Raw genomic sequence first — 71,914 nt, 5'->3', positions numbered from 1 at the left:
AGGAGCAACTCGAAGCTGCAAGCTGCAGGTACCATAAGGCGAATGGTTCCACTGAGAAATGGCATATTAACTCTATCCTGATGTTGCACACCTTTAACAAGAGCTATCAAGGGGTACAATCTTAATTGAGCATTGGAAATAGGTCCCTTGTTCTAGCTAATGTTGTTTCTGGATTAATAGCACTCTTGAACAGGTTATGTGGCCTTTTTAAATAAATGCATAGTAATGATTCTTTTTCTTTTTTGCAGGACTGCCATGGAGTATTTTTAATCCCAGTAATACATTCCTCAGTGATAATTCTAATTACACAGATAGCTAAAAAGCCACCTGGTCAGTTTTCATCAGAAATTCAAGCAGTCCCTTCACTTGTCTCGTCTTCTCCAAATTGCCTTTATTGGTCCTTATCGTCCTCATAGGTTCCAGCGCACGAAGGATTCACTGCTCACATAAGTCCTGCCTGCCTGTAGTGACCACTGTCATGGGAGCAGAAACGCTCAGCTCCTCACAGACATACTCAGCACCCAGTGAGACCTTGCTCTGCCTGACTCAGCTGCTATTACTCACTCCTCTCTGTTAAGGGATTAGTCCCACCTCTGGTTTACCACAGAGTTTTCCCACTGCTACTTACATAAACCATTTTTTATCCCACTGGTATTTGTATTTTCAACATTGTCTGTTAAATAATGAAAAATAAATTGGTCTTTAATAGGGACCCTGGCAAAGGTCCAAAATCTCCCACCCTTCTTCCCTCCATGCTGACTTAAAGAGAATAAGCTCAGGGATACAAAGTGAGATCATCTTTTAGCTGTAACAGTATTAGGTTTTTCAGTCCATTTTTGCTGATACTTGGATAAAGTGGAAGGAGCTAGTGCTTTAAGATGTATGTAGGAACTGGAGTCCGATGGTACAGGACTTTATTTTTAATAGCAAAGATGTTTCGGATAGAATTCATACAAGCCAAAGCCTGAGTTCACATCCATCAAATAATGTAATTGCAAGATGGCAAAAACTGTGGGAGAAAACTGTATGCTGAAATACAGCTATTCCTTGGTGGGTAAAACACAGAGAAGCCATTTTTGCCTTTCTAGGAAATTCAGTTAAGTGCATAAAGCAGGAGGATATATGAATGGAATGGCATAGATTTGTTATCCTGGATGTTGACTCTTGTGATTCACTGGAAATATTTATATCATTTAATAAGAGGGTGCCAGGGACCACATGGGGCTGATGAACCACCTGCCATCCACAGTGGGCAATTGTTGACCTCTTGCCGGCCTCTGTTCTGGACCAGATCTCTTCAGTACAAAACCTGGGAATGTTTCAGAGGACAGTGTCTTCCAGGGACCTGTCACCCACAAGCCGCATGGACCAGCCTGCATGGGACCAGCTTACTCTGCCAAAAATCAGTCTCCAGCAGGATTTGTACCCTCAGATGCCCCTCAGACACCACCTTTGGGAGCTATAAAACCATGTTATGATTGCAGGGCAAACTAACATGCCCAATAGTAAAACAGAAAACAAACATGTGGCTGAAAGACCTCATCCAGCTGAGGTCAGTGAGAAGTGCTACTTTCATCCTGTCCCATCTCTGCTGTCCCCTTTATAACAGCCTTGCTGAGGATGCTGCAGCAGCTGATGTCACATGCTGAGGCATGCATGTAAAATGTGATGGTGGGGTACCTGGTACGCTCTGGAGAAGTCACTGGGCCTCAAAGTCCAGAGAGCCCAGTGGCTGGCGCCAGCCTGGAGGCTCCCAGACCGGGGTGGCCTCTCAGTGACCAAACGAAGCCACCCAGAACTGGCCACTGCAGTCAGGAAGATGTTGCCTGCTCTTGTGGAGACAGCTGTTTCCTCAACACGGTGGGAGATCTGAGTCGCCCTCCTCCTCACAGATCTTTTTTCTTTATCGTGTTACTATTTTTTTTTCTTCTGACTATGCCCTAGTCTGTATCTTTTGCCAGTCAGTTGCGAGCCTGTGACCCAGAATCCCATAAGATGGGTGACCTTAAAAGCTCCATATGAGCTTTTGACACCACAGAAAGTCTAATAGGGTTAATTGTTTTATACCTGCATTTTGCTTGCAATGAACCTGAGAGTAAGAGACTCACCACCAGAAACAGAACTGGGGTTTCTGTCTTTGCTGTTCTTTCCTCTCTCAGTCTCTGCATGTTTGTCTTGTCTCAGGCTTCACAGTCAAAAGGATGCATCAGCTGCCTCCCTAATCTTTCCCCCAGAAATGCCCAGTATCACCCATACTTCCACTCCGAGGAGTGGCCAAGAAGAGACTGCTCCTTACTGAATCTCTCAACTGATGAATAAGTACAAACGCTGATTAAACAAAACCAGTCCTTGACATTTCAGATGCCTTTTACTGCATTGGCAGAATAGGCAATGGGAATGCAAAGTGTTTGGTGTCTTTCGTAAGAAAGCTGTTCGTTAGTAGCAATTGTTTTCAAATTACAAAGCTGGTAGAGGTCTCTACTCAAACCCCTAAATCTTATTTAACTTTCCAAGTAGGTGATCATGTCAGGCTAATTTATCTTTTTGAAAGACTTGATTGTGTCTTGTCCAGTACCTGGTGAAGACAAAGCCTGGGATACAAGAGCAGAGACAGCTGACTGCTGCACCAACATTTTGAGTTTCTGAATGCAATTACTACTACTCTGTTGTGATTAGAGCTATGACCAAAGTGGGTTTTTTGAACCAGCTGTGAATATGTTTTTATTTTAAGGAGCAAAAAAACCTCAGGTTATTATCTAAACACTCCATATTTGTTTGACTGCTTGTGAGTCATGGAAATAACTGTTGTTTCTTTTACTGAATTGGGGTGAACGAGCTCCAAGCCCGTACAATGAGCAGTGTAAACAATGAAGAACATTTACAACTTGTGTTTCTTTCTAACCACCCCTCAGTGAGTTTCTTAACAAATGTGGTTGAAAGGCACATTCATGACATTTTGATCATTAAAAGAAGCAAATACTTTTTGTGCTCGGAAGAACGAAGGGGGTTGGTATTCAGTGCATCTGAACTGTTACTTCAAATGGCTGAAAGATATTTCATGTTCAATTAGCTCTAATTTTTTTCAATTTAAAATACTTTACTTCTAAATTGGCTGTGCATAATATTTCAGTGCCCATTTATTGTATTAATTATTTTAGTCAGAGGTGGAGTTAAAAAGCCAACACAATTCAGGTCTGAATTAAAACATTTTCAATTAGATTATAGTATAGCATCACTGTGGTTAAAAGCCCCATTTTAAAGCCACTGAGTCATTAATTAAGTACCAGAAATCACCATTATAATAGCTCTAGAGCAGACGTAGAAAAGAAACAGGACGCAGATAAGCCATACCCCTGGAACAGGAAATGTTAGCCATCGCCTTGCCAATAGTGATGGGAAATAGGCCATTTTATCTTCTTTCTGACCAACGCCTCATCTTCCTGGCTTGCGAACCAACCTTTGCACTTAGCAAGAAGCACTTGGTGATGGAGAGGAGCCAACTTTTCTGTTTCAGAATCATGCCTCCCCAAGTAAGGCAACTTCAGGGACCCGCTACCTTCTGCACCTCAAGCAGATCTTAATATCAGGTACACTTTAAGATTGAATAAAATGAGTTTATCGAACAGACAGGCAAGGCTTAAGAAATTAGGGATGATATTGGAGGCAGCTCTTGAGAGCTGAGAATCATTACACTTTCCAGCTCCTTCCCAGCCTCGCCGGGTCCCTGGGAGGTTCCTGCTTGCCCTCAGCAAGCAAGGCAGGCTCCCAGCTCCCAGCTCTGGTCCCCCCATGACTGGCACAGCCCCCTGAGCTGAGAGCCCCTGCACCTGCCCTGCCTTCCCCCACATGGCTACAGATATAAATCCAAATCGTCTCCTGGGGAACATAAGCATATTCTGGGGCTTCCTGCAACTGTTGGCTCTGATAATTGGTTCAGGCACATATCTGAGCTCCTGCCCAGCTGCATCACAGCAGCAGCAGTTGTTAGGGCAAACCATTTTGAAATCCCTTTTTTCTGCTGAGGGAGGGCTTGACTGAGTTCATCACTCCTGACATAAACATATGCCAGTACTGGAGATCTCATCTGGTTACTTCCCACCACCTAGCTGCACTGACTCAGGTTTTCATGGGGCGGCACTGTAGAGCAGAACAGGAAAATGGGGCAGGATAAAAGCAACCTTTTTTTTTTCTAGCTATTGCCTGAAAAGATTGGACAGACTCAAACAAGGGGTGCATAATGTGGGATGGTATGTGTGGCTGCGTGTGGAAGGTGGAAATGCTTTACATTGGCATTGCAGCACAGGTGTCATTGGAAGCTATGACTGAACCAGAAAGTCCTTCCAAAATTCAAATTAAACATTTAGCTGTAGGTATGACAAAGCCCTCAAATCCCAGCTGATGTCTTTGCATTCTCTGAAGCATCAAGAACTCATGAGGACTGAAATGAAATAACATCCTGCAAATATAATACGAGCCCACTTCTCTGATGTCCTTTCTTGAATGCGCCCACATGTTCACAACAGACTGTTTATGAGTTCATAGTGTTTGGGGTTTTTTATATCTGCTTCTTTCCTTAGGTGTTAAGACAAAAAACTAAATCAGACCAGTATTTATTGATATTCAGGCATTATCAGTCATCAAGGTATCCTTGAAATTGGTCTATTCAGTTTTAGTTCCCTAAAAACACAAACAAATGTGTACTGGCAGCACATGCAGAAGTGAACCTTCCCCCAAGAGAAATCATGGGAAGTCTTCCGGTAAGATGTTTGTGAGTCTCCCTTGAAAAGATCATTCAAAAGGAAAATGCAAATTCCAAATAGTCATTATTCTCTTGGTGAACATTTTCTGAAGCCTTTTATTATTAGGCAACTGAAGAAAAATGAAACAAACACCCTTGGTTCCATGAAACAATCCTGAGGAAAAGCCTTAAAAATTTGTATTTTTGTCAACTAAGTAGTTAAGGCTATAACTTCACATAATTGAATATATCATGTAAGTTCTACAGCTGAAGGCATAATTTACTCATCTATTGCCTTGTGAAGCCTTTGGGTTTAGCAACTTGTACCTTAAGACAAAGGATCAGTTAGAAAATATCAAATTTGATCACTCAGACTCCAAAGAAAAAGGCCCAGAGCCCACATCAGGAATGCAGAGCTTTTCCCTTATTTCTCTTTTTTGGCCCTCACACCAGCTTCTTCCAAGAGCTACTGAATACATCTTTCATTTTTGTTCTTTTATGCCAGAATCTTACAATTCTACAGAACAAATTGGAAACTGCTACATATGCTCGTCAGCTAGTCTGGAAATCGAGCCTGTTTTCTTCAGGTTTAGATAGGATCTTGCACAGTAACTTTCAATCTCCACATTAGAAAAGCATTTAGAAAAATGTACTGTATTTCTTGGGATGTGACTGTCACTTTAATATGAACGTCTCCAAATAAATATATTTTTTATATAGCATAATTACATTTTATCATAGTACCTGCTTCTGAATTCCTTGCACATATTTGCTGCAGTGCTACCTCCTCTGCTGGCTGGGTGATAACTTTGTGATGGCATTGGTGAAGCAGATAAGGGGGAAAAAGGAGTCTCTACAATTTACAGGTTTTAAAAATGATTAGTTACATTTCTGTTATCGTACGTCTTATGTACAGGCTTCTTCTGGAAACAATTATCTTAGTCACCAGAATGAGATTTCAGCTAGAATCCTGTGTGATTTATATTTTTTTTTTACCCACTGTAAGGAATAATTGTGTTCACTTTGAATAGTTATTTAAATGCTAGTAGAAGCTGGATTTTATGTAGGTATTTCTATTATGACTAATAAGTCTCTCAGGTATCCGCAAAAGTGTATAATTCTTTATTTCTCACAACAAACAAAGACAAACAACCTCTTCCTAACTCTGATTAGAGAAAAACCTCATCCCTCAGACACCCTGTTGTTGAATGCAATTCCTGTAGATGAATTGTTTCAGCAACTGTTCTTTTTTCCTGGACGCTGTTTCTGTGTCCTGACATTAGGGAATGGTGGCAAAGGCAGTCTTCATTTGCTCAACAGCAGATCTACTACACCTCTCCATACCAGCCTGCAGCAGGACGCAGCAAAGTTACGTGAAAGCCACCAGCGTAGCTCAGCCTTGGTTGTCCAAAATGGCCTTATGGGGCCTGTAGATAGATATTCAAGGTAATTTCATCATTTAAAGACATTGCTTATAAGCACAGATGCAAAGGGATAGCTTATTAAAGTTACTGTACAAAAGGGTGGCAACGTCAGCTCTGAAAGTTTATGGTCTGCAGAGCAGTAAATGTTTCACAGAAGTTGTCTTGCTATCAATTTTTCTTCCTGTGCTAAGTCATTCTAGGTATATTTTGGTCTTGTCCAGACCATATTTTAATTAGCCCTGAGCGGATGGATAAGAACTGGAGTTTTGCCTCTGAAAAACTTTGAAAGCTCCCTGGCATCTGGTGGAGGATAATGATTAAGACTCATGAGGATCTTGAAATATTTCCTCACATAGGTCTGAGTCATACTTTCAGCCCAAGAGGAGAGTGTGCTTGGTATACAGAAGCTGAAGATCAGGCAAAAGAAGTTGTCTCACTGCTTTCTCCTAACTTCCAGCATTGGTAACTTCCAATTAGCACTGCCATTTGCAGGCAGCCGGGAGCCGAGTTCTTTGAGGCGGGAGGGGAGGGCGTCCAGGCTGCCTCAGTGTAGAGCTCCTTCCCCAGTTTGTTCAAAGATCAGTTCCTGCACAGACAGGAAGGACTGGTGTTGATTTGGAAATGTTTCTGCTTGTATTACATTAAAGGTGTAACATCCGTAGCTTAATAAATGGAGGTATCTCTCTGAAGTGCCTAAAAGTATAAAATCGTCTGTTTAAGATCTTTCCAAGGAAAATTAATGATGTGGCAGGCTCTGGTGGAAATAGGGTAGCAAATTCATACAAGCCTGTAATAAAGTGCCAAGCTGGACTGTGGTATCAACAACAGACACCTTTGATCACATAGAAAATAAACTGGAAGTCTGTATTTGAGGACATAAAAAAGACATATGTGAAAGAGCTGTCAAGCCAATTGCTCCAGACCTGCTGCTAGTGTGCAACTCAGAAATATAATTATGCTGTATTTAAAAAAAAATTTATTTTGAGACATTCCTATTAAAGTGACAGCTACATGCCAAGAAATACAGTACATTTTTCTAAACACTTTTCAATGCAGCAATTGAAAGCTACTGTGTGAGAGCCTGTCTAAGCCTGAAGAAAGGTGGTGAGGCAAGAATCAAAACTAAGGATGAACTGAACTTACTTAATTAGGTATGAATGAGCACAGAGGCATTTTGAGTTGTGTTTTCCAGTATTTTGCTAACACATCTATTAAACAATTTAGTGCAAACTTAGGAGACTGTCTTGCTGAGTGTAACATCTGTATGTGATCTCCAGACTGGGCAGGAGGAAAGGAGGTGTGGGCAAGGATCAAAACTAAGGATGAGCTGTGCAAATTTCTTGCAGAGACTGATACATATGGAAGTAACTTGATGAATCCTGCATAACGTGCTTTGACCTCACAGCTGACCCTGCTCTGAGCAAGGGGTTGCACTAGGGACCTCTGAAGGTCCCTTCCAACTTGAATTATCTTACAATCCTATAATCAGACACAGACTATATGGATATCATTGTTGAGAAGTGGAGACCACCACATTTTTCTGAAACCAGTCACCACAATTGGTAACCACTTCACTTTATTTATAATTGTGATCTCTGTATTTAATCTAGTGCGCAACTACACTTCTGAGTAACAGTGACGACTCCAGTGACGGCTACTGCAACAGACAGCATCTTGTTAATGTCGGAGCTGGAGTCAGATTTGCATTCAAATACTGCATAGCCCATCAGTACCTGTCATGACTTGACAGAAAAGTTTTACCACATCACAGGGTTTTAGGCATGTGACTGCTTTTTAAGGATTATTTTAAGAAAGGAAGACACCTACATTTGGAACCCTCTTTGTACAATATCTTAATTTAACTTGCAATTAAAGTATGCAGCTGGGGATTTAACTAGAGTCATTATAAGCTACAGTGGTGGCCTACCTGTCACCCACAGCCTCAAATTCACTTGTGATTGGAAGAAAGTCTCCCCTGCTGATCTTTGGTTCAAATAGACACAGCACCAATCAACATTTCCTTTGGTCTTCCTAAAAGAAGGCAGTTCCCAGCCTGAGCAGCTGGTGTTGGCTTTAAGCCAAAAAAAGGCTGAATGGATGGATTTAGGGACAGAGTCATAAAATGACTAATCGAAACAGCAGCGCCTAACTCTCTCAATAGTCGCATGCTGCGCTGACATTTTCGGGCAGGTCAACTCTATATGGCCCAGTTACTCTGCGGCATTCAAATCAAATCTTACAATGTGGCCCTATTAGGGCAAATCATTAATACCCATTTTTGCCAGTGCTAAAACACTTAGACGAGACGCCAGGTGACTCCACAAGCTCTCGAGACGAGAACCAGTAATGAATGTATGACCTGCTGAGTAATGAGGCCATTTCTAGGTAAAGATGAATGTTTACTTGGGAGCAATCTTATGGTTCACTTCACTTGAAAACCTTCTCAGAAAAATGCAGATGCTGCCTTACTGGATTCCAAGGGGAAACATAATCTAAAGAACCCTCCGAGTCTCCCAGTTTTAACAATGTTTATTTCAAAGGATTTCACAGAGAAATCACTGGGGGAAAGGGCTTTGTAGACATCTGTTCGATCAGGATTTCCTAGGATGTCTATGGAGCATTTTATCAGCAAAGTTACTGAAGTCATCTTCTCAGCCATAGGAAAGGATACATACCTTGTCGGACATTACCATGATGGCTGAAAAGATGAGTTATAGGCACTGATAACATCTGAATGGAGCACTGAAAATTAAAGATTTGCAGCTTCTTATAGCAAAGATGGATTTCAAGCTGCCCTGCATTTTTATTTTGAAAAAAAAAAAAAGAAATCTGGAGCTGGAATCTTGCATAATGGAGACAATTGTTTTCAGCGAAAATTAGAACATACAGAATTGTTTGCAGCGGCTCGCGTGGGCTTGTACAAGATGTGCAATGACTGGTCATGCCCTACGCGCATAGAGCATGCCTTCTTTCAGCTACTGACACCTTCGCTCAGCATTGATGTGTTCTTCCACATATTTTCATGTTGGGTTTTTGCCAATATCCTGCATCTGTGGGGCACTTCAGGGGAACTGTTCCTTCTGATTTCTTGTGACCTGGGAGATCTCTGCACATCAAAGGCCACTGATCTTATGAATAGCAACCTCCTTTTCCCTCCAACCCCTGCCCCAGCATTCTTTTTTCTTCTTTCAATCAGTGACTGCCAGATTTTCTGGCTATGACAGAAAATACGAACCTGACTAACAAATTACTGTCCCTGTTGTGACCCCATTAGAACTGTTGCAGTCCCACTTGGGCTCACAGGCCAGGGGCTGCAGTTCACCTGGAGGGATGAAGCAAGCTCACATCACCTTGTAAAATCATGTTGTCAGCAGCACGTGCTTGGGCTGCAGTCTACCAGCACCTAAGAGGATCAAAGGGTCTTTCTGAACAGCCTGGAGTGATCATATTTTCAACCACTGTAGTCAGGTATCTCAGAGGTATCTCAAGAAATACCATGTACTTACACACTAAAGAAGTTTCTATTTTACTTACAGAACAACTCTGAATCAGTCCTTTGTGAATATTACCACCTTTGCATATCAATTCTGTGTAGGGATAACTTAAAGAATTAAGGTCCATATATGTAGCTTTATACTTAATCTGCTGGTTTGAAGAGAAGTATGCAAATTTCACAATGTGCTTAAACTAGCAGGCAAAACCAGAAGACAGACACACAGTCTCACATGTCCAATACTTTAGCATAGGCTTTCTAATCTGATTACAGGAGCAACTGAAAGGGTATCGCAGCTGTTGCTTTTATGTGTTGGATGCTCTGTAAGATCTGCCTCTGAAGCTTTATCTGTGCTGTACAGTGTGTCTTGCATTAGCAATTTATATAGCGGTGGCTAGCAAGCAGGTTTATTTACAAAGTACAGTGCTAGCCCTGGTGGTGTCTGTTACCAGTCTTAGGAGTGGCTCAGCTGTGTTAGCATGATAGCTGCCCAGGTTAAATTACATTTCTGTGCATGGTCCAGGTCCAGGCACATTACAGGCAGCAGCAAGAGCTAGCTCTACCTTAAATCTGTCACTAAAGGATGTGGATTTCAGCTAAAGGTAATTTTTTTTTTCCCCTGGACGAAGATCTGGAGTATATATGTACAAGAATGTGCTAATTATTTAAAGTCAGTTAGTCTCTGGTTATGTCTGTGATGTTTTGAGGTTAAAAAGTTAGGGAGAACTACAGTTCTTCACTTGAAAGCTGGGGTTAGTCACAGAGGAAGCAGGGAGACCAGATACTTCCTGAGTCGAGACACACAACCTTCCTGTGCTCAGGTATTAGCTGCTGTCCTTCATAGCTACTAGATCCTGCACATCACCCTACTGGTAAGATCTTGCAGCTTTAAGGAGCAATGTACTTTCCTCTGAGAGACAGAGCATCTCATCAGCCCATGTGAGTCTTCAAATACTCCCCCCTGACAAATTGTATTTGTTAGAAATCTCTGAAAAATTCTCATTAATCTCAATTTTATCACAATGTCTCAAGACAGCAGGTCTCAAGGAGGGAGAGTCACAAGAGGGAACTGTTCAAGACGAAGAGTCCCCTCACATACCTTCAGTATTTGCATACGGCTATGCATGGGGAGGGAAAGAGGAGGCTTGCTTGTATAACTCCAGAAGCTGAGGAGAAGCTGTGGGAGGCTGTGAAGAGCGATACAGCACAGCTGCATTTACACTAATAAATTCAAGCACACCTAGGGACAGTCCTGAGCACAATTCCTCAGGACGGCACCCTTGCACATCACACCAACCGTGCCTGTGGCTCCGCTGCTCCCGCGCAGGGGAGCAGGACCCTGCTGACCACCCTGTCCTGGGGTGCTGAGCAGCTGGCAGAGGACTTGCTGCCTCGGCTCTAGCCATGGCAGGCGTGGGAGCGTGAGGGGCACGGAACCACTGAGGAGCTGCTCTTCACTTCCCCACTCCATTTCTGCATGTGCAAGAGGCAGTCACAGGATTTTGCTGAGGCTGAGGGCTGGGGCCACGCAGGGTGTGCCCACTGCTGCAGCTGTGGCCTCTGCCTGCTCTGTCAGCTGCCCCATTACTGCTGCAAGAGGGACTGCCTCTCCTTGCAGGCACCTTCCTGGGCACTACTGCTGAAGCAGTTGAGGAGGATCTCAGCCTTGGTGAGCAGACTTGGGCACTTTGTTTTGTTTGCTGTGACCAACCACAAAGTGATGGGAAAGGTGGCAACTTGCCCCATGCTCCAGTCAGTTGCTACGCTAATATGCATTCGTGCTACTTCTGCTTTACTTGCCACAGTAGCCCTGGGACACTGTCACTTGAGAGCATAACAGGTCCCCCTTCCCCTCCCCTAAAGAACATTTCTTGCCTCCATGTAGCACCAGTTTCACCAAGGACCTGATCTCAGAAGATGCCATGTCCCATCTGGCACCTTCTTCTTCCCATCAGGCAATCTCAGACCCAGTTTTCATTCACCAAATCCCTGCTTGAGGGCCTGGATTCCCCGTTGCTGATGATGACTTTTGAAAGAGCTACCCTGGCCCCAGGTATCAGCCCTGAGCAGTTCAGAGAAGGTCTTTTCCATTAGTTGTCACTGCCTGTAGTCAGGCCTGGCAGTCCATCTCCAACTCCTTCACACAACCCTGTAGGGTATCAGAAAGACTGAAGAGGGACAGAGGATGAAAGTGGTCAGAAGGAAACTTCACCACCCCGTGGCACAAAGTGGTCTGAGAGGCTTGATCATAAGGAAGAATTTTTGTGTTGTGAAATTTTCCAGATTTCTCTGAAGAGTCATTAAACAAGGGTGCATGTATCAAAGTCACAGACCTTTGCCACTGGCAGCCATCTGGCCCCTCTGAGAATTTTAATGGCTTGAGAATGTGTTTATTTCTCAGTATACTACAGCTGTTGAAATAAGTTCCTAATTCTTACCCAGTTTCATATTCACAGTTACCCAAAGAGTAAAGCAATATTTTTATATCTATGTCCCTGATGGCTACTCTAGTAAAAGATAAATTATTTGTTATTAAAATATCTTGAAAAATCAAGCTAGCACAGGGCAGATTTTTTTTTCCTCTCATCTGAAAAGTTATTAGTATGTTCCTCGGGAAGTGGTGATTAGTTTGTATTGCCAATGTACTAACAGAATTCTCCCCTAAGCCCTCTCATTAGGCAGAGGAAAATATAGACAGTTGCCCCAGAATTATGATGCTGGGACTAGTTAATGACCAAGAAGTCATTTGAACAGAGACATGACAGTGAGTAGCATTACACTTCCATACTACAGCATTCCTGACATGAGTAGCTGGGTTATGAGCATCATTACGGGCATGAATAGCGACTTTTAGAAGTGTTTGTGCTCCATCTGCAGTGAAAAAGAGGGCTGCTGAAAGACTTGGCATAGTCAACGCTAGCAGCAGGGAACAGGAGAGTAAAGAAAGAGGGAGAAAAAAGCTAGCAGCATCATATATAATTTAGGCCTTCATTCAGTTTTGGTACTATTTCAAAGTTGTTTTGTCATCACTAATTCAGTAGCTGGATCAGGTATCAAACATATCAGTCACAGTGAGAAGTTTGGTTTTCTGTTGGTCTCACCAGTAGCCAGTCTCATACTCCTTCAAAAACTGGGTGGGAAAATTGGCACTCTGGATTTTGAACAAGAAGTCCAAAAAGTGAGTTTCAGTGTGGTTGATAACAAGAGGCAGCTATAATGCTTTTCAGCTGATGGGGATCTTAACAGAAATTTTGTGGTGTCTTGTGTGTGTATATGCATACATAAATCACAATGGAGATTTAAGAGAACAATATAGCAGAAAACAAGCAGTATAGGCTCTTCATTATCACGATAATTCTAACAAAGGAATTTAGTGTATCTGTGTTGGAAAAGAGAGAAAAGTGGCCATTACCACCCGGGGAAGAACTTTCTCCTACACCTTCCTTTTCACACTCACCCTGAGTTGCCATGTCCCCTTCTCTGGGAGGTTGGAGGACAGTGAAATCTCCACTGAGAGCTACTGCACAGTTCACATCTGCACGAGAACTGTGACTTAAAGTCTTAACTTGTTAAGTCTTAATGAAAAAATCTATTTATGGTAAACTCATTATCTGTTGTAATAAATTGGTACAAAGTTTGCATTCACCTCCCTTTTCACATTGGAAGTAAACCTCCATTGTGCTATGCCTCCGCTGTATGTCACCAGAACGACAGAATGACAAAGGAAGATTTAAGAGGGATTAGAGTTCTGATGTGAGGGTATAACCCATTATACCCAAGGTAAGAGCCACCTATATTAGTAAGTATGGATTGAGAACAATCAATCACTGGAACAACCTCCCCAGGGACGTGGTAGAGGCCCTGTCACTGGAGGTTTTCAAGACGCGATTGGACAGGCTGATAGATAATCTCATCTAGGCTCCCCTTCCCATGAAAGGTTGGAGCAGGTGATCCTTTGATATCCCTTCCAGCCTGGGATGTTCTATGATTCTATGAAAAATCCAGGAAAAGTGCCTCAGAAAAAAGACAGCCAAGAAATACCACTCCAAGAGAAGGGCCTGGTTAAACCAAAGGTTTGGAAGTAACTGGTTTGCAAGAATCTCCATATGGAAAGAAACTATTGTAACTGTTGTAATCTGAGGAAGAGAAAAAATGTTTTGAGTTGAGAACTGCTTTGAAACCATGGTCTTGGGGGAATTTTTACTGTTAACCTTCCTGCTTTCAAAACACAGATGCATTCCTGCTTACTTGCTGCACTTTTCTAACAGACAGCAAGAAGATAACTTTTGCAGGGCTCTGCTCATATTAAAGAAAAGCTGATTTTCATGGTTTATTGATGTTTGGGAAGCCAACTAAGCAGGGTGGTGGAAAAAGAAAGACACCACAAGTTTCGCCACAATGCAGAGCAATCCCTCCAAAACACTTGCTACACCTCCCTTCTCTGGCTTTCCAGCAGCATTTTTAGAGGTGAGCTGAACCTCAGCTATTGACCCAAAGTACAGTGTGTCCCTTCGACAGCACAGCCTTCTTAGTGATGCTTTGTGTCCTCCTTGCTTAAATATTCTTCCTGATCTCTTTGAGAACTTGGTGGAATATTTTGGGAAGATGATATAAATATTTCTAATGAGGATTACAGGGGGGAAATAAGATATGTCCCTCTGAGCAGAATGACTCCAAAATTTGTATTTTGCATGATAAAACACTAAACCCTCTTAGATTCAAATACGTGTGACATGCAAATACAACTTTACAGTTAAATGCAGAGACAAGTTCCTACAGTACAGCCACAAATACCTTTTCCAAGTTTATACTGAAAGACCCTGTTTCAGAGGGAAAACTCTGAAAAAACTACAGCCTGAATGTTCTCTTCCAGGACAAACCAGCCCCCAGAGGAGAAACCAGAGGAGAATCATAGGGGCATAATTGGGAACAGGATATCATGTTGAACATTGCTTATTTGACACAACTTTTGTTCCATTCCGAAGAGATGGAGGCTGTTCTGGATGTGAGGAATGAATCAGACTCAAGAGGCTGCTGAGAATGAAAAAGAGCTAAAAACCCGCAATCCTAAATGTTACTTTACCTCAGAATAGAAAAGATAGTAATTTTTGCAGAAAAAAGTACATACTAGGTAAAAATCAGATGTATTGCCTACGTCTCAGCCCAAAGAAATGTAAAAATTAAACATTTGGCTTCATATCAAAACTGCTGATAGCCTGGACATTGAGTTTCATTTGGATCTCATTTAATTATCATTAATTAATAGTAAAAATTGAAAAATAATTGGTTTTTGTTTTAACTAGATTAAATCCAATTTGGCTCATATTCAGATAATAAAGCTACTGAGATCATTTTAATTCATCTGTCTTCCAGTGGAAGATCAGGTAATTCATATGGCATACTTATTAAAACAGGTCACACCTGATTTGCTCTTAATTACAGTCTCAGCATAATGCATTGCAATATGAACAGATACATGCATCTCTCCATGGCTATAAATGACTACAGCAGTTTTGTGATCACTACTCCAGTTATTTTTTAACTAACTGATAATACACCTATAGAATTTGTCATGAAATATGAGTCAGCTGAACAAAGGTGCCAGTTTAATTAACCTGGTGATGAGGTTGCTTCCTACCTTCCCTCATAAAACCATCTCTATTTTTTTTTGCCACAGTGACCCAGATAAAAAAGGACTGCATTTGCAAGAAAAATTCCTTTAAAGAGAGCCTTTTAATTGTCACCGATTTGTTTACAATGTGTTACAAATTCACACCTGCACACCATCCAATATTTCTGTGTTCCTTTTGATTCTTCACTAAAACCAGAACTTAAAAATTACGCAACCTGTAGCATGACCATGATGGGGGGAAGTGGGAAGACTGCAACTTGCACAGCTAATATTTAAGTATTGCAGATCAAATAGGTGTAACACTCACATGTTCTGACAGTGTGATCGGTCACAGAGCGGTGGGCACACTTTTCTGCCCCGCTATCACGTGATAACTGAGTCACAGGCAGTTTCCTTGCTTTTGAGCTATCTGCTTCTATATTGGCCTGTGTGACTGTTTCTCTTCCTGTAACAACCAGTCACCTTGATTTCTGGGGCATGCTACAGGCAGAGAAAGGTCCTGTACACAGCGTGCAGGCAAACCACATATGTCTATGTCGTTGCCTGGCCCTTGTCAGTTTAAGGTTTGCCAGAGGCCAGGGTGAGGAGCAGGAGGAGCATCAGCAGGGCTGGTGCAGAGTGCAGATGGAGCGGATGGAAGTGGGACTGCACATGGGCACCTGGAAAGAGCAGAGTGGGAAGGCATGTTCCTTGGGTGCAAGCATAGCACAGGTGTTGGACACTGTAACAGCGTACCCCAAGAAAGGAAACAACAAAATCTCCCGCTGCTGCACCGACAAGGGGGCATGCATGACACAAGCTAACAAATCCACCACGATGCTCATGCCAGTGGCGTCCTCATTAGAGGAGGCTGTAGCATCCCAGAAAGGGTTAGCTGCAATAATTTTGGCATCATTAGCGGCCGATGTTCTTCTTCCTGGGATCTCCAGCCTGAACCCCTGGTACTGAGCTCTGCTCTCTTCGAGAACAGCCTACATTCACTTCTCTGACTCTTGCCTGCATTAATCTATTTTTGCCTTTGCAACTGAGCGAAGTTGTCAGAGTTTATTTGTAATCACTAAGCAAAGATGCTAGACATTTGGCAGCTTTATGCCACTGGAAAAAAATTGAATAGCCTTTATAAAACTTGGAACCAGAGTTAGCATTTAAGCCGAGGAGTTTAGGTTGGTGCTGCCTCTGTGACCTGCCCCTGCTGGCAGGTGGACAGTGACTCACAGCAACTGTTCTGTATGTGCATGTGCTGTTTGAGAGAGCTGCTTAGGGGGTAATGAGAAAATGCAGGCAATGCTATCGCTTGTAGAGCAAGAAAGGAGCATCCATATTTATTCCTCTGCAGTTAACTTCAATAACAAGTTCAGAGAAGAGCATTCCAACTTGGAGCAACTTGGTGCCTGTGTTAAGGTGTCTGTTCACTCTACAGCACTAGAGATACAGATATCTCCCAGCACCAGCAATTCCTAAGGAAAAGGTTACAAAGCTGACTGTCACTTAGATGCAGGTGACTCACTCTCTCTAGGGTACCAATTACTATAGAGGCAAAAGGCAATTCTTGCTGTATTACTGTGCTGGCAGCCCTTAGATCGGATCATCTCAAGGGACAGCAACAAGCCATTTTTGGTGGCTGTCTCCAGCACCAGTTGATTCAACAAAGCTATGATTTGCTATTTTTTTTGCATGCACTACTTTTGCTCAGCTCTTTAAGAAAACTTTGGTGAGACTGAGGAGCGTAAGGCAGGCTTCCACAGCTCATTCAAGTCAATTTTATAGCCCTGTTTGTGTGCTTCTATATTGACAACTGGCTTGTGTGCCCAAGCCCAAATTGCATGGAGAGAGGAAGAAAATTACGTTAGAAATCCATCATTTTGCCTAGTTAGGCAGTTGCCAGGACTGTGTTTGAGGGCATTTAAAAAAACCAATCCTTAAATGCCACCTAGTGGTAAAAGCTACTTTCTTTTTACATTTCTGCTTTACAGAGAAATGCAACTGGAAATGGAGCACTGTGCAAAGTCACAGTTAGACCTGTTTGGATTTTTCGAGTTTCCTTCACATTCTTATCCTTGAATGTTGTAAGGTCAGAAGCACTAGGAATATTGGAAATATGTTCACAGGACTTAAGCTCTGCAGTGCCGTGTACTACGGTGTCTCACTTTTGAGTGCTTCAATACGGGAGCAGGATCCCTAGTTGCAAATGAGGAGTCTGACCTTGCAGTAGGACAACAGGTAGGTCTCCTGCATGCAGTAGGTCTCTGTGTGAACCCAGAAGCCTTAGGATGCTGGGCAGGGAGACTACACATTATGCAGGGGCAAAAGGAACCTCACATGCAGAAACTTTAAAGCCAAGATATGCTTTATGGCATCTTAAAACTGGTTCAAAGATGCTGCAGCAAGACTACAGCAAGCAGTACCAAGCAAAGCACCAAGATGTAGTTCACTGATTCTATTTAAAATCCCTGTGCTGGCTCAAAACAAGCTGTCAACATTGTTTGAAACAGTCTACATAGCATGAATTCCAACTAAAATTACTGACCTCTTGGTGGTATCTTGCAGCCTTTTGCAAACACTTCCTGGTCCTGCTTGACAAAAACCCTGTGCCCCAATGTCCTCAGTACCTATCAGAAGAGAGGTCACTGACCAGCTGCCTCCTGTTCCGATACACAGTGTTTTGGGGCTGCATTTCTGCAGAAATACCCCTTGTGTCTCTGAGAGGATGCTGCTGGGACCCCTGGCCAGCCCAAGACCAGATCAAGGCAGGGCCAGTGATCTGCCCGAACTCTGAGGAACTGGATGGAGTCCTCTGGCATGACACCGACATACTGCTCTCCTGTACTTTCAACTCCACATTACAGCAGAGGAGCCTTTAATCCATCCCCAGGCAATTTGCCTCCTCCAAAGCAGCGCCATGGCAAGAGGTAGACAATGTGATCCCACGGGAGGCACTAAGGTCAAGCACTTGTTCTCTGAGCAGTGCCACTCTAGACAATGCCCCCACCCTTAAGAAAGCTTAAGGACAACACCAGAGAGCCTACATCAGGTTTGGAGGCGTCTGTTTTTTTCAAGCAATGTACATCCATATGAAAAGGAGGGTGGTGGGAGGGGAGAACAAGCCAGTCTCTGGATTCCCTGCTGAAAAGAGCTGCAGCTTGATCTGCTGCAACTGGTTTTCTCTTTAATTTCTTCTCCCTGTAGCTGAGTTCTCTTTAAGACATGCACATAGGTGGTGGTGTCTGCAGTAGTGTTACTATTACTAAAATAGGTTGTCAGGGCACTAAACTTGGCATATGTCATTGCCTGATCAAATGTGGTACACTGATGAAAGAATCATTAAGTTTCAGGACGATTTCTGAGGATTTCCTTGTGAAAATGCACAGCTCAAGGCATGTTATCACCACCTGAACAACTTTTTAGAGAACCTCCACGTCATTGCAAGGCTAGAAACAAGTATCAGTCAGGCCCAACATCACCACTTCCTAAGAAACCCAACACCAGAATAGGGCAGCCAGAGATGTGCCCCAAATCTGCAATGCAGTGGGGCTGGCTCCAGCAACCCACATGGAGAAGGAGATGCACAAGGATACAGGATAATGAGCATCAAGCCTACAAATCACATGAAATGGGGAATTGCTATGTTTAAGCTCACTTTTACAACAGAACATTTGCACTGCCACACACATGAAATCACACTCACAGAAGCTTTTAACATCTCAGAGGTGGGACAAAGCAATTGCCTCAGTCAGAAGAGGGACTTTTGTTCAGGCATATGACCCTCTGCTGAAACACCAAATAAAATCATAAAGACCCATTTCTCTTCAGAGATTCCCTCATTTTCTTCATCCCAGAGCAGCATAGGACACAGTCAGGGCAGCTAATTTGATGTTACACATAAAGTGACAGCTACTGCAGGCAAGTAGGTTGTATCTGCATGAGTGAACAGAACGTGTGGAGGGACAGAAAGCTGAACAAAGTAGCTGAGCTGTGAGGGAGCAGGGGGAGGTCCGTAGTTCACTGGCAAAGGCAGATTGTATGAGACATGCACTGGCAGGCAGCAAGAGAGGGCCAAGCAGGTCCATTTTCACAAGTCACTGTAGAGGAAGGTGGAAAGGCCTTAGTGATTTGCTGCTGTAAAAGGACTGTGGTTTGACCAGGCCATGAAGACTGTGATGGCAAAGATGGCTTCAAGCACTCCTCCACCTCCTTCATCTCTTTGCACTGCCCCTCAGGAGAAGGAGGAACCTGGAAATGGCCACAGATGAGGACCACATCTTCCACTGGGGTAGGGGAATGAGGCAGCAGGGACAGCTACTCTGGGGGCATGCATGCTGGGCTGGCACATCTCCCTGCAGCTCTTGGTTGTTCCTGCATGGCATCCGCCTGGGAAAAGAACAGGCAGTGATAGAGCTCTTTGTCCTCACCCTTCCTAGCCCTCCAGGCCCTCCCTGCAGGCTTTGGGCTCCTGTATTTTGCTCATGCAGCATGCACAATGGCATTTTCTTTCATGAAGGTTTGGGCTCCTGATAGCTGTGTGGGGAGGAGGGCTCTCCTGGAGATCTTGCCCTTAGCCAGATAGTCTGTGTTTCAGCAGCCTTGCTGTCCACACCTCCTACAAGCCATTTAATCTTCCTTCCACTATCCCCTGCCCTTTGGTGGCAAAAACCCCTGCGACTGATGTCCTCCCCTCCCTTTAATAGAGAAGGTGCAGGAACCAGGTGTCTGTTTTCTGTTTACCTGGATTGGAATGACACCTACACTTGCAAGTGTAACTACCCTGTCCCTGAGGAGCAAGGAGTATGGACAGGGGCAGCTGCAACAGCAGCTTATCAGTCCATGTCAAGGGCCCACCAAGAACATGGGCACCAAAGGGGCACATTCAGAGGTCCCAACCCATTGGCTTTATCATGAGATCACAGAAGAGCAGAACTGAGACCTTAGACCTCTGGCCGAACCATTCACCAACCAGGAGGTCTGTCTAGAAGTTGGCTAGTTGTGGTGACAGCTGCCATCTCCTTCTTGAAACTTAACGCCACTGCAATGCATGCAAATCACACTCTGCATACCCCGTTCCTCCACCTGGTCTGCTGCTATTCCCATCTGCTGCTTCCTGACAGCAAGGCACGGTGGAACAACAGCCTGTGGTGACAGCCAAGGCATCCCAACACGTTTCCCCCAGCTGTCAGAGATGTACATCTCCACTCCCTCCATTTTCATCTGCTGCAAACCTTCAGGAACATGCACTGTTTGAAGTGGTGGCATCATTTTTCATCCTCTTTTCACTGCTTAAACTTTATAATCCATTATTTTTACAATGACATACATGACTTGCAGATCAAGGGCCTGAGATTAGGCCAATCTTTTAATAAGAAGATAGTGCAATTCCCTGAACTTAATACAATTTCGTACAAGACAGTGGATGAAATCTCTGCTCTTTCAGAAGGTATCTTCCTCCAGCTCAGGTCCTTGTTTACTTATACACATTAAGTGAAACCATCTTGATACAAACAAAAGCATTACCTGCAATGAACACTTTTTATCTACAGACAATACACTAATTCTCAGCTGATAAGACATACCTTTCCAATGAGAAACTATGGAGGAGCAAAATTGAGGTCTGAAACTGTGTTTTTTAACATCTCTTAGGACCTACAGTCCACACTAGAGCTTTACCCCCTTTTTACAAAACGCTTTAAAGACAACAAGCTACATATATTTTTTGCCCATTTCCTTTCAGTTAGGATATGAATAGATGTACATTTGCTGCCTGCCTGCTCATGTAGGCCACCCTCTGGAGTTCAAGCATTTGATTCTGGCAGTTTCTGGTCAGAATGGTACTTAATGAGCTGTGCATGAGTGCATGACCTGATTGCCTTTGCAGTAAAAAGTAGTGTTCATGCTAAAAAAACACTGCAACATACTGTGATTTTTGAGCTCACATGTCTTCGGGCTTATTGTTTGTTGGAAATGGGTCATTATTTCAGCAGCTGCAAGAAGTAAGTGAATAAAGATAGCACTACCTCAGCTTCTAACTCATAGACTGAAAGTGTTGTATTATCTGCTCTCCACAAGAGCTATGTAAGGTTCAAGCTTGCTTGTGTTGAGTGAGGTCTAACCCAAAACCTTTTGTAGTCCCATGTGGCTACCAAGCTTTAGTAAGTAATGGCAATGAGGCCAAACTAAAAACATTTCAGAAGTGCCTGGACAGATTGCAGTGGCAAAAATAATCACTAATTCGATGCTGAGACAAAAGTTTGACAGGCAATAAGCTACCCCCTTCTATTCAGCAGCCAAAAAGCAGCCCACAGAAGCGTGGCTACAACTTTGCGGCCTGCATCATGACACGCTGCAAACTTTAAAGCCCTCATCCCTTTGGAGACTCTTTCAGCATAGCCAGAACCAGCAGCCAAGGAAAGGCCAAAACAAACAAACAAAGGTATATGAAATATAAGTATATGAAAAGTTATATGAAAACAAATATATATATAAAAATATGAAATGTATACATTACTTCACTTCCTCTAAAGGTGAACGCTTCCTCTAAAGGTGGTGCATTGTTTGGGGCATATCTGCTAGCAGAAGTAGATGTCCATGTATGTATACATTCAGTATTGTCAGGCCTAAAAACTATTAGGCTATGACCTACTATGATGTACTTCTTGTTTCTGGAGCAAGGTGCAAAAGTGACAAAGGATACCACACTTACAGTTTTTTAACAACTGGGAAGCATTGTGCTCACCAGAGACAAAGCACAATTAAGAAACAGAAGCCTGTGAGGTGAAGGTTTGAAAATTATCATATTGAGATGGGGTTGTGGGGGAAAACCCAAGAACCGTCTGCAGCTACCTACCTCTATAGATCCCAGCAACAGATTTTTATACAGGACTGCAATACTGCGATTCTCAGCACTGATTTAACATAGTAGCCTTGAATGCTGCTCAGACAGCTACAATTGCAATACCTTCCAGACACTGCAATTTCTAGCCAGGATATGAAGTGGTTTGCCACAGTAGAGACTGAGAAATCTCAAGGGGGAAAAAAAAAAAAAGGCAAGCAAAACCGTGCTGTACTTTTGTAGACTAGTGGTGTACGTCCTAGAATTACTTTTCACTCTACTATGTGTTACAGGTTAAACCTTGGAGTACACCAACAGCAACGAGCTCTCCCTGGCGCGACCAAGTACAGATGCTGCTCGAAGCCATTAACAGCCCCGAGACCGCCCCGTGCCAGCCCCGAGCTTAACGCCCCGCTTCTCTTCGGAGGCTTCCGGTCACCCCCCAGCTCCCCTCCGGCGCCGCCACCGAGGCGCCAGCCCCAGCTACCGACCCGCGGCTCCGCTGCCGGAGCTGACCCCGCCGCCGCTTCCACCGGAGCTCGGCGCCGCCCGCCCCCGCGCGTCGCCCGGCAACCACACGCTGGAGCCAAGCGCATGCGCACTCCCCAGTGTCACTTCCGGCTTCTCCGGGTGGCTTCCGGGTGGCGCCGCGTTCCTGTGCCGCGCGCAGGTCCTCGCGCGCCGCGGGGAAACTTTTCCTGCCGCGGCGCCGCTGGGTGAGGCTCGCACGCGCGGGGAGGGCGCGCGCCCCCGCCATTGCTGCCCTCGCGCCCGGCCGGGCGCCATGGCCGGGGCCGGCGGGCGGGGCCGCGGCCGCCGCTTCGTCCCAGGCGCCGGGGGGCGGCCGGCGGGCGGGCGCTGAGGAGCGGGCGGGCATGGCCTCCCCGCCCGGCGGCGAGCAGCGGGCTCTGCGGGAGCGGGTGGCGGCGCTGGAGGCCGACCTGGGCGCCTGCCGCGGGCAGCTGGAGCGGGCGCAGCGCCGGCTGCGCCGCACTGAGCGCCTCTACCGCGAGGCGCGGGAGGGCAGCGAGGCGCTGAGGAGACAGGTGAGGCCCCCGCCCGGGAACCGGCTCCCCCGACCCTCTCTCCCGCTCCGGGCCGGGCGGCACCCGGCCCCAGCCCTGTCAGGCATCCCCGCTGCCGTCGCCCCCCGACCGGCCCACCGCCCCGCTTGGGGGCTGCCGCCGGCGTGCCCCCTCCGCCCGGGCTGAGCCCGTGGGGCAGGCCGGTCCCGTGCCTCCCGGAGCCCGCCAGGCTCTCCTGGCCTGCGGGACTGCAGCGACCAGAGAAAGTGCTGCTGCTGCTAGCTCGGGTTCGCTGTCCCGAGGCAACGTTCAGCGTTTGGCCCGACAGGTGTGAGGGAGGGAGAAGGATAACCTCAGCCACAAAGTTGGTTTCGCAGTCAGAAGGAAAAACTACATGTAGCAGAAGGAAAGCAGCTTAATAAACAAGGTGAAGTAAAGGAAGAGTAGAAGAACTGTCTGACGGATGCTTGTGGCAAAACAGGGAAGTTTCATAAATGCCACCGTTCATCACCACAGAACAGTGGTTGTTGCTTGAAATTCAACTTTTCAGGGTGGGCATCTTAAAATAACCTTGGTGAAGTTTTTTTTTTTTCCTCCCAAGTGCTTGCCTTTGTTATTATACCCTTTGTGAGCAGAAACTATGTTTTTCATTATACCAACCATTCGAGTAGAAAATTGTCTCCTGCAAAAGAAAGATCAATTGAAATAGCTATGATGCAGTTATGTTTTGTTTGAATTATAGAATGTAAAATAGGTTGATATTCTTTTCTGACGTAGACCCCTAAAATGCAGCGTTGTATTCTGTAACATGCTGTTTTTCTTTCAGGTTGAAGAGCTCGCTAAGGAAATCCATAATAGGAAGGAGAAAGATACGTCTAGTGTAGAAGTACAGACAGAAGACTATGCTACATGGTCACAAGCAGGTAGAGGGGCTGGTGATTGCTTAAACAGGCACCTAGAACAGTATCTTCTTTTGAAATTTTTTTCATGTACAATACATTTCAAGACTGTATCCTTCACTGCATTACAATCAGTAACCTGACATTGTCTTTCAGACCATTTCCTATTTATTCAAGCCATTCCTTTTAGAACAGGATAAAATGTAGCACGGACTGTAGCAGAATTCATGCCATAATAATCTGTTACATAGTAATCTAATATATTATACATATATATGTTTTACCGATTTTTAAAGTACATTAAAGTAATTTGTTCAGTAAGAGTAGAATAAATTCAAAGCGGAGGCGCTACCCAATAATTGATTTTCATTAGGCTACTTATATGCATAAATTTCCAGTTTAAGATTTAGGATCCTTAAACTGCATTGTGTAAAATATTGCTTTGCTAATTTCTGCAACTTCAACTTTTTTCCCCCCCCCTGCAGATTATTACTACTATGAAAATTACTATAATCACACTGATACTCAAGACTGTGTATCTGAACTGCCAGTGCAGCACAATCATGGGACTGAAGGCACTGAGCATAATTCCACAGAGGACTCGCAGACAGGTGCTAGTATTCCTTTAAGGATGGATAGCACCGAAGTTGCTGAAGACGGAGAAGATGAAAATTTTATCCAGAATTCACAGGTTATAGAACTGTTTTGAAGTCAGCACACTACTAATATTTCATTTCATTTCATTTAAAAGATGTGCTTTTGGTCTTGATGTCAGTGTATGAAATGCTATTTTGTGATGGTGTTGTGCTAATGATAGCAGACAAACATCCTTGTGCTTTGAAACTAGTTATTTTTGTAGTATGTTCCAAGTGTAACATAATCCTAGATTTGTTTAAAAAAAAAAATGCACATTCTAGAACATATGTCCCACATAGCCTGGAAGCACCACATTTTTTTATCAGCAGAATATGTTCAATATGGCCATGCTGACTGTCCTAAAGTGTACTTTTTTTTTTCCCTCCATTGATATAAGGAGTCAAGTTGAAGAAAGCAGAAGAAAGTTGATGGGGGGTTTTATTTGTTTATTTTGTTATGGGTTTTTTTTTGCCCTGCTATCCAGCCTTCCTTTAGATCACTCACTTCATCTCACTTGCTTAACTGATCTTGTGCCTTAGGATCTAGCAACTGAAATGGAATGGAGAGCAGAAATCTGTTTTAGGAATGTACTGAAAGATATTCACTGTGTATATTTTTGACATGAACCACTTTTGAATAGAGGCTGGGGGAAACAAAAGGCACAGGATGAAGTCTTGGTCCCATTGAAATCAGTAGGAGTTCATCAGTAAACTACAGCTAGATTTTTTGCTGCCTTGTTTAATAGTTCTTGAATCAATCCAAGTTCATAGAACACTGATTTGTTTTATTTAAAATAGGGCATTGTAAAATCCTAAAGGACCAAGGAGATTCTTTTTAGAAGAAAATTTAATTTCTTACTTTCTGGTATCAGGAAGCAGAAGATACTTCAGTACCAGAGGGTTCTTTGGCGGAGAGCTTGAGAGCTGCTGCAGAAGCTGCTGTTTCACAAACCGGATTTATTTACGATGAAAATACAGGATTGTATTATGACCATAGCACTGGATTCTACTATAATTCGGTAAGGATTGTTTTCAAAACCCTCGGCATTTTTTCTCTATTGCAAAGTTTTAGTAGTAAAAAGTTGATGTGAGCAAAGAACTAAGATGCAAGCTGACTTTATGATTTGAAAAACATGTTACTGAAGATGAATAGTAATGGAAGTTTGTTAATTAGTTGCTGAATTATTTCAGTCAAAGATAGCAGGCTAAGATATAAATTTAGGTTTTCATTCAGTTCTTTTTGATGTCTCCTAGATCTTTAACTTGCTTGGCACTGTAGAAATTTTATACTATGAAGCTGCTCTGTAACTCTTTCAAAATTAAAAGCTTGAGCTAAAAGATGACTTGTTTAGAAAAAGACAGATTCCTGAACTAAGCCAGTGGCTTCTCCACAGTGAAAAGCGTGTTGAGAGAAGACACACAAAATACTTGTACATCAACTTGAGTACAGTTACCAACTAGTTTTATGTTACAGGAAAGAAAATACTTCTTTAAAAAAAGATGTCAGATAGTGGATCAAAATTTCATAATGGTTAATTTCTGCTATACGTTTTTCATAAGAGAGCTTTTGAGGAGGTTTTCTTTTTGTCCTATGAGGTATATGTACATGCGCATATAGATAGATATGTCACAAATCCCAGTGGAACTACTGTGATGAAAACAGAGGGTTTGTTTGCAGCATTACATTCAAGTCAATTAAAAAAAAAAAGTGCATTTGGTACACAAAACTACTTGTTTTGTTTTCAGGGACGCTTCTGGACTTAATTTTTGAAGTCTTCAATTATACCATTGCTTTTGACATAGTTTGTGGATTTAGCTAGATACGTAAATGTTACAGGCTATAGATTACAGCTTATGGTACAATTACACAAAAGAATGTATTTTCTTGTTCAGTAACTGTTCTGAATGACAGGAAATGTTCTTGTATTTGGTTTACTGGCAAGGTTTTGGTAGTGGGGCTGGGGTCTGCAGAGGTGGCCTCTGTGAGAAGAGGTCAGGGCTGCCTGGACATGGCCAGTTCCACTGCAGGACACAGCTGAGGCCATCTGGGAAGCTGGTGGTGCCTCTGTGAAAGCATGTTTAAGAAAGGGCAAAACGCAGCACAGTGGAGTGTGTATGTGGCAGAGGGTGGGAGAAAAAGGGGGGAGAGTAAGAAACAACCCTGCGAACGCCAAGGTCAAAGAAGAAGGAGCCGGAGGAGGTTCTCCAAGCACCGGAGGAGCAGTTCCCTGCAGTCCGTGGAAGAGGACCATGCTGGAGCAGATATCCACACTGCAATCTGTGGAGGACCCCACAGCAGAGCGGCTACTTAAGGATCTGTGGCCCATGGAGAGCCCATGCCAGAGCACGTTCCCCTGGCCACAGCTGTGGCCCGTGGAGGACCCACACTGGAGTAGTTCTTGAAGGACTGCAACCCATGGGAAGGACCCATACTGGGCAGGGGAAAAGTGTGAGGAGGAAGGAGCAGCAGAGAGGAAATGACAGCAACCCCCACTCCTTATCTCCCTGCACCATTTGGGCAGGGGGAAGAGAGGTAGAGAAGTTGAGAACGAAGAAGTGAATGAGAGCTTGGGAAAAAAGGGGTGTGGAGAGGTGTTTTGTCCTTGTTTCTCACCTTCCAGCACTCTTTTAACTGGCAATAAATTAAATTCATTTTCACTAAGTTGAACTGGCTTGCCATGATGGTGATCTCCCTGTCTTTATCTTGACCCATGAGCTTTTCATCTTATTTTCTGCCCCAGTCCTGCTGAGGAGGGGGGATTGAGAGAGTGGCTGGGTGGGCACCCGCTAGCCAGCTAGGGTCAAGGCACCATAGTTCTTTAGTACGTTTGCGTATTTTATTTTTTTAAACTTAGTATCTGGTTCTTTATTAACTGGATGTTTCTTTGAACAATGTGTTTACTGAAGTAATGATAACATTGTTCTTTGTTTCTTATAAAGGAAAATCAACTGTATTATGATCCAGCAACTGGAATTTATTACTACTGTGATGTGGAAAGCGGACGGTACCAGTTTCATTCACGAGTGGATCTGCAGTCTTATCAGGCTTCCGGTACTCAGCACACCAAGGATAAAAAAGGGAAAAAGAAGAGAAAAGAACCAGAGCGGATTACTGCAAATGACTATAAGGTAACTTTAGAACTGACAGACAGAAAATGCAAAACCTCAGGTTTTTTTCATGATGCAATTTATGGGTTGTGGGGTTTGGTTTTACATAGAGGATGTATGCTTATTTTCTGAAGGATTCAAACATCTTTAAACTATATACAGCAGGTTACTAACGTAGTTAGTGTTGAAATAATTTTCGCAGTGAGTGATTAAGGATGAAACTTTCAACTTGGTTTCCCTCACTCTTTCAATGTTATTTTATTACAATACAACTTCATAGACGTCTAAAATTGAGCGTCAGTGTAGCTCTCTGATTAGCGAGCACACTAGAATGAATTCAGGGTACTGTGTGGACTGGATTTATGTTAGAAATTCAGTGTTACCTCAGTGTCTTGGTTTTAGGGTTTTGGCTTGTGGTGTTTTTGTTGTTGGCTGTTGTTTGGTTTTTGGTTTTTTTTAATTCACATGATGAATCAAAAAATGACTGAAGGTTTTGAAAATGCACACACACACTATCCGTTGTCTGTGACTCTGTATTCCAAAGTTCATTCCTCTGACATTTTACTGTATCTCTAGCATCATTTGGGATTGATGAAATGTCTGTGAAGTTCTAATTCTTTGCATATTATGCTCTCCTATTGATACTTTATTTGCTCATTATATTTTTGTTGTCCATAGTGTATGGATAAGCTGTACATCTTAATAAATGCCCATTGTAATTAACTTGTATTTTAAGTTATGAAAAACATAACTTCATTTCTGCTGTTTTTCTGATTGCTAAGAAAGCATACCATATAGTACATAGTGACTGCCTTAAAAAACATTACTCACTCCTAAACACCAGAAGTTTTATTGTAACATAGCTATTAAACCTCAGGAAGCATTTTCTTAATGAACACTATTATTGATGTTGAATCAAATTTGTATAGTCCTATTCTGCAAATTTATTATTTAAGATTTATTGAATGTATTGATTTATTTAGTTTGCAGTGCTTCTTAGTTTGCATTTTTTAAAGATACTGCTTTAACTGTTGCACAATTTCATTATGTAGGCCTCAGTCAAGCTTATTGGTTGAAATCTGAAATAATTATGTTAGTGTACCAGTACTCTTACATAATAGTTACGTAGCATCGATACAGAGTTTAAAAAATTTTTATCAAGAGTGCGGTCTTCTGAAAGATTTGAAAATGGAAACTGTTTACATTAAGAATCAGTGAAGGTAGGTTAAATGGATAGTGGTAGTTGATCAATTACAGATTTTATAAATAGAATGTGGCTAATGTGGCAATTTCTACTCCTTGAGAAAAATTCATGTCAACAATTCTATTTTGAAAGCTTGAAGTGGATACTTAGCAACACTAACTATAATGATCCTTTAGACTTAAGGGGAGCTAATGCAGTTGAAGCTAGGAGTTTTACCAGCATCTAAGTTCTGGGCATGCTGTGTGCAACTGCTGAATTAGCATTCTGCCACTCTCAAAAGGCATTGTTAATACAGAACTTTATTCATCATGTGTCAGGAAAGCATCATGGAAAGTTTGTAGGAATGAGCCTTTATCACATAGTGCAATTAATAAATCTCTTAAATTTAGTTCTGTGATGAACAGTTACCTATTGACCTAAATCAACAAGTGTACTTACAGAAGTTCTTTGGCATATATAGGTCTGACCTAACAAATAATTTTGACTACTTTTGGGGATCTCATCACAATCCACTTCTGTCATCTGATTATACTACACATAGCTACTTCTCTTTAGTTTATATTGATAGAATATTTTTATATAGATGGTCTTGTTAACAAGTTTTTTGTGTGAAGCTTGCATAGTCACAAGGTAGGAGGTAAACATCCACTTTTTCTGATGTGTTTTATTGCTAGTGAACTGAGTACTTTGCTTTATTTGTGAATTAATTTGTTTTACCAACAAGATAACAGGAAAAACATTTAAAACAGATTCTGTAGTGCATAGATCTTTGCATCTGTGAACAGTAAGTGAAAGTTAGTGTCATAGTAAGAATTAAGGCCTTTTCTATTTTTTTCAACAAAAAAGGGGAGAATACAAAGTGAAACTTAAAACAATTACTCCCCACTTTAAACTTCAAAAAGAAAAGAATGCCTTTTTGTCGGTGCACTTTTATGTAAATGCAGTGTTAGATTTAGAAAAAACAAAGCACCTTTCTGTCACATTTTACGTAGCTGAGTTAAAATACTTTATTCTTGTTGTGTGGTTCTTAATCATATAAAAAATTGGTTCATTAGTTTAAAAAAAACATGTTACATTAGAATAAAATATGAAGATTTATTAGAATAAAAGATTTAGATTTTTCTGTTATAAAACTGAAAAAATAGTTTATAAGCTGCATCATCCAGTTCATAGATGCCTGGTATTACTTGGCAATATTATTGTTGTCAGTTTAGTCTCATGTTGGTAAAGGCACTAATTAGTTCATGCTACTTATTGTGTTATTTACATCTCAAAACAAAACCCAAATTGTCTGGTTTTAAGTAGAACTTTGTAGTTGAAGTGTTGTCTATTGAAACGCTTTCCTACACACTTATGCCCAGCCTTCTCCCTTTTCCTTCCATTACTACTTCTACTCTTGACAAAAAGATAAAAAGCTAAAATAAAACCTATCCCTGAATACTGATTAAACTATTAAAGTTGTGACAATTATTTTGAAGATTATTACTTCATTGTTGCTTTTCCCAACTGGTTATTAAATTGTGCCGCTAGCCTGAAAAATGCCTCCAAACATTACCTAATTTCTTGACCAAAGTAGGTTTTACTCGACTTTCTTTTTCTACAGCCAGTACAAGTAGGAGAATGGTTTCATTTACTGCCTGGTTTGCGGACCACTAATAGTGGTAAATCGAGCAATACCAGGGTCTAATTCTGGAATGTGTCATACACCACCTGAACATTATTACTCCTGGATGAAGATGAGGTGGTTTATAAGAATAGGCAAGTGAAGCATGAGAAGACAGTGAGCAGTAGTTACAGAACCTCAAGTACGCAAAACAATTGTTAAACTTGTTTTCTCTCTTTTTTCAGTTAAAGGATTAAATGTAAACAAGTACTGATATTTAGTATTACTTAAAAGTTGTCAAATACAAGAAATAAGGGAATTTAGCAGCTGCACGTGTAGATTAGTACAGCAAATATTTCTACATAGATGGTACTAGTAGCTATATAGTTTTTACAAAAATTGAGTGGGATTTTTGAATGACTTACTCTGTTTAAACCAAAGTTAATCTCTTTTTAATCTAAAAAAGATTGTAACTGAGACAATCTGTTAACTTCCTGTTTCTGGTCACAGGAGGGTTTTTTAGTTGCGGTTTAGTTTGTAGCTATTGCAAAGAATTTTATGTGCTCAGCTATCTTACATATAGTATCTATTTATAAGTAGTAAGTTGGGATGCTTAACACTACAGAAATGGCAAGTGTATTTTCCACAAATATTGTAGCATTCTTGAAAAAGCAATATAAATCTGAGAATCTAAAGAATAAAATTAATCTGTTAAAAAATTATTGTATTTTTAACAAGCTGAATTACCAAACAAGAAAATACTAGTGAGTGTCTGCTAAAATGAATGTACTTCTAATTGCAAAAAAAACAGTGGAGGGTAACTCACCTGCTTAGTATCTCCTGAGGAATGTTCCTGATTTATACAAGACCTTTCTTTAAAGAGATTCTTTCTTTTCAGTCACCAAACTTCCATATTACAAATAGTTTTCTTTTGACTTGTGAAAGTAAGCATGCTGCCCACATGCTTACTTTTAATAGACAATCGGGAATTTTATTCAGGAATGAAGTATTATTTCACAATCGGGAATGAAGTATTAGATAGCCTCTGTGCAGCTCTTATAAAGAAGATGGGTGGAATACTTTGGAACTTTCAGGCATCTAGTTCAGTTCTGGTATCTTTTTGTAGAGGTGGGCCAAAAAACAATGGGGCAAGAAATACCATAATTATCTCCTGTACAAGAAAAACTTTTAAAAAAGTAAACTTGGAAAAGTTTAAAAAACAAACACCACCACCACCCAAACAAACAAAAAACAAATCACAAGGTGGCATCAATGATAATGGGATCCCTGGCCCAATATCTAGATTCAGTGCTTCCATACGGGTTGGAGAACAGACTGTGTGCAACAGTGATCATGTAGTTCTACTTGCTGGATTGGGGCTGTTAGAAATACGTAGCAAAATTTAGATGCAGGGTCTGACATGTGCCCTTTTTTTTCCAGAAATTATTTTTACAGTTTATTCTTAAACTACTGTCTAATAAATTTTATTTCAGCATGGTGCTCAACATTAACTTCTGCCGTATTCTTTTCCATTATAGACGCATCCTAGCTACTTCTGTAGGAGAGGCAAGGCTTTTGTGGTAGTATTTCCCATAGAACTCTTGAAGCAGTGATTTTTTTTTTTTTTTATTATTTTTTACCACGTGTAGTTTACTTTTTGCTGATATTCGTCCCATCTTTAGGTACGTCAGTTGACAGAAACCATGGCTAATCTGAAGATTTCTTCTTTTGGATTGGCAGCTTCTGGTGAAGGTAGAGTTGAGACACCAAACACATTAGTCCGTGGATGTTTACCTTTAACCTTGATATTTTTATTAAAGGAAAAATAATATCTAGTAGTTCATGTTTAGATACCTATTTTCCTAAAGGAATTAATAATTTTTTAAGGTATTTGATCAAAACTAGTTCATCTACAAAGTAACTTTGAAATATATTTGAAACACTGTATAAGTAAAACATCTGAAGAAAACTTTGATGGCATTCTAGAATATTTGAGAAGAGACATATTTAGCATCACTCTATTAATGTAGGGTGTCTTGACTAAACAACCTACGCATTCTTTAAGTAAGGCAAATTTATTTTTCCTCTATTTCAGAGAGGTCCACCAGTGTATAAAATGGCTTCTTTATGATATAGGAAGAGCTTTACTCTTCTTCTGGCTTTTAATTAGATTTTTTGCATTGGAAATTTGAGTATTGTGTACTGGAAAACAGTAACTGACGTACTTGTGAAACGGTGCTAGCAAGTGAAAGCTGAAATCTGAGTGAAAGAGCTATTTTAAACTGTTTGAAAACGTTTCTTTAATAAAGTACTGAATTTCACATTAATAATTCAAATTGAGAGAGTCAGTGCTAAAGATATAACATTCAGCCCTTTAGGATGAGGGCATTGAGTACCCATGATTCCATTAAGTCACCTAATGAACTTCTAGCAAACCAAGAAGCAACAGACTACGCATTTCTGAGAAGTCGTATTTGAACATATTTATATGTTTTGTATAAAACAAATTTATTTAGAAAACAATACAGTTTAAACAGTTTATGCTCACAATAACTTTTAAGTTCTAATTTGTAGGCATGCTGAAGAATTGCATGAACATGCTTGTTAGTCAGGCATAATAGAGAAAAATGTGAAGTTTTGAAAGACAGAATGTCTTGGTCTGTTACAGTGAAGCAAAAAGTATAGTTAAATGCTTAAAATATTTTGCATTTTTCATTAAAAACACTTCAGTTACTATGATCACTCATGTATATATTGTGAGTAGGCCAATCTGCACTTCACAGGGTCGTTGTATTCAGTAGTTTGTGGCCTATCTTTATAAAGCAAAACCATAAATTCCAGTCACACGAACATGATTTGTAATTCTTATAAGATCACTCCTCATGGGATACATAGAAATCCTGATTTCGCTTGCGCCTTTGGCTGTCTTTGTCAGGGATGCAGAAATATGAACCACAGTTAAGAAATAGTTAAAATGGATGAGATTCATCCCACCTCTCAACTTTAGTCATGCTTAGTGAGAGAAAAGCCAGAGATCATGTGGCAATACCCAGGACACACAAAGTTTTTCAAAGTTGAATCACATAGAGGCAATCTATGTCCAACATATGACTGTTGGGGTAGGTGTACTGACTGTTTAGATATATTAAGCAAAGCAACATACAAAGGAATGTATGTGCCTAGTATCACGGTGTAACAAATATGGTTATAATGAGCATGTACTTGCACACTTTGTGTGTTGTATCACGAGTTTTGCATGAAGAGTTAAATATCCTGCCATTTGAGAAATGAAGTGCATTGCTAGTATTAGGTCATTCAGGATGATATTTACTGAATAATCTGTTTACTGCTGGTTCCTGTTTTTAAGCAGTGGCTGTATGGAGGCAAGGTGCTGTTTGCATCGTTACACTTTCATGCATGCTGCATATGTTCTGTGTTAGTACTAGTAGTCATAAATAATGGAAAAGGATTTCTTCAGCACAAGTAAAGACCCCCTCAAATGCTTTAAGAATACATTCAGCATCCCCAGGCTTAATCTTTAGACATCGTCAAGATGTGCATTTTAATACAAATCTGTGAAATCATGAAGGGCTCAAAATACATATTCTTTAGGAATGCAACTCTTAAATCCTCAATTTTGTACAAGAATTTCTAAATGTGAAGATTACATTTCTATCAGTACTTCACAGAACTATTTAGTTTATTTGCTTTCTGTAGTAATTGTAGTAATAGTGGAAAAAATTCAGAAACTGCTGAGAATGGCTTAATGGTCATATTGGTAGAATGTATGTACAGAATCCTTGGTCTGTCTATAAAAGGGTTTTTTAAAATTCCTGGTTTCAACCCAGAACAGAGTGTCTACTCTTCAGTAGCTGGGCTTTGAAACAGCACCTTTTTATTTTCTAATTTAGAATATCTGAAGTGATGCCAAACCCAAGTATCCCTGGATTCGCTGTGGGTAAAGAGCTGAGTGGTTGGAGCATTATACGTGGGCATCAGTGCATCATAGTCATCTGTTGCTTTGCCTTAGCTGTGATTTGAGCAGACTATTTAGTTTCTCTGTTTTCAGATTAGATTAGTAAAACTTTGGTAGCTCACAGTATTATGGGAGGAAATAGATTTAGGATTGCAGAGCACCTTGGTATGTCACGTATCGATCTAATATCCATACCAAACATAACTATAGACAAAGATAAATACACTGGAAAAGATCATTCATAAGAGCAATAATCAGATTTGCCAAAAAGATTGCTAATGGAATTAATATGTCCAATATGTATGAGCTGTGTAGTCTTACTTTTGGCAGGATTACTACATCTCTTTCTTAAAATAAACAACATTAGGCAGTGACCTTGCAATCCTGTTCCTTCTTAGTTCCAATACATAGAGGATTCAGGGAGGAGGGCTAGTGTATTATAGAGAAACCCTAAACAAACCAATAGTCCTTCAGTTAAAGCATGAGGTCTTTTAAAACTTGCTGATTGTTCCTGAGAATCTGCTGTCTTATTGAAGGTGTTGCAAAAATACACTGTAAAGTCCTATCCAACAGCTTGACTGCTGGGCTGAGAGGAATTCTTGTGTTTGTCTTAGAGCTGTGCCACTGCTGAGTTTTTACAATTCTGAAAACTGAAAGTGCTTTAATTTCCAGGACGTTAACATTCACATTAATTCATGTATCTTGATATGTAAAATGCTTTGTATGAAAACTGACTGAAAAAAGTCAAGGATTTTTTTTATTTTAGCTGCTGTGTTGCAATATTTGGTACAATCCAGGGCAATTGAATGCATTCATTCTGAATCCAAGATGGCAAACAATTTATAATCTGAGATTTTTTTTTAAATTTATCTTTTAAAGTCATTTGTGTGCTTTTTTTTTTAAGATGGTCATCAGGGCTACTAGATGGAGAATTACATTTTCAAGGTACTCTGGCAAAATTAATCTGAAACTTTAGATTTCTCAATTGAAAAAATGTTGATGGTCTTTTTTCTGCTGATGAAATCAAGTGGCCATGGAAGAACCTGCGATGATCTTATCTGTCTGGTATTCAATGGAGAAATTTGTTGCAGTAGAAAATGGATTCTCAGTAGAACTGTTCCACGTAGCATAAATTAAACTTAAGTTCTCTACAGTGTCTTGATGAAAGGCTTTGTTAAAGTTGAGATTTTGAAAGGAGGAAGAGCAGGTCATGAGGTGAGCATGGGTGGGCATTCCAGATATTCTGGACCATTGTGGAAAAAAATGAGAAGACAAAAACAGGAGGAAGATATGATGAAGATCAATTAAAGAACTCTTAAACAAGTTTCAAGAATTGAGTAAGAGAGGGACAGAAGTAAGTGGCATAAAAGCAAAACTGGAAAATATTCAAGATGCTGTTGTACAAGTTTGAAAGTGAGGACAAGGATCTTAAGTTTTGTGTGAGAAAAGAGGAAGGAATAAGTGAAGTTTAGAAGAGGAGTGCAGTCACACTTTCCCAAATAGAAGATGGTCTCAGTCATGTCTAATAGGATGTGAAAATATTTCTACTGAAATGTTCTGTTGACTGCATGCACTAAACTTTCTGGAAATTTAACCATTTCTTAATAGTTGTAAAAGTAATTCTTCCTAGTGAAGAATTTACTTCCAGGCTGATAGCAGACTTTAGAATAATTCAATCTGTAAAGAATGTAACATTCTATAACTCCCCTCCAGGATTTGGACACAGAAGAGCAGAAATCATCTAACAGTCTGAATTGCTTTTCCACTACTGAGCAAGTAAGTTCTACTGAAGAAGAAGAGTCTCCAAATGTAAGAAAGAAGACTAAAGTGGACACAAAACCACGAAACAGTTTAACAGCCAAAGAATCAATTTCTACAGACAGTATAAATTCACATTCACGCAAAAGTACACCAGATACTGCAGCATATACAGATGACAGTAGAACAGCAGACACAGAGAGTGAGCCAGAAGAAGGTGAAATTACAGATTCTGAGTGTGAAGCCTACAGCAGTGAGGATGAAGTAACAAGTGAAGAAACTGCCGATTCAGAAGACTCAGAAGACGAAGGTGAATTATTGTGGCTTTTATGTATGATATTACTGTATTTTTCCAGGAGCCCATTAAGAACAAACTACAAGAAAACAGTTTGGATAATTTAAATAAATAAAAGCATGTGACTTTAGATACTTTGAATTAAAAAGTGCTACATGTTACCAGTATTTGTTCCTTCTCTTTACTTGCACAGTAGCAAGAAGTAAGTAGTGGTGTTTTTGTAAAAGCTGTTTAGGGGTATAACTTCCTGGGCTTGTGTAGAAACCTCAGTGGTAGGATAAAATTTGTTTACATTAGGATAGTGACAGGAGAAAAGAAAGTCTATTACTAAAATAGCGATTCTAGTACAGACCTCACAGTAATTCTGTGTATTAACTCTCTTCAATTAATGTATAATACTTCTGATACTGTTCATAAACAATCATGTGTAATTCAATGTAAGATGAATCCACTGTGATGAAAAGGATGAATGTGGAGTACTCGGTACTATTTGAAATCCTATTTTATGTGTATTCCAGTGGCAACATATAAGAAATGGGTATAGAGGGGAAACCTGTATGCTGTTTTGTACCAAAGAAAGTGTTCTCCTAGGTCCTTAAGACCTCCTCAAGAATTGAATGGTCTCTTGCAAAAAAAAAAAAGTAACCTGTGAAAACCTTAATGCAACCAATTGGAACTATGTATATGCAAAGGATATTCCAAATTACAGAATGAAATACAACCTATAGAAGTCTGTACTGCAGCCTGTGCCCTGCTCACAGGGCAGTTTGTTTCTTCTGTTTTCATTACTTTACTTACTCAGCTACTCGGATTCTAAGTGATTAATGGCATTCAACATGTGTTTGCTACCATCAGGCTTTCAGATTAAATTTCTTTCTCTTACTATTTTCTAATAATCAATTCTGTAGTAATGCTGGACTAATAAAAACTGGAGACAGTTTCTCTCCTCCTAGTACCTTTTGAACTAGTGTCTTCCCATCTTATCATGTTTATTCCTAGCTGAGATAATTCGAGACTGTTTCTGCAAATGTACATCCAAGAACAGAATTCATACAGCTGTTAGAATATAATTACTTAACAGATATTGAGGCAAAAAAGCATATGCATCTGTAGGCTCATCTATTTTTTTCTTATCTGTATTGGTGCATAGTGCTAATAAGAGTAAAAATTAGTAAAAACACATTTCACATAGAAATTATCAAATATAAAGTTCTATATGCATTAGGCTTGTGATGTGGTGAACAAAAACGTGCTGCCTTTTCTCAAAGTAAAATTGTATTCTAATCTGTTATGACTAATGGTCCATAAATTTATAATATGCTAGTAAATTCTGTGAATGTATTTATACTTTATTGCTGTAACTAAGCAGTTGTGCCCGTGTAAATGACCAGAATTAGGAAAACATTTTAATACTTTAGTTAGTAGTCAGAAAGCCTTTGAAACAGTAGTCTCCTCAAAGTTTTCTCTCAGATGTGCTTATACATTTCTTTTTCTGAAAGTTGCATAGGGTTCAGCCAGATAATGGCTGAATGTATATCAGTTGTCTGAAAGCTATGGACTATAGGGGTAAAACTAATTTGTTGGTAGTAACAGTATTTTTTTTTTTTAATAATTATAGATGAAGAAAAGATTTGGCCTCCTTGCATCAGAGTAATTGTAATAAGATCGCCAGTTCTACAGACTGGATCACTTTATATTATCACAGCTGTGAAACCTGCTACAATTGGAAGGTAAAACTGAATGAAATTTGTTATATGTATCTGAAACTGTACCTCGCTTTGAAAGCTGTGGAAGCCACTCAGGATTGCTTGTCCCTACTCTTCATGCACCCTCCTAGAGTGCAGCAGTTGTCAGGTACACTGAGTTAGGTTAACCCACAGTAAGAAATTTAAGTCATGTCATGTAACGTCATGCTTACTGTTATAACAGCATACACAGTTAATGTAGCTCAGCAGTCATGAAAATTTTTTAGTGATAACTTGATCTTGTGTCCAAGTCCTAATGGCAGCAAAGCTGCAAGTCATTCTTTGAAAACTGTTGTTTTCTAGAAAGGAAGTAAACTCTTTTTCTGGGCCACTAAGGTAACTTTCAGAAATGGAAGAACACACTTCAGAAATTCAGGATCACAAGGAAGCATATCCTGGACTTCCTCACATATTCACATTCCAGTAGGGTTGGTTCATTGTTTTTAAATAATAAGTTGGGTTTTGTGCTAGCCTGTCTGCATTCTTCCAGTTCTAATATTAAAAATAAATAAATTATTTTGTTCATTGTGGATGATAAGTTTAATTATGCATTAATACTTTCTTCCATGCTTACTGAAAACCTCATGCCTTTTCAGCTGCTTTTATCTAATGCTGATAGATTTGGTTTGATTTGCTCTTATAGCTGGAGTTTTCTAGGTACCTTTATGTGAAGATTAACAGATGACAATTCTGCTGTCAATTTGCATATAGGTCCTTTGCTAGCTGCATTGCTTCTTCATCCCCTAGTATAAGAAACTAATACACAAATCCCTTCCTCCTACTGCAGTGTTTTTGACAAAAAAAAAAAAAATCTATACAGATTACTCTTTCATTGCTTGTATTACCTGCCAGATGCTACCAGGAATTCAACTTCATCATTAAAGACTGATGCCAAGATGCACTGAAGAGCTTGAAGGATGCAGAGTTCACACTATTATTTACAGGCCTTGTATCAGTATAAAAGTTCAGATAGAAATGTCAGGTTTATAGACAAAAATTTAAAGGTCCAGCTTTGTCATATATTCATTGCCTACTGTGTGTAGTTTATAGATTGGAAAAAGGAACATGAAGCAAGTCTTTATATTGTGTATATTGCAACACAGTGTTTTACATCCGTAAAGCTCCCTAATAGCTCACAAGAGATACATGGTATTAAGGTTCAACAGAAATACACCTTTTGTAAGCCACTTATTAGGCCTGTTTCTACTTTGATGTGATTTATATATCGACTTGCCTTTCCAGAGAAAAAGATGCTGGACACACACTTCAGATTCCTGAAGTTGGAGTCAGTAAGGTAACTCTTGTTTCTGTCTGCTGAAAGGTAGATCGGCATATGAATGAAGCTTTAGATTTTATGGCTTTAAATTTTGCAAAGTCCTATTTTAAATTTTTTAAATTTTTTAATTTTTATTTTAAAAATATGTTAAAAATCTTCAGAATGACATGTGGATTTAGCCACATTTGAAGTTAAAAAAAGGAAAACAATGTATTTTACTGAATGGGAGTTTAACGCAAACAGCAATGTGATTTCAAAGTTGAGAAAAGCTAAATATTTTTTTAAATTGGAGTTTTTCTAAGCCACAGGGTAATGCATAGTAAAAAAATTATGCTTTGAATCTTGAATTTCTTAAGTTATTGAACTTGAAGAAAACATATTACTCTAAGTATTAATGGTATATAAAATATTGATGTCAGCTAGTTAGAACTTTGTCATAAATTAATTTAGTCCTTGAAGTTGAGCTCAGAGCAACAGGTTTTGTTTTATTTTTCTTCAAGGCAACTGTATAAATATGTAAGTGATGTGCAGGGAGTTTGAAAATTTAACAGAATTTCTCTCAGTGACAGATCGTAATGGAAAATTTTTCTTCTGGTTAAGGAAGATTAAAGATAAATTATGTGTTCAACCATAAATACAGCACTCTTAATAAACAAAAATGTAGATTGACAAAGACGTGTCATCCAAACAAAAAAAATTTATAAAAACATCTGCAAATACAAGTATCTGAAACACTCTTTACTATGTCTGTTCCAGATGATAGTTCTGATTAATCAGGCACGTACTGTATTTCATACCGTTTCCAGAGCGAATCTTTCCCTGCTATTAATGACTTTTTCAGGCATGTATTTGAAATTGGGTGCATAAAGAAGCCAAAAGGCTTTTATTTTTCTGTAATGTTACCATTTTAGTACTTCACAGGTACCCGACTGTTTATGTAAGAAGTTATTTCCCTTGGCAGATAAGGAGTCCAAGGCAGGAAGATAAATGACGTATCTGTAGAAACAAAAAGTTAACTACCAGTTTGTTTTCCTCTCTGTTCATAGTTGATAGCTGTGGACCACTTTGGCATTTGCTTTTCATGAGTGTAAAGTGAGATTTAAAAAAACAACACTACACCCTGCAGATTTAGAGTCTTTAGAAGAAGTTTGGGTTCATCCTATTCAGTAAAACAGAGGCAGAAATTAAATTATCTATTGAATGAGCTAGTCAGTCATTCTACCATTATGGGAGTATCACTACTGTAAATGCTAGCCAATCTACCAAATATTATTTTTAATTATTACTGAATGTAGCAACTGCTATTGCTCAAAGATAAGAAAAGCTTAGGTTTTAAATGAACACTTTCTTCCCAGATTGGCTCTTGGGGTTTTTTGTCCACTATAGCAAAAGGGATTTTTGCTTGTCAGATTTGAAACTGTCACTTTTTTAGACTTCTGGTTTTTACTGGGAGTCTTAGTAGGCCACGGAAGTTGCTATTTTGGTTTGCTCAGTGTCCGTTTTTGGAGGTAGTGTATATCTTTGTGAGTTTGGCCAGGAGTTGTGTTTTCTCTGTTCTATTGGGCTTGGGAGCAATACCTGTATAGAATTGCAACAACAAAACAAACAAAAAAATTAGATTGTTAGTCTCAATATCAGAAAGGATATAAAAGGAACAGCAAATGATGGCTAGTCATTGTGTCCTGAGCATCAAGATGCAGCTGAAGGTGAATTATGTGAAATTTACAAAAGCATGGCATTTAGGGAGCTATTTTGGATATGAAAGACCAAGTAACCTGAAGCTGTAGAATGAGATCAGGGTTTTTTTTAATTGAGAGAGAAAAATTGAGAGTGTTGTAACATACCTTACAAGAAAAAAGCCTTTTATTTATAAGAACAGTCAGAAATGCTATATTACTGAATTTTGCAGTCCTTTAAGTAAAGCATACTTGCCACATTGGAAGTATATACTTTTTCAGTACTGAATGAGTTTATGGTCAAAATAGTTACATTATTAATAGTATACTTTAGCTCATGCTGTTGTGGCCCATTCATTTACATTTCACATGGATTAAATCATAAGGTATGGAATACTCTATTAACTTAAAGTACCAGAGCCACTCAGTTAAAAGGCCTCAAAATATGTTCTGAAATCTTACTTTAAAATAGTGTATAAATTGTGAAGTATTTGCTTAATAAGAACATTTCACTTAAGCTTCTCTTTGTCAGTTCCATGCAGAAGTATATTTTGACCACGATTTGCAAAATTATGTTCTTGTGGATCAAGGCAGTCAGAACGGAACAGTTGTTAATGGAAATCAGATTCTGCAGGTGAGTAGCTGTTGTTATAATGCTGTGTGCATTGCAGAAAACTAGTCATGTGGTCATGTTAAATATGTTATGGCAAATCACTAACAACGTCATTATGTGGCTTCTTTCATAAATTAGTCTCTTCCTTGTTCCCTTCTGTTTTTAGGGCCACTTACAGTACTTCATGTTTGGTTTATATTATGAAAAATCCACTACGGTTGCAGTTGCTAGAGTGAAATACCCACTGTAGTTAAATACTTGCCTGCATTTGCGAGACCAAACTGAATTACTAAATTATGAGCAGTATTCATGAAACAGAGTTGGTGCCCTTCATTAGTAACTAATTAACATGGCTGCCAAAACTTTCTTTTGCTGTAGCCTAAAATAAAATGTGATCCCTACATCTTGGAGCATGGAGATGAAGTGAAGATTGGTGAAACTGTGCTTTCTTTTCATATACATCCTGGCAGTGATACTTGTGATGGATGTGAACCAGGACAAGTCAGAGCACATCTTCGCCTGGACAGGAAAAAGGAATCTTCCGGTTAGTCATGTTATCACAGGTACTCTGTGATATGTTTTTTATTATAGCTCTTTACTTTATAAACATAATATTACTTCAGTTTTCTTACAATTTTCTTGTCAACTGGGAATAGTTCTGTAATACCTGATGATGTATTTTCTTCTTGGTATGTGTGTCTATGTGTAACCATGTTAGAACAAAATTTTTCACAGTTGTCTTATGTTTCAAAACATCGATACATTATTAATTAGAAATTCAATCCTGTGTTCTTCCCTTTAGTTTGCCCAGCACTTAGCAAAGAAGAGAGAGAGTTAGTCAGAAGAAAAGCATTAAAACAAATACGGGTAAAATATGGTTTACAGGTGAGTTTACAGCAGCAGTTGATTAAATGTTTGAAGTCTACATCTACTTTGTGATTCCTATTTTAGCCATAGACTTCAGTGAATAAGGAAAGTTCTCAAATGCACTCAAACTTGAGCCTGGTAGTTTACCTCAAGCTTGTCTTTTGTACACTAAATAATAATTATTTACAAACCTCTACAGAGAGAGATGATGGTAACAGGGCATGAAGGTTCTGTTAAAAGTTTAGGAAAAGAAGACCCATTCCAACGTGTACAAGAATCGTCATCCTTTTGAGGTTAGGATGTCTTAAGATATTTCTGGTTTTATTTCTGCAAATTAAGTTTGCACTGAAGTGCAGTCCTATCTTTTATTTGGAAAGGAAAAATAATGAGCAACTGAAAAAATGATGGAAGGAAGAGGGAAATATTTTAAGTTTTTATTTAAAGTCTGCTTTGCTGTAGAAGACTGCCAACATGAATGTACAGGCAGTATAGTATATAAGTATTCAAGCTACTTCTGTTTTAGAGATGAACTATGGGGTTACATCTAGCACTTATAATAAGTATTGGTGTAGAAAACAGAATGGCATCATTTCTCTCAAATTCTTCGGCTACCAAAATAATATTGATACAGAATCTATACATGTGCATAGCTCTATATGGAATCTAAGCACATCTGTGTTTAGTTCTGCCATCTATGCTGAAGAAATAGTTGCTGAGGAACAGGCTAAATGTTTAAACAAAAAGCCAGTAGCATGTCCATATGGTTTTCTGCTAACATGGAGAGATTGATTCTCCACACCAAGAGAAGATTCAAGACAATCAGTTATTATTTACAGCCTCTGTGAAATTAATGAATTTGGCAATATTACATTATTAAATGATGATGGCAATAACATACCTTACCAGGTACAACTGTAAGGTAAGAAACTACTAAATGAGAACTATAGTTTTTTGTTACAAGATTTAGAATTAACGAAATAGCCTGAAGCTGCCTTACTTTTGGAGGGAAGCAGTGAAGTTACAAAAACAAAGAATTTAAAGCCTGCTTTCTTTGCCTTGATGGAATTTAATCTGCTTATAAAGAACACAGAGTATGAAGACAACAAAGCAGTGAAGAATCCGAAGTACAAAGATAGAGCAGGAAAACGCAGAGAGACCATTGGAAGTGAAGGAACCTTCCAGAGAGATGATAGTCCAGCTTCTGTTCATATGTAAGTTTGTTTGGGGGGGGTGGAGGTGTGAATCCTCTGTGTCCTTCTATGGTGAATCTTGAAAAATGATTATAAAGCAAGTATCAATTAGTTACTAGTATGCAGTTTGTGAGATTATGAATTAGCTGTATATATTGTGTTAGGAGAGCTAGAAAATAGTAAGCTATTCTTACTTCCCAGTTCACGTGCTCTTTTTATTAACTCCTCACCTTCCATACAGAATTCAATGCAAAAGGTAGCACCAGGGTCTTCTGGATAGCTCTTGGTGGAAGTAAGAACAGCATAGTAGTTCTGGTTTCTAGAGCAGCATATGCACACACATTTCTGTCCTTCAGTATTTGAGTAGAGAGCATACTCTTTGTATTAACTGTGGCTTATGAGTTATCTTAAACTTTCCTCAAAGTGAAATCAGCAACAGCAACAAAGGACATAAAATGTTGGAGAAGATGGGATGGAAGAAAGGGGAAGGCCTGGGCAAGGATGGTGGTGGTATGAAGGATCCGGTAGGTGTCTCTGGTTTTTACTTGAAGCAAAAAGGAATAGAAATGTATCCGCAGTGAAAAATGTCTAATTGTAAGCCACTATTCACTTGAAACATTTAAAAATCCTGGTTAGCGAGGAATAATCCCAGTAGGACTAATCTCAAATCATTTTTTACTTAATGAAGTACTTTGAAATTTTTCAATTATTTTGTCCCTTCAGTGGAAAATGCCAGTAATGTCTGTTTATGTTAGGAAACTAAGCATAAACTAAGCATTTATGGAAGGAGTTAGGAAACTAAGCATATGCAAGTTAGGAAACTAAGCATAAACATAAACTAAGAGAGGACAGACAGCTTTTAGCCATTGAATTAATCATCTCATATTTGAATACAAAATCTGGAGGAAGATTGAAGTCATTTTAAGTGATGTGAATTCAAGATGGGCTTACGGTGGAATCCTTGAGTTTCTCTAAGGCTGATGTAGCACAAAAATCAAGCTAGATGACAGACCACAAGAGAGGAAAAGCTGGCTGAAGTCACTGCAGCCACTAAGTTCTGGGCCTCTGTGGCAGCCATGTTAGCCCCATTTTTGTCACTAGAGGTGTGTTGTCTTTTGGCAGTAGTGCTGCTCAGAGCCACACCGTACCTTTTGTTGTCAAACTGCCGAGCACAGGGATCATACGCTATTCACTCAGTGAGGAGTACTTCACAGTAATGTTAGTGGCAGGTGACATCATTCAGCACTCTGGATCATAGTTCTAGAGGTGGTGATTTGACGCATCATTTTAACAGTACTTTAGATGTTCATGTATGATCTAGGTATAGTACAGCCTTTAGAGAAGCGTGTGGGGAGGAGGGGTGGAATTAGTGTTATAAAATATGATTTAAAGTATTTAGAATACCTAACTTGCAGTTACAACAATATTTAATGTATTTGACAGATCCACCTTCAGTTACATAAGACGCATGCAGGTTTGGGTACAAGTAGACCAGCCTCAATTGAAGATGTTCAGATCATCCAGAGCAAGAATAAAAAGAACTGGGATAAAGCAAGAGAAAGGTTTGCTGAAAACTTCCAAGAACCTAAATCACAAAGGGATACACCTAAGATTATGCCTTGGGTTAGAGGGACTGTAGAGTAAAGTATCTGATCCCACAGCAGGGTAATTCCTGTGTGTAAATAGTTGGGAGAGAATTTATTTTTATTCTTTTTTCTTTTGCTAAAGCAGAAGTTTGGTGATATGTAAAATACAGTTGTGGAAAAAATTATAGAAGATTAACTCTGTTATGTTAGTTGGTTTTCTGTAGTCTTCATGCTTTTATAAAAACACATTTTTAATAAGCAATGAATGGAATTTAGAGATATTCAAATTTAAGTACTTGAAATTGATTCTCATCATGAGCAGCAGGTTTCTTCCATTGTGTTTTTACCACAAATCTTCATGGAAAGTCAAACAAAACATCTGTTAAATTTAAGTACGATACCTTTAACATTTGAACAGTGGTTTAAAGGAAGCTGAAACAAACAAACAAAAAAAGAAAATACCCCCGACCCCTACTAACAGAGTATCATCTTGCGTTTTCCTCTCTTGTATGTTTATTCACGATTGCAGTGAAATGTTCAGCAAGAGGTACACTGCTCTTAAATTCGTACAGTTCAGTACTAGTCACGTGTCTCAGCTTATGTTAAGGGGGAAAAAATATTTTTAAATGATTCATTAGTACTGTTCAAAAATAAATACTGTACTCCATGAAATAAAATACCAACATTGGTGAAGAAAACAATGTTCAGATACGGCTTGTAGCACAATTTTCTTCTGTGAAGAACTTGAGATGTGTTTAGTAACTCTGTATCATGCCTTTAAAAGAGGAGGTATGTTTAGAAAACTGCTGTCTGTGTGTATTATTTATTTCTTGTTCTGATACATCCATTGCTGGCAATGGAGATTATGCCAGAAAAAAACCCCAACCAACAAATTTTTGGTGGGGAAGGATTGCCAAACTGAAGCTAAAAGCTTGGTATTGAATGTTCCTAAACAAAATAAATCTTTGTCAGTTTAAGCAGTGTGCTTCTTGATGCTATCTTGTGCATATGCTGGATAGGAGTGCTCTTCTAAAATGCAAAAAACTTAATCCTGTTTTAGTCAAGTTAAATTTCTGATACTTGTCCAAGTAAGGGAAACTTAGTAGTCTCACCATCCTACTGGATCATGCACGCAACTGTCAAGCACTGTTGAGTAAAACCAGGACAGGTTGCTAGCTATTTATTTTAATATATCTTTAGACACATACAATATAAAGCAAAATATTCAATCTATGTTAAATAATTAAAGCACACAAGTTTTTTTAACAACCTGAAGCATGCCTTACTTCAGCAGTATAGAGTTGAAGATAGTTATGAGCACTCTGAATGCCTGCAGCAATACTGCTTAATTAAAACGAGTTCACTGTTTGCCTTTCTAAGCAGTTATTTTTTTACTCTTTTAGTGATAGTTATGAGTTATTGCTTACTTTGCTGTTGCATTCCTTTATACTGACAACTTATATTCACGTTTTCAGAGGCTACCTATTTCTAGCTGTGAGAAAAAATTGTTCTGTATGAAACAGCTATGTTAAGTTTTAGTTCACCATGTATCTAAAAAGGCACTTCTGCTACTAGGAGGAAAAAAACCCCTGTATGCTAGAAGAAAGTTTTTGCCTTTATTTTTAAAGTTGACCTCTGTGGTCTTGATAGTAAACCAAACTACAAATCTTAATCTGAAGGGAGAGCAAGAAGTCTTGGGCATACCTTAGTAGGAACCTTAGCTTTCCCTCTCCCCAATTATTCAAGTAACAGCTCTAAGAAAAGTCAGTCACTGGTTTATTGTTGCCTTGCAAAGAAGAAACTTGAAAGGATTTAACTGAGTTTGCATTTCATAAAGCTTTTGAAGTAAGACATCATTCACCCTCTATGAGAGGCACAGTCTCATGCAATCAAGCACTGACTGCTTTCAGTACTGCAGCCTCTTCTTTCAACAGTTCCATATAAGGGGTTGAAGCTTAGTCTCAGTTTAGCGTTGGTGTGACAAATCCCATTATCTCTTGATGCTACCTAGGAAAGTGGAAAAAGCAGTGCCATTAATACACACAGCATTGTTAACAAAACAACTGAAAATAACGTCTGACTAATCCTCATCAAGCAGTTGTGTGCCTTCATTGAGTAGGAAGACTTGTATTGAGCTAAACAGGGCTTTTCATCCCCTACCTTAGTGACCTCTTAGAAAATTTTAAGTACAAATGGGTTAGGTGAAATGGTATGCAAGCCTTATGTGCAAATGCCGTACTGCTTTCCCTCATGTCAGGAGGGGAACATGAGTTGCCATTGCACTATTATAATTTTGGAGGCTATAACCAGTAAGATACAGCATGAAGTTTAACTGTCTTACCTTCTCAGTCCTCCAACCATCCTGTTGTCTTTTCCAACTTACGATATTTAATATTCATCACTTAGACAAAGTTGCTTTTCTATATATCCAGAGGCAAAAGTTTTAGCAGTTTACTGTGTGTATATATAAATAGTGCTAGTGAATATATATATCTTAAAGCTGTTAAGAATAGCATTACATTCATCAGTTTATATAAACAATTTTCTGTAGTCCTAATAGTGAATTTTGCAAAGCACCAACTTACCAAACATATTTCTGAAATTTAAAATAAACTAAGAAGAGTATGTATGTTCATATCATCAGTGCTGAACAACCCAGCTGGCAAGTAAAAACAGGAGCGCATTCATCGTTGTGTGAAAGCCACTGGACTAAACACCTATGCCAACAGGGGCTATTGTATACATATGAAATATTTTTACAAAACATACCATAGATGAAACTGGAGTTTCTGTTCTAGCAAGAACAGACCCTATGCTGCTGCAGCTGGTTGTATGAAGTGTACGTGACAGGGGCTTTCAGCCAGTAGATAACAAATCCGTAGCAGCAGGAAGAGATGTCAAAAATAGCATCCTGTTATGAACAAGATGTATTTAAATGTGCATACCAACAGATTTTGTTCTATATGGACTTTTTATAAGTGCTGCATATCTTTGTGACGACAGAATGTGGGATTTTTTTCTCATCCAGTTGCTGCCTTACAATGTTTTTCATCTGCATCTTATTTTAATCCGGCAATACTTCTCTGTTGATGAACGTACCTGCGTACTGCTTTCCGTGGCCCAGCTAGCATTCATCTTGGTACAGCCCTACCGCGTATCCTATAGCACTATCCGCTCTCATCCGTCTGGGCTGGAGTGTCTCGGCGTTATTTCAGCACTGCAGACCGGGCACACGCTGCCTCTGCTGGTGCTCCTCAACCTCCTTGATTAAGGCAGGGGGAAAAACGAGGGTTATGGCCTGGCCGTCCCGCCGGCGGGGCCCTTCCTGCGCGCACACGCGGCTCCGTGCCGGGGAGGCCGGGCACTGGCCCCTTCCCCGCCCCGCCCCGAGCCAGCCGCCCGCCTCAGCCCCTGCTTCGGACCCCAGGGAGCCGCGCGGCCCCGGCGCCGGCCCGGCCCGCCACGGGTGGCCTTTACCTCCTCACCGGGCCCGCCGCCATCTTGTCTCGTCTCGTCCCGTCCCGTCCGGCCAGCGGCGGCGGCGCACCGCCCCCCCGCGGCGACACCGCGCGGGGGCGGCCGAGGGAGGAGCGCGGCGGCCCGGCCCGGCGCCGCCGCGGAGGCGGTCCGCGCCTCCCGGCTGGGCTTCAAGCTGCTTCCCTTCCTGCTCTGCCTCCAGTTCCCCGCCTGCCTCCCGCCGGGGCCGCGCGTCGGCTGCCCAGCCTTGCCGTGCGCTGAGGAGCTCCGGGAGCGGCAGAGAACTGAGTTGGCAGTTGATGTGGTACCCTGCAGCTCGGGAGGAGCAGAAGGAGTAGGGAACCTGTCACAGGAGGACAACGTGACCAGAGACCGAATGGCCATAAAAGAAAACGAGATCCATAGATAGTAGTTTAAAAAGGCATCCTAAAAAGACATTTAGGGTCAGAAATTATCCTAAGAAAGAATGAGCGGAGTCTCAGGAGTGATCCTGAGAAAGAAATGCCAGGAGGAGCCAGCGCAACCCACCGAGGGAGCCAGCACAGCGGTAGCCTCAGTCAGGTCGTGGGCCGGCAGAGCGCCTCATCCCACAAAGAGCTTACTCTTAATCTGCCGTTCCCTGCCCTTCGGTGCCTTGTAAGTGCCTTACAGACCCTACTCCTCAGCCTCCCTCCGCTTTCCCTCCATGTTCCTTCTCTTTTCTAACCAAGGACGATGGTGGACTGGCCTTGTCTTAGTAGTCTTAGGTCAAGCCTGGTTGCTGCTGCAGACAGCATGCTTTGGCCAGACGTCAGCTGCTTGGCTTTGTGAGACTAAAAAGTCTGCACAGGCAGTCAGGCTAGATTTTGTAGCTCCTTGAGTCTTGCACTGACATCTGTTCATCTGCAACCTTTTTCCCCTGCAGTCCTTCACTTTCTTCTTCCTTTTTGTTTCTCCTGCCTAATTTTTTAAATTTAGATCATCAGTTTTTTTCATTTAGCTACTTTCTACCCACCGAAAAAAAAAATCAAACAAAATGCTGATTAAATGGAACTGTGATACTTACTTGAGTTAACCGCCATCACACTGCTCACTGGATTTGGTTTTTCAGCCTTCTATCTTCTGTATTCAGCCTGTACCACCACCGGGCAGGAATAGTCTCTAAAGTGCCCAGCGATGTTGAGTAAGGCTTAGCGTGAATCAAAATTATAGATGCAGTTCCTTAACTTCCTTGGCAAACCCCTAATCCTTCTGTTTGGTTCTTTATCTGCACATTGGAAATAATAATACTTGGTTTTGCTCCCTCTTTAGAGATACTCAGAAACTGTCTAGGCATGGTCCTGCGCAACCGGCTCTAGGTGGCCCTGCTTGAGCAGGGGGTTGGACAAGATGACCTCCAGAGGCCCCTTCCAACCTCAACCGTTCTGCAGCTCTTTGGTTACCACAGCAGATGTGGTGAGGAACTGATTGGTAGTTGGATACTACAGGGGTGGAGGCCGTAGATGTATCTAGGCAGGCAGAAAGAAGTCTTGAACCAACAATAGCAAGAAAACCAACAAAAAGCCCAAGGAGAGTGGGCAGTTTAAGACTTAACAGAAAGAAACAATCTTCTGTCCAGCCTATCCTTCACCAGCTCTCCTTGAGGTCAGGATTCATGACCAAGAAAAGGTTAAGCTGCAAGAAGAACAGCAAGCACGTGATGAGTCTGAATGGTAAATATTAAACAGGAGTGTTGGAAAGTACACATGTAGCTATTCTTTAGTGTAAATGCCAGCCTACGGAGTGGAAAGGCTAGAACGAAACTCCATCAAACCTTGCCTGAAGCAGATGGTGCCGCCACGGCGGCAGGCCAACACCCTCCTCCAGCCTGGCAAGTCCAACGTTCCTCTGTGCAGCATAACAACGAAACAATAGGTTAAAAAAAAAGTGATACAATGCACAAGTAAGTGGCACAGCACTGGACCACTTTTGCTTTCTGAAACATTGTCACATGCTTTATAAAGAGCAATTCTCTGTTGCATGATGTTGTGCAAAGTCCTAGTGTTCCCGCACTTTTGCTCAGAGGCAGGTCTGGATAGGACTATCTCTTCATATACGATTGCTCAGTGTGATGTAGGTGCCCTGATCCTCCACAAGGGCAGTGGCAGGGAAAACACCACTGAGGTGTTTCTGAGGTATATTTTCTGTTTGGAGATTTTTTTGAGAGATTTTCTGATCCATGTCAACCAAAAGGTTGGGGTTTTTTGGTTGTGATTGCTGAGGAAGAGCAGAGCTTCTGGCTGGGTGGGTTATTTGACCATGAGCAGTTGCTAAGCTTTCTACCAAGGTCAGTGTGATGTGGAAATGATAACCAGGAAGCACTAGAGATGGGCTTCTGGTGTTTGTTCTGGTTGAGCACAAGATAATTGGGTGGGCAAGGCCTCCATCCAGCTTTTTAGAGCTTGTTTAAAGCACTTCATGAGAAGGAGAGTATGGTTGGGATGTTCTTGAAAAGTATGATTTTTTTGAGACAGTAGTTCCATTTTTCATTTTACCATATAAATGCTTCATTTTAGACATCTGTCTTTATACCGCAAAGACTCAACTTGGAAATTGCTCACAGTAAACACCAGGAGGAAAATCACAAGTTCTTTAAAATAGCTTCATCCACTGCATGTCTTTAGTGTCAAATTTTGGAGGTATTTAAAGAATGATAGCTCTTCTGGTGAATTTGAAATATTTGGGTTTTATTATGGATTGAGATATTCTGTGTATGTTTTGACTTGATGGAGAAATACATGTGAAAGATGACTGTAAGTTTCAGCTGTATCTGCTTTCCCACATGTCTGTACATGTGGCACCCTGCAGAGACCCTGCCACTGGGCTCACGGTTGAAATCTGCACCTTGCTTGCTCAAATGCCCATTTATGTCGAATTCTGCCACAGCCAGAGTGAAAACTGAATGTGATTTTAAGCTTGTAATCGTTCCCACTTTGGGTAGCCGCTGCTTGTTCTTCCTCAGACCTTCTGCAAAAAACAAGGTTAGCTGGTTCTTCCAAGGCTGTATATTTGGACTTACTCAAGGGATGGTGGAACATTGCAAAAATGTTTAAACAACTGTCTACGAAATGTGATGTGAGCCTCACCTGTTTCCTCGCTGTCCTGTGACCTGCATTCAGGAAATTATTTCCTTTCCCCTAGACACTGCTGACACCTGGCTATGGTAATATTCCAATTCCCAGTATACACCATTAAAACTAATGAACTATTGAAGCCTAGATAAATCACTTTAGTCGTTACAAATAAAGATTAAGAAGGCTTAACTGAGTGTAAGGCTCATTTTTAAAATGCTGCAGTGGATGCATTGTCAGGAGACCTTTAAGCTGAGATCTCAGTACACTTGAAGAGGCCTCCTGTAACAGCTGGCAGGATTATTAATAGCTGCCACAACTGATTTAGGTAAAGAATGTGTTTTCTTGGGGAATTTTAACTAATGAATCATGTCATTTTGTTCACCTTAGTTTTTATTTGTTTTGTTTTGAAAGGAGGAAGTTTTTGTTATGCAGACATGGATACAGTCAGTGTGCCTGGGTTTGAAAGCTCGAAAGAGCAGCCTACAAATTCTGGAATATAAGGGCAGGAGTCTCAACTGGGATGTCACTGTGTCTTCAGTGAGCGCATGCTAACCTCCATCAGCTAATTATCTGGCCCCAGATGCGCATAGGCCAGTGTTAGATAATAGAGTGGGTGTTGGTACGGAAGTCTGCGCACATATACACGTGCCCTAACTCTGCAAGCTGGAGGAGAAATTAAAATGTTTGTGTCAGACATCGGAGGAACAACATGACCCCAAACTGAGAAATTGTTCCTTTTTCACAGCACCATCTTCCTGCCAAACTGTGTGTGTGGCACCACAGCAATTAGCTGAGGAAGATCTTTCTATTGTCATTCATTTAGAAGCCCTGGTATGTTTGCTCACCTAAATGAAGCATTTACCCCGTGCTTGTATTCAGCATTTCGGGTGACAGCTGCACTAATAGTTGGCGTAATCATAGTGCCAGCCAAATTTCAACAATGTTACAGGTGTCAGGATGCTTGCTTATTTTCAAAACACTGCATATTTCAGATTACGCATTTCTCATTTGAATAATTACATGTTTTATGTTCTTTTACATGCCGTTAAAAATAGCCTAGAGCCTTAAAATCCATAACTCTTGACAGCTGCAGTGGCACGATTTTTTCCTGGCTTCAGTTGGAGTGACTCAATCATTTGACAATTAGCAATGATTTTACAAAGCATATTTTGGAATCTACAAGGCTCATTTAGAGTAAAAAGTCATTTTCTTCAAAATGAAGATAGCAGTCTTCACTTTAGGCTTTCACAGTCGTATCTTTCACCAGCTACTCGCCACTTGAAGTTTATGTCGATTATGTAAGAATAGGATATTATTTCATTGATGCTTGCATCTGTTTTTTGTGTGACGGCACCTGTTTGAGTTCAATGCAGTTACTTGGAATTTACACTAGTGTTAATAAGAAGAGAAATAGGTCCCCAGCCCTAGATCCTCAGAATGGGAGGTAGTAACCAAACATTGCCCCAACCCAGGTGCAGGACCTTGGACTTGGCCTTCTTGAACTTCATGAGCTTCACACGGGCCCACCTCTCTAGCCTGTCAAGGTCCCTCTGGATGGCATCCATTCGCTCTAGAGTATCAACGACACCACTCAGCTTGGTGTCATCGACAAACTTGCTGGGGGTGCCCTCAATCCCACTGTCCATGTCCCTGACAAAGATGTTAAATAATACTGGTCCCAGTATGGACCCCTGAGAGACACCACTCATCACTGGTCTCCACCCAGACATCGAGCGGTTGACCACAACTCTTTGAGTGTGACTATTCAGCCAATTCCTTATCCACTGAGTGATCCACCCATCAAATCCATGTCTTTCTATTTTAGAGACAAGGATATTGTGCGGGACATCAAATGCTTTGCACAAGTCCAGGTAGATGACATCAGTCGCTCTTCCCTTATCCTCCAGTGCTGTAACCCCATTGTAGAAGGCCACCAAATTTTTCAGGCACAATTTGCCCTCAGTGAAGCCATGTTGGCTGTCCTGTTGGTTATTCATGTATTTAAAGTCAATCAACACACTTTAGTGATTTGAAGTCCAAAACCAATCTTTGAAGGCTCTGATCAGTACATGGCCAGTGTTTTACTGTGCTGCAGTCTTCCAGAAGAGGTGAAAATCCAAGATCTTAAATTCTTTGGACTGTTAAAGTTTCCATAGGGTTTTCAGCACACATGGAAGTATTTTGACCAAATAAACCTTAAGAATTGCAACTCCATATGGATAAATTCTCCCTGCACTGAATTTTCTCTTCACTTTTCATTGTTGCTTCTTGTCAGAAGTGGTCATGCAGTAGCTATGCACTGGCATACCATTGCCTTGTTCCTGTAGGGCAGCGACACTATTACCAGGAGTGCAAAAGGTGGAGACCACTTTATCTCCAGCATGGCCACATCAGTGGGGATTACGATCAGAGCAATGGCACAGAGGAGCACACCTGCACAACTTCTCCCAGGTGCAGAAGAGATTTCTGCACTGGCCTGACATGGGCTGTTATGGGGAGCTGAGCCAGAGGCAAACTGAAGGGGTGCAGAGAGTCTGTTCTCACCAGTCTGGTGGCTTCAACACCCTTTATAGTTGTAGTGGCAGCTGAAAATGCAGCTGCTTGTGTGGGTGATGATCGGGGGACAAGACACCTGGGTTTCCTCGTGTTGGAAGAGTGACTTACACACCTCTGCCCTCATGCTTCTGCAGAACCAAAGCCCTTGGTCTGCATGTAGGAAAAGTGCTAGAAATTCTGCAAAGGCTGATTTCACCAAGTAAATCGCAGTGGTTTTGCTGATTATTTACAGCCTGAGCTGTAATATCTAAACAGCCTGAGCATTCATTTGGCCTTCAGAAACCTCTTTTTCTGTGCATCCCCACCACCCACCTTGTACTATGCGAGAAGTTGGAAAGTCTGGAGAACCATAGCAAGAATGACTAGAGGACTGGAAAACATGGTTGGGAGGTCATGCTGAAGAATTTGGTTTGTTTGTCCTAAATAAAAAGAAGAGTGAGTAGACATGGACAAAGACTTTGGAGGCACGGTGTTGAAGAGGATGGTAACCAGTTATCTGCCATATCTATGAGGGAAAGAACAAGTATAAATGAGCTTAATGTGCAGCAAAAGGTGTCTCAGTTTGGAAAACTTTCCCCTTCCATGGACCAATGTCATGAAATTTCCAGGCAGAGTGCAAGTATGTAACAGCAAGTTGGACAGCTGTCCCCAGTGGGTCCTCATCTTGTACGAGGTCCTGCCTCCAAGAAGGCAGCCACGCTAGATCTCCTGGAGCTTTTTCCAGCCCTATTCTCCCTGTTATTTAGTGCTGCAGGGAACATATTCAGGAGCAACCTAGCAATGTTGTTGGATCACTCAGGTAGGGATCAGCTTGTGGGTCAGGTAGGCGTCGGATCAGTTCACCTCTTGAAGTGCTCTCTACCCTGAATTGTAAGTTTTAAAACACTTGTGTTTGGGGTTTTTTTAACTCTGCACTTCATCCTGTTGTTGGTACGTCTCTCAGGCTCAGCCATTACAGCCATTTGCAGAAGCAACAGAAGCTTTTACTTTTCTGAAAACTTTTTCAGAGTTAAATGAATTCATATGATTCACTGGCCTCCATGCTGTGCAACCTTTGCATCTTGATGGAGTCGGACTCCCTGTTTTACATTTCATTTCAGTGTGTTCTGTGAAACTAACTAGAACTTACTAGGAAATTGAGTTTTTCGAAATGATTTTTCTAATTTGTCTCCCTTGGTCATGTTTTCCATTTCTGCTCCGATTTCACATGTCTCCGTGTTCTTGGTCTCAGTTTTTCCTGCTGAGAAGTGCTGACTGCTGTGCAGCATATGTTTTTCCTGTAGAAACAAAGCTAGAATGGTAACCATTTCTCTTCAGTCTCCTCTTTTCATTAAAAAAAAAAGCTCTATCTTCATATTAATCAGGAGAGAACGTGTACCCAGCAGCCTCTCTTCAATCTGAGCCTGACATAGAGGTTGATATAACAACTTGCGGTACTGATTTAAGTGCCACATCTGTTACTGAGAAATAAAAACCTAGTAAGTGAGCATCCTTCCATGAAATGTTAACCCTTTTGTAAAGACCTATTTACACATCAAAAACCCCAAAGGCATTTTTAGCTCATATAAATCACCATAGGCCCAGCTATGCAGTTTTACACCACCTATTCTGTATTTCACCAAACACTCTCCTTCATATTGGCAATCTTACCTCTGGCTACATAGAACTGTAGTACGTAGATCTGTCGATTGGCACCTGTGGACGTGGCCAAGCAATCCTCAGCAGGTCAAAAGCTCTGGAGCAAGATTTTATTTTTAAGCAGGCCTCTTTCTCCAGACCTACCCTTTAACATTGCTCAGTTTTGATGATTAGCCTCTTAAGATTGCTCAGGGTGAACAAATTGAACAAATTTATCTTCTAATAAAGCTGCCAGGACTCATGTTGCTGAGGTCCTCCAAGAACCTCACGCCCCTTCAGACTGTTTACAGAAAATTGGGAGGAAGTGAATTGCAAGCAGGGGTTTTGCACCTATGGTAGCCTGAAGTCTATTGCCTCTGCAAGACCTGGGAGCAGGTCCTGTCTGCCCATAACTGAGGTAGGTTAGTTAGAGCACTCTAAGTCTATATGCAGACCTTACTTTGGGCTGAATGACATATTTCAGCATAAGCCTGTGCTTGTCTGACCTAAATCTAATGAAAATAAGCTGCGTTTAAACTAAGGGAAGACTTGATTTTTGCTGGCTTTTGCACTAAATCAGCTACCTCAGGTTTTAAACCACACTTTGGAAGAAGACCCTACAACTCTGCATGCAGGCAAGCCTTTAAGCTTCAGTTTGTTTGTATGATATACAGACCAGAGAGTACAAAGGGCATCGTTATTCTCCCCCCAGCTCTGATCCACATGTCTCTTTCTTCACTTGTTATTTTCTGCTGGACCCATGAGGTCATCTCTGTTTGACTGTTCATTTGTGACTGCAATAATAATTTTTTAGAAGGTGTCACATATGGTGAAAATACCTGTCCTAATACCGTTAACAGCATGGTGAAAGACAGGCTGATCTTCACCTGGCCAGGGCTGGAAGCAGACTCTGGAAGTGCTGTTTTCCTTATCTGGGACTGATTTTGGTCTCAAGCCTATTTGCCAGCATGACGTGCCATCAGATTTCCAAAATACTCAGAGGAAGGATTTGCACTTACAGCTGCACACTGATGAGTGTACCCTCTGATTCCCCTCCCCCAGCTCATTAACATGCATGTCTTCCCTTATTAGTGTTCGTCATTATGTGAACAGCTGGTAACTGTTCTGTTTTCCTTCTCATCAAAAAGGCGGCTTCACAGCCATGAGGAAAATTAGTATTAGGTACAAGCAATTTTTAATACTGACTCCAGGTCCATTAATTTTTTCATTATCATTATCATCATCATCATGGCAAGGGTGGGCAGGTAGGCTGTGGGCCTGATTCTCATCTTACTCAGAGGAGTACAAAGGGAGAGAAACTCTTCTGAAGGCAGCAGGGTTACACCAATGCAAACCAGGGTAAGTGCAGATCGGGGTCTGACTCTCATTACATTTTTTTCATGGCTGCCTTTAAAATATGAGCAGTTTCTCTTCCAAATCCATTTTAACTGTAATGAAGATTTTTTTCCCTGCTTGTATTTCTCAAATACATGCTCCACCAAAGATTTTAAATGACCTCTCTGGCTGCATATCTTATGATCAAGATAAAAAATTATTTCTCTCACGTATGTAAGGAGAAGATGAAAAAGTAAGAGATAATTGGAAACGAGACATATTTGCTGGGGTCCTCACTTTGATTTTTCCCTTAGTAGATGACTGGTTAAGATGGAATATGCATTTTTAGTGGATCATGACTGTATTCAGGACTCTGAGCAATAGTCAGGTCACAAGACTTTGTGAACTGTCTGAAATATTCCAGAATTTAGATCTCCACCTCCCAGGTTGAAGACAGTTTTGGTGTGATATTTTACTCGGGATTTTTTAATTGCTTAGGAGAGTAATCGTCCTCCATACTTTTCATCCAGGACATAAGATCTTCTCCATTTTCTCTTCTCAAGCCATAACCCTGAGAACACATTTATTTTCCATAGGAATCAACAGCAATATACTCATTGACAATTTTTTCCCTGGTGTGGGAAGCTCAGGTAGGTAAGGTGTGGTAGAGATGGAGTGTGTTTTCCATGCTCCCCATGGAGAAAGAAAAAGAGGGAGTGGAGGCAAGAGTCCCAGCACTGAGGACAAGGCCTGTTGAGGGTAAGGGATGTCTTCAGCTATGCGATTTAACAGAGATGTGCCTCCATTCACATGTCCTCATACAGGCCAGGAGCCCTTGGGGATGTGGTCTGACAGAGCTGCCCTTCTCCTTTTGAAGCCACCATTTTTTGTTATTGCTGGCCAAACCTGGTCACTTGGCAAGACGGGTACCGAAGACAGATAGGTCAGCTTCAGGGACCCTTATCTATGGTCCTGTCTTTCTTCAAGGAGCCTGGGCCCTGCTGTAGGAGTGATTTTATGTTCCAATGTGTTAAGCCTCCCCATAGTTATAGGTATTCATCTTCCTTGAAGCTGTTCTGTTTGTGTAGGCTAGTGCTGCCATGGAGGAGGTCACCCACAGTCCCTGAGGTAGGAGAACATAAGAGCTGGAGTTTTGCCTGGCACTACCAGTTCGACTCTTGCTGGTGACAAGGGCCTTCACTACGGCAAAGTCTCCAGGAGTAATGTCTAGAAATGTTGTAAGAGATTTCCATAGGAAATAAGACATCTCATGCTATCTGAGATGAATGATTTTTTTTTTTTACTGTAAAAATAATTCATAATGGTGGCACCATGGTCTTAGCAGAGTACAATTCTTGTACGTTGAACCCGACTGATAACAGACTGTAAGTCAAAAAAATTGTGGAAAAGAGCAAATGCAAAGCATATTCTGTGCATATATACATTTTTTTAAATTTTCCTGAAAAATATTGAACTATAAAGCTGTGGTGTGTGATCACTGCATGATTAGACCAGTCTCCACTCCTTTTCCAGGTTAAATACAAGTGCAAAATAGTGAATAGCCTTGTCTTCAAACCAAACAAGCTCCGTATGTATCTGCAGTGCAGTTAAAATATACCGTGGCGCCACAGGGATTGGAAATCAGTTGGATTGACTTCTGTTCCCTCCATATCTTCCCTCTGTATTGTTATACTGGCTTATTATTTTTCATTTGACTCTAATCTCCCATTCCAAAGAAAATGAGTTTAAAACAAATTGATAGAATACTTTTAAATGAACAGAAGCCTTTAACCAGTTGGATGACATGAAAATTAAGGAAATGCTGGGAACACAATGCCAGGACATAAATAATGAAATTGGTTTTGAATGTTGAGTTACTTCCCTGTATTCCAAATAGAAACATACATACAGTGATTAATTTTCCAAACAAAGTCAACGAGATAGCATGTCTTCTGCTTATTTTTTTCCCTGTGGGATCACATTTTCATCTCTGGAGCTGTTTATTCTCAACCGAGTACCACTAGAGGGTGCTCAGATAGCAGTATTACTGGGAATTTATAAATCATCGTTTCTGGGATCTTTGGCTTTTATGCATCTAGTTGTGGCTTTATTTCTCATCTTCCTACTTGCTCTGGCTGGTTTGTTTGTTTGCTTGTTTGTTTTCCCTCTGTCTTTTTATTTAGAGCTTCTGCAAGCTGAGACACTCTTGCTGAATGAGTTAGTAGTTCATCATGATGCTATTTTAATGGCATTCGTCAGCACAGCACAAATAGTCTCACTGCGTTGCTTCTCACGTCATGGCCAAACATGACTTACCACACCGCAAACGTGAAACCAGCATTAAACAACAGCTTCCAAGTGACTAAAATACATATGGTAGAACCGGGGAATCCAGGACCATTTCAGGGTAAGCAAACCTGTAGTACTTGGCTCACTCCCTCCTCTGTCCCCTCCCAAAACTAAGCATATTTGTATTTTTCAGACTTGCCAACTTCCATTTCCCGTGCAAGGAGACATTCCATGTCCTAAAATTACTCACTTTGTCACCCATACTAAAAAGCCTAAGCAAATACACAGCACTTGCATAAGCCTCATGCATGATGAGTGCTGCAACTCTTCCCGTAAGAACATTTCACTATGCTACATAATATCACCATCCCATGTTCAAAAACCTCCACCAGGTGGGAGCCTTTGTGGTGACTCTAAAAACCTTGCATGTAGGCTGTTTATACACTCTCCAGGGGCAAGGAGAGGAAATTTTCTGCAATCAGGAGAGCTGAATAGCTAGCAACCAGCCTCATAGCTGAACTAGGCTTTAGCAGTAATTAAGTAATCTGTGGAACACCACATACCTACACAGTGCCAACAAAACCCAAACAATATTACATTTTTCCATTTCTGCTCCAGTCTACAAGATAGGTCGAGACATGGTAAAGAACAATTATTTAATTAAAGGTAGGTTTGAGAGATTATAGCTGAAAAAAAACAAGCCCACCTTTTGGGGGATTCCTGGAATGAATGGATTGGAAGGAAAGAGAGCACCAGATGGATGAGACGAAATGCATGTGTGACTGTAGGCCATTTGCAACATTCACAATGGGCGGGAAAAAGGAGATAAAGTCTCTGTAAAGAAAGAGGCCAGGAAAAATGTGTGACCACCCTGTGGGTAGAGAACTGAGTGCCTTTGCTGTATACAGCTCTGCAGGCATGTTGTTGATGAAATTGCTCCAGAGTAAACCAGAGTTTTTACTTACTCAGGCTAAGAATGTAATCTTTCAGGGACAAAGACAAGGAGTTTTCTTAGAGTTTCAGTGAAGTCACTCCCTTTGATGCCGGACTGTACCTCTGATCCTTTTCTCTGTAGAACAGGTTATCACGTTTCTTCGGGGGAGGGGGGTTGTTGACCTTCTGCTGAAGCAAGTGTATCTGTATAATGGTGGTCTTATTAACTACTAGCTGATGCTAAACTACTCCTTGTAGAAAGGATGATGAGAAGGGAATCCATCTGCCTTCAGTATTTCCTGTCGGTCTAATTTCAGAGCCATGGGAGTAGAAGAGCAGCAGTAGCTGTAAATGACGACCTCGCAATGGACAGCAGTATCATATGAATGCTGTTAGATTAATTTCATATTGATCATCCTGCTACTCTTGGCCATGAGATAGGATGAGCATGGTATGATCATCCTATGACCGTGGTCATAGGATGGTGGTCACAGGTAGAAAAAGGCAGAACTGCTTTGGGATAGTTTTGCTCCCTTGGTTGTATTTGATCATTCCTGGTTTCCAACTGATGTTTCCCGTATGTAGAATCGTTCTCTGGTTGTGCTCAGGTGACCAAACAATCCCGATTGCCCTGTGACTGAATGGTCACTGTTGCTATTTACTCTTCCAGCAGTACGGGGGACTCAGATGGAGAAAGTGATCAGCCTTTAAAAGAACAATTTGATAAAGAGAGAAAGCATAGGCCAGAGACCTGATTTAAGGGATCACCATTTAATTACAGGAAAATTAAGTAGAGAAAGCGAATGGCATAGTCCACAGTCTTGGAGGTGAGGGAAGGATTGTGACAGAATGCAGTAGTTTGAAAGCCAATTGTTGCTGAGGAAAAGTTTTTTTGGAGTGGAAGACCAAGGTGTATCCCTGTAGGTAGGTGGGGGAAAAGGGCAAAAACTGTAAGAGAGAAACTGCTTAAAGAGAGAAGAGGAAAAAGTTACCATGGAAGGGAGAAGTAATGGGATTAATTTGGAAGTTGGAAGGGAAACTGAGGCAGGATAGCCTCTGCAAAAGCACATCTCTTTTTTAATGAAAATTAACTGGTACTGTCATAAGTCTAAGGCAGCGTGATTTTTTCCCGGAGTTTGTTTCCTTCTTTAGCTGAAGTTGTGGTATTCATAATTATCTGAAATTACCCACTATGGAAAAATAATCACTCTCATACAATGCACTGAGAAACCCACTATGTCATTTTAAAGGTCAGATTTTAAAATGGATTTGAACTTGGTTTATTGATATGAGCCTGGAAGCATTGCACACAGTGATTTCTGACTGCAAATAAAGAATATTTTACCTACCTGACTTGTGGGTGAAAATGGTCTGGGTCAGCAAACAAATTGCAAATAGCTATATATTGTTGCCAATGGTCTTGCACTCTAGATTACAATGGAGAATGAAAAAGCCTGGTTTTTAACATTTGGAGTTCATTATATTTTCTAGAAGGTGTTTTCCAGAAGTCAGTAGGACTGCCCTCTGACCTGTGATTTCATGTGCTCATTCTGTTACCAGAAAAGAGCTGGGGAGGAGTCGTAGCTTTCATACCCTTTGTTCTTACATCAGAAGCCTTCATTCAGCTGAGTAGTGGCTTTGCCTTTGTCTGTGACTTCTGTCAGGAGTGCTTTGCTTTGGAGATCTCACAGTCTGTGTGGTATGACTAGCATATAACCTTTCCAACCTAAGGGGCCTGTGAGCAGGTCGGTCAGTCTGCCTCTCCTAAAGCGGGACATCCAACTGCTGTAACCAGAGCAGCCGACAGAGCTCAGGGTGCTCTGTCATCTTCCCAGGAAGGAAGCAGATATACACCTCTACTACACAGCTATGTAGAGCACATACAGCAACACAGCACAATGGCAAAGAAGGAAGCAAGGTAGGTAGGAGCTGGTTGCCACCACTCCAGCAATTCATCCACACCCCTGTGGAGTCTGCAGGCTGGATCATCTGCAGGCTGCAACCAGCCTGGGAGCCCTTGGCTTGGTGCAACAGTTACGGATATCACATTGCCACTTCACGAGTAAAAATGTTGGTATGCAGCTGTTTATTGATCCACACCCCCCAGGTTTATGAATTTCAGGCTGCCTTCAGGATGGAGGGACAGAGGTGCTCTGCGTGGGGTGACTGCGCCTCTTTGTTGCTGCACTTCCAGCATTGTGCCTTGAACCCGTCGCAGCCTTTTATACTCTCATTTGCGCTGTGCAAAAGACTTCTCTGCCCTTTGTAAAGGCATAATTTTAACACCCCTTCTACCACAGCTGGGAAGAGAGACTAAGCTGTAGTGAAGACTCTTGAATGCTTCTTGGAGGGCAGCACAAGTCATCTTCATTGCTTGTGGAAATGAGCAGATTGCAGCTGTTGTGCCTCAGACAGGGCTGTGCAGCTCAGATAAAAATGTGTTGTTCTGCCACCATGTCCCTTCAGGAACTGGTATGTTTTATTACAATTTTTTTTTTTAAAGTGTTGCTGGTTTTCTATTCCTGTTCTGGAAATTGTTTTTCTCCAAGCCTTCCATAACTACAGCTAACATCGTAGACATCATGAGACAAGCGTAGGTATTATCATAAAGGATATACAATTTTATTGTGACGCAAAGTAGAACAGTTCAGTGATTTTTTTTCTGTCAACTGCTGGATCTAGCGGATCTTCACTACAAGGTTTTCTAAAATTAAATTGCTCTAGTCATTCCTAGAGTAATGTAATGTTATTCTTTCTTGTATATGCTTACACTAATTCATCCATATGTATACTAGAAAGCAAAAGGGCCAAGAAGAGGGTCGAACTTTCTAAACTGAGGCTGTTTGTAGATAACCATGACTTGCAGATCTGTATACCAATATTTTGGTGCAGTGGCTCTGGGTTAGACAGTGTGGCATGCAAAGAAAAGGATTCTTCTGCTGCATCTGTCTCCTTGGTTGTTCAGGAGTGATTGTGTTTGTGCAGGTTCATTGCATTATTGCAGAGATCAAAAAATCAGATTATTTCTATATGATGATCTGGGTAGTGGTTTCTCAGAGCTATAACATTGGAGAGGTTTCATATGCACCTGTTAAAATATTTGTATTCTAGCAGGTGCAGAAGCATCCATTTGTAAACATCGTATTAACACGTGTTTTGTCCCATAATCCAAATGAGCTTTACAAATATTAATGACTCATGTGACATTTGTATTCATTATAGCTGCCTTGGCATGAGCCCTGTGCCTGTCCATCCATGCACGGGTGTCACACAAGTACACAGTCTGTGATGTAATCATCATCTTTGACAAAGGATTGCTTACAACACAGGCCTGCTGTGGAATGCTCTAAAATAGTGGAATTCATGTTTGTGTGTTTGAAGTGTTACCCTGAGAGTTTACAGGCATAAAATGATTCATGTTGCTTCCTTCTTTTGTGCCCTGGCCAAGTAACAGGGTTCTGCCAAGTACTGTAGCTCTTGCAAGCCATGCTCATGTCTTTCCAGGAGGGAAGATATCTTCATAAGTACACAGCCTGCCAAAATGAGTAGAAGAGGAATTTCCCTGCAATGGCTAAGGTGAATGCTCCTCATACTATTTTATAGCAAAAGTTTATGACAATGGATACTCAACAGCAAATCCCAATGCTATTAGTTAGCGTTAGTTTGTGGGAGACAGTAAGAAGGGTAGAGAACTTTGCTTGAGCTAGATAAGATTTTTATTTCACACTGCTTTTAATATGAGTTTGCCCTGCAATGCCTTATTTTTTGGACACAGCAGTACAAGTCATGAATTACTGCGTTCCTTAAAACTGTTTTCCAATTAGAGAATGCCTCCTTCATCTGGTTTTATTAGTGGCACAATTTAGTCCAGAGTCAGGAGAGGACCATATGATCCATCAAAGCCTTGTGTTGCCTAATGACGACAGAACAAGACGATGTCTTCATGCGAACTTCACTGACAAAATCACCTGACCTTAGGTGTCCTAAATATACTTGAGGGAGAGAATATCTCGTCTGAAATACGTAGTGAGGTGTATGTTCCTTATTCTAGATACAAATGGCTTAGTGCTGCTTAATTCTGCTAGACTGGCTCCTTGCGTTGAGTGTTTCAGTATCTTTAGTTCTTCTTCACAGCGCGGCATAGTGTTCTCTTCTGATTTGTGGTAAGTCTAGAGAGAAGTGATATCCTTCATGAGTATTTGCTTTGTGTGATGTTTGTGACTTTCTGGCTTGTAGTTTACAAATTTTCCTGTGCTATTTTAATACTATTTTTATAGTTCATTACTTTTTATTTACTTCATAAAAAACATAAAAGAGTCCAATCAGACTATCAGTTGAGGACACATTTAACAATAAATTGATTGTCTACCAACCAAATGAACCACTCCAAGGCAAGACAAGAAGCTACGGTACATACCAACTGATGCAATTTATAGCATCAGCTGATTATGGCATTGACTGCATACAAAGATCACACTGTAAAAGATTAACTAGGGCAAATGAAATAATTGATACACTCTGAAGCCTATAGATAACAACAGGATTAATGAAGGATCCTGCAGCCTTTTACTCATGCTAGCAGTGCCAGCAAAGTCAAAGGCTATCAGGACTATCTGAAGCCTGTTGGAAACTCTTGAGTTGAGACCTCTCACTCTCAAGTGACCATTTCGTGCCATCCCCTTGTTTCTGCAGGCCAGGTTCAAAAAGTGGGACTGGGAGTGACTCAACTCTTTTGTGCTTTTTTTTTGGTCAAAAAGTCCATGGAGGTGTGCAGCAGTGTGGGAGAGAATTAGCCCTTCATTTCCCCTGAAAGCTTTCGAGACAGCATCAAGCAGGGGAAGAGCCTGGAAATACGATGTGTGTCTAAGAACCAGGCACCTAAAATGCAGCACAAAGCCCACAGCTTTATCGGCTTTATCTTTAATATAAAATGGCAGTGAATTGTTCAAGAATGCAAATCTATTACTATTATTATTATTAATAATCATTATTATTATTACTATTATTGAATGACACTTCCTTCTCTGAAGAATGGTTCTTTCTTAGCCAGTGACAAAAGCAATGCTTTTTTGAGTACACATGACAAATCTCCGTCAGGCAGTATACTATTCACCCAGCTGTGCTCTGCCAGAGAGTATTGTTAGATATCTATTTGCCTCAGCTTCTAATGTCAGCCTTTAATGATTTTTTTTCTGTTTGTCCTTGTGATGACCTGAAAACCTGAGGAGAGATTAAACCCAAGCTAGTGTATAAGGACTGCATTAAAAAAATAATGAAGCTGTGTTCTGTGCTCCAATTTGGCTTGCAGACTGGCAAATCATGGCCTGTTAGGATTAATATTCTAACCTACATGTAGGTTATGTATGTTCAGAGATAAAAATTGTTTGTTCATTTTAAGCACAGCTAATTTTAGATGATTTCTTATCTATTGAGATCTAGCAGAATTTTCAATGCTGGACAAATATAAATGAAAAAGAAAAAAACTTCTTGTCTAAGTGGCAAAGACATGCTACTTCTACCTACTGTGGGATCAGAGGAGGAAATTCTGATGGCAGAGAAATGAGTGAGGATGCCATTCATGGGACTGAGTCTGTCTGCAAGATCAGGAATATTTTATCGTGTGCTTTGCTAATGCCAAACAAATGGTCATGTGCAAACTTAATCTGAGCTCTGGAGTCTGCCTGAGCCTAGGAGGACCAAGCTCTGGTCCTTGCAGTTGGGGCAGGAAGGAGTGTCTGGGCAAGCATGCCTCAGCCTGACCACCAGCAGGTACCTAGAGCTTGTCTCTTTGTAAACTACATGTGGATGCTGTGAGCTGAAGCTACAGCCAGGCTGCAGCCAGCTAAGGAGGCAGAAATGGATTATGGACTTTGCTGTACCTAGACCTACTGGTCTGCTGCTGGAGTTTGTCGTTTGCTTCCATATACTGGGGAGTTCACCCAACAAAAGCAGTATCCTGGGTCTTATCTGTGACACATCTTGGATATCTCTTTCGAAATTCTCAGAATCCATGGGGGGAGTATTCTGCTTGCATAAGAAACATGAAGTCTATTGCTGTCGTGGTACAATTCAGGCACAGATGATGTACTCAGGGAAGTCCACTTGGGTATATGCAAACACCCACTTCTTTACTATTTATATGATTGCAATAACGTCTCAGGAACGGGCTCCTCACAAACCGGTTTGTGGATAAGAGGAAATTTAATGGCAGATTTATGCACAGCAAAGAAAATCACAAAGGCCAAATGTTCAGAAAAAGCCAAATGTTCAGAACCTAACTGGCTCTGTGCAAGAAAGAGCAAAGTGAACAGCATGGGAAAGAAACAAGGGACTTCCAGAGTGATAAAAATGTGGAAAATTACCTCCTTGATACTAACAGAAGAAAGTCCTAAGAAATTAGCATGAAAATGCAACCTGAAGGAGTTGAAGGCCAAATACATTACCCACTAGGAGGCACAATGTTTGCATACTAGAATTTAAAGATGTTATTCAGGATGCTGGATTGTACTTACAATGTTCTCAGAACACAGCAGAAACAAATTAAGAATGATGGAATAGATTAATAAAAAAATGAATAAAAAAGCTATAAAGTTCAAATGAAGGGCCTAATTCCATCCCTATTAAAATATAAACAGCCACATTCCCATTAAGTTCAGTGGGAGTAGTATACCGAGCCTGATGTGGGGTCCTTAGTGCATGCTAAAATCTACATACATGCAAAATGTACTAAAAAAAGCAGATAATTTAATTTTACTTCTACATCTAAAAGAAAAGTAGGCAGAATAATCCCCTACATTTGGGCTGTTTCCCCAGAAACAAAGACCGAGTTACTTTTTATCTTCTGAAGCACTGCAGTTAGTGCCACCAGCCTGGTCCCAAGTCACAAAAAGTGAGTGGGTCTGTGCCTGTGCTCTTTGCTCAGGGAAAGCCTTGCTGACAGCACGGTTGCTGCAGGATGGTGTCCTCCTTTTGGAGTGCACACAAAATGCCGTTTGTCTGCCACATACAGAGTGTGGTTGCTAGCAACGGGGCTGAGCCTTCTGTATTTTCTGTGTCAGCTTCTCAGTGCTTGCAAGGAATTGGTGCCCTGGCTGGTCTCAGCATTCCTCTAGTGAGTCTTCAAAAGTCGTGTCAGCTCAAAGGGGACGGTGCAAGGAGAAATGCAGGTAAAGACCTGTGTGGGAACTGCAAAAAGGCTGTGCAGCTGTACCCAAAACTTAGCACTGTGGGCTCTTCTGAGCCATTGTGTCCAGATGAGCGCTTTGCCCTCATCGTGATGCCATGTCTGGGTGAGATCCTTCCTCCTTCTCCTGGGTCTTTCTTGGGAAGGCAGCCTGGCTGCACGGGAGTAATGGCAGGAGTAAGAGGCATGCTTTGATTGGTCCCTGATTTGTCCAGCTGGGGAAAGCAGGGTCCCAGTGCAGGCTGTGATACTTGCTTGTCTGACAATCCTTTGAAATAACTGGGCAAAGCTGATTCTGAGGTTTGCAGTTAAAGGCTGGTTGACACCTGGCACTTGTGCAGAGGTGCTGAAGAGCAAAGGTTGTACCTCCTCTGAGACCATACCAGGGCTGCAGTCCTGGTGAACGTGGCAGTGTGCAGCTGAGACTGTAGCAAACCTCCCATCCACCTCATCCATGCAGGACCAGGGCCTTTGAGAGAGTGCCAAGGACAGAGCTCCCAGACAACAGCTCTTGCAGATGTATGGCCACAAAAGGAGGCACGTTCTGACCTGCTGTTGAGGACATTTCAATATGTGCGCTGTCTAGGGTTTCTGGGGAGCTCAAGGAGGATTGTGTTTGCTGACTGTGTGTCTTCTCCCCTAGAAGTAGGACAGCTCTTCACAGTCCCTAGCCTCAATCTGACATAACTTGTTGACCCACGCTAGTTCTGCTTCTCCTCTCTTAGAACTTCTGCACAAGTTATTTTCTGCACAAGTTCAGTGCTTTGGGTTTATTTTGTGTTGTGGTCTGTTTTGTGGGTTTTTGGCTTGGCAGCTGCTGTGACCTGACCACTACTTGTCCCACAGTTCCCAGTCATCTTTAATGTTGCTCTACATTCGTGACATTCATGTGCTCTCCACTGTCTTGTGTGCAAGCCTTTGGCTTTTTTCGGTAGGGATTGTTTTTTATTGTGTTTGATGAATGACTTGTACAGCTCCCTCGTTGAGGCCTTGGGCACCACTATAGAGCAATGACAGTACTGACAATATTAATGAACTCCCAAGGAGTAAATAGCAATACTCCAAAAGGAAAAACAGCAATAAGCTGTTCTTAAAGCATGAAGGAGAGAGGAACAGAGTGAGTCAAGTCCAGTCAAGCCCAAAGATGTCATTCCCGAGATGACACATTCCACCTACCTGGTACTTGCTGCAAACTAGAATACCTCAAAGATTAAAATAGGCTGTTTGAAGCATGTCTCTGGTCCCATCTCTGGCGGTTGAGATTTCCTCCAGATCAGGGTCATGCCACCCTCTCTCAACCCCAGGCAGTTTGTCCCCCCCTCTCCTTGACTGTGAGGCTGGATTTTACCCGAGGATCCTGAAAAGCACCAGCAACGAGCTATCTGCTCTGGGGGTGAATTTGCCACTCTCTCCAGGGGATGTAAGCGTTTGCCTTTTTCCAAAGGCTGTGTAACTAAGTGCTAGCACACTGGACCAGGCCAGGCTCAGAGCACTTGGTTCACCTTACGTTCCCCGAGCGGTTTTCCCCGTTACTAGATGTTCCCGATCAGGGCAGAAAACGATCAGTACGGGGCGCAGGCAGGGGGAGAGGCCGGCGGCCGGGACAGCTCGGGGAAGCCGGCTCGCCCTCCTTCCGCGGGGGAGCCCCGGAGGCGAAACTCATTTTCCTGGAGCGCTTCCAGCCCAGCGGGGCCGGGCGCGGGGCGGCGGGGAAGCTCCGGGGGGCCAGGCCGGCCCCGGGGGAGGCGCCGGCAGCGGCGGGGCCCGCCCCGCTCACCTGGGCAGCCGCGCCGGAGCGCCGGTCCCGCTCCCTCCCGCTCCTCGGAGGATGAACGGGCCGGGGTGGAAGGTAAGGGGAGGCCGGGCGGGTCGGGGGGCAGCGGGGCGATCCCGAGGGGCTCCCCCCTGCTCCGGGGCGCCCAGAGCCGGGGCACGGCGGCGGGGGGTGCTGACACCCTCCGGGCGATCTCCCCCTCCGGGCGGCAGCCCGGGGCTGGCCGAGATGTGCCGACCGCTGGCTCTGCCACAGCGCCTGCCCGGCGCCGCTCGGCGCGGCGCAGCTCGCCGGGAGCCGTGCTCGGCAGTGCCCGGTGCGCCGGGCCAAAGGCTTCCTGTGAATGCAGCGACCGCCCGAGAGGGGCTTGCTGTGCAGGTACTCAAATATTCCCGCAGAAGAATAAGGGAGAAAAGGGAGAAGGAGTTGTGTTATTAAGTAATAACGAGCAAAGAACAAGCTTCTTGTGAGGGAACGACCACTGAAGTCTTGCTGGGGGACTTTTCAGTGCTGGTAGGAGAACCGCAGTCGCTTTTCGTAACTTTGAGTGCTGTGAAGTACTTGATTCAGTCCTGCTCAAAGGCAGACCAAAGGGTTTGGTGGAGAGCAGCAGTCTGTGCCTTTTAAATGTGATGTGATCACTGTTGTCCTAGAAAATTTGCTTGTAACTAGAAGTATGTGGGAACAGCATGCCAAAAGTTGGGCTCCTCAAGGGGAATAATGCTAACACATAATGCTACTGCTGCTGGCTGAAGCCTATAGTTACTATCTATTTCTATACGTTACTCTTCCTCTTCAAAGCAGTGTAGTAAAGGGTTGCTGTGTCTCTCAAGAATATGCTGATACGAAGGACAGTGCCAAGCTGACCCATTATAGGGAAAATTACTGCAGGTGTCTGTCCCCAGCAGGAAATCTGCGTCCCTGAGGCAGCTTATCACCTGTCAGCAGTGAGGAGCAAAACCTCAGGACTGCATCTTCTCCTGCCCCTGGGGAGAGAGAAGCAGCTGCAGACAGAGAAGGGCGGGAGCCACAGCTCTCCTTTGCTCGCACACAAAGGGGTGGAGGAGGTAGAGAGTGGAGGAAAGCCCCTGCCCCTCCATGTACTCTCAGCACAATTTGTGCCTCACAGCATTTACAGCGGCACAGACTGCTAGTGGAAAGGGAATCAGAATGAGCTCCCTCTTCAGCTCTGCTCCCTTGAGTAAACTTGGAAGCAGGCTTCTCCGTGACTCAGTTTCCCCACTTGCAAAATATCCATAGTGCAAAGTATTTTATGAGCTTCTGGGGAAAACTGACATAGCTGGCATTGTCTAAGCCAGTCAAAATCTGACTGTAAAAAAAGGCCAGAGTCAGGTTTTATGGTGTGATTAGCAAGTAATCCCAGCAAACCCATTCTGTCTGAGCAATACCTACCTGAGGGTGTCTTATTGTAGGGTGTTGCTATTGGAAGATTGTTATTCACAGCACTCACAGAACTTAGTATGCAAACACAGTATAACAAACCAATGGTAAATTAAAACACAGTTTTGCTGCAATGAATTATTTTTCAAAGTTATGAAATGAAAGGAGTTTTGGGCAGGGAAAAAAATAGGACTTGATTTTGCTTTTTGTTTGAGTAGGAGAAAGGTCATTGCTTTCAGTGAAGTTACTCTTGATTACATTGGTGAGAGAGTCATTGGATTTGTGGACTGAAAAATACCTTCTGCTCTTCCTCAGGCAAAAGAAATAACCTTCACCTCTTGTATTTAATATCTTTCTATTTTCCAAGCACCATCATTTCTTGTATTGTTGATGAGTAAAAGCACAAGGTTAGTATTTGATAATCTATTATAGATTATGAAATTACTATAGAGGTAGGGGTTTTTAACAAAATAGAGGTATACAGAGAAGAGTTCTATTCTAGCTGCCATGATTATTATTTTCCTCATATCTATTTTAAGTTAAAAACACAGCACGTAGTCTGGATAATTTAAATAATTTTTAGGTATTTACTTTGCTCTAATCTGGGTATGCAGCATGTTAGTTTTTACTGTAGTTTAGAAATCTGTTGGACCAGTATGAAAGGACTGAGAAACTATTGAGCCTCCTAAGAGCC

General features: G+C 41.4%; 1 protein-coding gene, 1 long non-coding RNA gene and 1 other non-coding gene across 6 annotated transcripts; 1 reads left to right on the top strand and 2 right to left on the bottom strand.

Moving 5' to 3' along the window:
- Positions 1 to 22,742: 22,742 nt before the first annotated feature.
- AGGF1 (angiogenic factor with G-patch and FHA domains 1) lies at positions 22,743 to 46,529 on the top strand. Of its 4 annotated transcripts, none has more exons than XM_072859376.1 (14): positions 22,743 to 23,153; positions 23,959 to 24,055; positions 24,517 to 24,722; positions 25,539 to 25,685; positions 27,607 to 27,795; positions 36,271 to 36,625; positions 38,229 to 38,340; positions 39,598 to 39,649; positions 41,840 to 41,941; positions 42,299 to 42,464; positions 42,723 to 42,805; positions 43,871 to 43,998; positions 44,402 to 44,501; positions 45,421 to 46,529. In XM_072859376.1, the coding sequence occupies exons 1-14, from the start codon at positions 22,983 to 22,985 to the stop codon at positions 45,619 to 45,621; spliced, it is 2,109 nt and encodes a 702-aa protein (XP_072715477.1). In that variant the 5' UTR covers positions 22,743 to 22,982; the 3' UTR covers positions 45,622 to 46,529. The 4 variants fall into 4 exon arrangements, with proteins under 4 accessions (XP_072715477.1, XP_072715480.1, XP_072715479.1 ...); XM_072859379.1 differs by lacking the exon at positions 36,271 to 36,625 and adding an exon at positions 32,264 to 32,333; XM_072859377.1 differs by lacking the exon at positions 22,743 to 23,153 and adding an exon at positions 23,516 to 23,683.
- Positions 46,530 to 47,322: 793 nt separating this feature from the next.
- On the bottom strand, positions 47,323 to 49,153 carry LOC140650696 (uncharacterized). Its single transcript, XR_012042144.1, has 3 exons — positions 49,041 to 49,153; positions 48,663 to 48,825; positions 47,323 to 47,570 (listed from the first exon to the last, which is right to left on the bottom strand). It is a non-coding gene; the product is annotated as an uncharacterized lncRNA (long non-coding RNA).
- On the bottom strand, positions 47,791 to 47,919 carry LOC140651532 (small nucleolar RNA SNORA47). Its single transcript, XR_012042427.1, has one exon. It is a non-coding gene; the product is annotated as a small nucleolar RNA SNORA47 (small nucleolar RNA).
- Positions 49,154 to 71,914: the final 22,761 nt, after the last annotated feature.

This window comes from Ciconia boyciana, chromosome 4, assembly GCF_034638445.1.
Source record: "Ciconia boyciana chromosome 4, ASM3463844v1, whole genome shotgun sequence".
NCBI classification, from domain to species: Eukaryota; Metazoa; Chordata; class Aves; order Ciconiiformes; family Ciconiidae; genus Ciconia; species Ciconia boyciana.
Note: the sequence above shows the minus strand (reverse complement) of the source record. Positions and strands in the feature narration are given on the sequence as shown.

What these genes read in the sequence shown, in the direction of transcription:
- AGGF1 (XM_072859376.1), top strand. Translation starts at nt 22,983, where the DNA reads ATGGCCTCCCCGCCCGGCGGCGAGCAGCGGGCTCTGCGGGAGCGGGTG. An exon ending in GCGAGGCGCTGAGGAGACAG is followed by an intron (nt 23,154 to 23,958) that starts GTGAGGCCCCCG and finishes TTTTTCTTTCAG; the next exon opens with GTTGAAGAGCTCGCTAAGGA. An exon ending in GGGTAAAATATGGTTTACAG is followed by an intron (nt 42,806 to 43,870) that starts GTGAGTTTACAG and finishes CTGCTTATAAAG; the next exon opens with AACACAGAGTATGAAGACAA.